Source organism: Pleurodeles waltl, chromosome 4_2 (assembly GCF_031143425.1).
Source record: "Pleurodeles waltl isolate 20211129_DDA chromosome 4_2, aPleWal1.hap1.20221129, whole genome shotgun sequence".
Lineage (NCBI taxonomy): Eukaryota > Metazoa > Chordata > Amphibia > Caudata > Salamandridae > Pleurodeles > Pleurodeles waltl.
The window spans coordinates 62101011-62173099 of NC_090443.1; the positions used below are offsets into that span (position 1 = coordinate 62101011).

Here is a 72089-nt window from a genome sequence, read left to right on the forward strand (position 1 = left end):
TAGCTACGGACAATAACATAGTATTAGTGAGGTTTCTTTGAGCCTACTCCAAAGAATAGGTAGATAGCCTACACATATAGAATATCAAATATTAATAAAGTGCCTCAATTTGAAGTCAATAATGATGCTTTGGATACTTGTATTCATATATATAATTGGAAAAGGACTTACTCTTTTCTCTTTTACCAGCACCAGCCTTATGTACCTTTAATAAGTCACACAAATACCATAATCACAGTCATGCATAATATTTCCTTTTTTTTTGTGATACCCTCTTGCAGATCAACTTGTTGAGGATCATGGGACTATTACTTCCTTTTAAAATATTTGGCTTTTTTCTTTTCTTTAATGGAATATTGGGTCTATTTTATGTAGGTTTTCCCACTCTTGCACGTCAGCCTTACTATTATTTCATGTCGATCTGTTTGTTTTAATTATTCTTTACCATTTTGCAGCCCTGGGTGAATTAAGCACGAGGGGGCGAAACACGTGTCGGCTGTTTTCTAAATGGAACATGATTCCTAAAGACATTTAGGTTTCATCACCCTTAATAAATGCTAATAAACTGAATACAAAGATCAGAAGCCTCATTATTGACTTCAAATTGAGGCACTTTATTAGCATGAGGGGGTCGAAACGTCGATGGTATTGCTTATGCCTGGATCGGTTGGATTTCTTGGAGAGAATTGAAAACGGAGGATATGATTCTATCTTGAAGAAATGATGTGATGATTTAATGTGGTTAAAGGATTAACCAACAGACTGTATTCTAAAGTGTATATATTTGTAGGAATTATCTTTGGAATGGTTTGAGGGATTATTTCTCTTTCTTTAATATAAAACATGAGCACTTTATATCTTTTACACTGGTTTCTCCTTTTTTCTGTGATGTGATGGGGGGAGTTATAAACTGTATTCAAAGGAAGATATTTATATGGTATTTGTAATAAATTGTTTTTGAGATAAATGAAGGGTAATGGTGTGTGTGTATGTTTGAGTTTTAAAAAATGTTTGGGTTTTTACCTAGGGGTGTTGTTTTTAGCAATAAAATACAGGGCAGCTACCAGCCAAAAACACCCACAGTGAAAGGGGAGCACCAAAGAAATACCAAAAATAGACTGTCACAGTGACAGCAAAGAACTAAAGTGGAATAATACAGTAGTTAGTCACTGCTCTGAAACAGAAAAAGAAGGGGAAAAAAAGCTAGAATTGACCAGTAGCGAGCATGACTTTATAAAGAACACTGCCATCAACAAATGAAATCTTTAAGCCATAGAAGTATACTAAAAGTATACATGAGGTTGAACGCTTACATTCGACCTAAAAAGGGTTTTCCAATTTGAATTACTTCTTAATGGCTAATAAATAACAGCCGAAGCTGCAATGTATCAAAGTAATAGTCTCACCAACATTGAAAGATTTATCAAATATCAGCTTTGAATACAACAGAACATTAAGGGGGTCATTCTGACCTCGGCGGTAAAAGGCAGTTACCGCCGGTCAGAAGACCGCCACAACACCGCCGCGGCCGCGGTAAACCGCCAGGGTCATTCTGACCCACAACTGCCAAACCGCCAAAAACCCGACCTCCAGTGAAGGCCGCCACATCAGCGGTCAGCGATAAACTGGAGATGACCAAACCACCACCGTCACGCCAACAGAAATACGCCCATTCCATTACGACCCACGAATCCACGCGGCGGTCATTCAAACGCGGTATTCCATTGGCGGTACACACCGCCGCGGTCAAAATACACACCCAGCACCAAAACACAGCCACATTGGACAAAATGAAATACACACACCTGAAACACATACATCCACCACTCCCACACAATCAATACGATATAAAACACACACCCACATCACCCACAAACCCCCACAAATCGAAATTAAGAGACAAGGCGCAATACACATAGAGAGAGCACAGGGAACGCAAACCACTACACACACAGGAACCCAAATTCATCACCCACACCACATCCACGCACAAAACACCACACACCACCACACTCATCACCACAAACACCACCCCACACCTCATCCACACCACCCCATGGCACCCCAAAGACACCCCAGGTTCTCGGACCAAGAACTCAGGGTCATGGTGGAGGAAATAATCAGGGTAGAGCCCCAGCTCTTCGGCACACAGGTGCAGCACACCACAATAGCCAGGAATGCGGAGTTATGGCAAAGGATCGTCGACAGGGTCAACGCTGTGGGACAGCATCCCAGAAATCGGGAAGACATCCGAAAGCGCTGGCACGACCTACGGGGGAAGGTGCGGTCGATGGTGTCAAGACACAACATCGCTGTGCAGATGACTGGCGGCGGACCCCCACCCACTCCACCTGAATTCACAGCATTGGAGCAAGAGGTCTTGAACATCCTGCATCCTGAGGGCCTCGCTGGAGTAGGCGGAGGAATGGACTCTGGTAAGTCTAATCTCAACTACTACATCCCCCCCACCCCACCAGCATGCCAACCCACACCCCCACCCTCACCCCCAACCCCCCATCACACATCCTCCCTGATAATGTCTCACCAGCACAACCCACCCATCCCAACACCAACCCCTGAATGCCAACACAAACCATGGACACCCATCACCTAAGCATGACCACTGCACATACCCATCCCCCCCCACAAACCACCCTCAAAACTCCTCCCACAAGGGGATGCCAGCACTGGGGGACAAGGGCACCCACAAATCGCACACAATGGCACACACAGAGGCAATAACCATACTCTTATACCCCTGCAGGACCCGAACGCCAACACACCGGCCAGGAGGGTCCAGAAATGTCCATCCCACCCCCAGAACAGGCCCCCAGTGATGACAGCAGCTCTGTCGACCTGGAACCTGATGACCAGCCCGGACCATCGGGGACCTCTGGACAGTCGGTTCCCCTCAGGCAGCCACAGCAGACCTACCCCCCTCTGGAAACAGCAGCACAGCACCCACCCAGCGGGCCCATACCTCTGTCTCCAGGACACGTCAAGCAGCGGTGTGTCTACCACTACAGGGCACCCAGGGTAACCCACCACCCCAACAACAACAGGGACCTGGGGGCAGTGGTAGTGGGCACACCGTCCAGAGGACAGAGGCCCAGGAACAAAGGGGAACTGGGAGGGCTGCTGTGCGACAGAGGGAGGACAGGCCTAGGGAACCCACTGTCCAAGAGGCCCTCACCACCATCATGGGAGCGTACCACCACTCCCAAGAGACGATGGCGACGGTCCTGGCCAGGTTCCAGGAGATCCAGGCCATGCAGGAGGAACAGTACATGGGGTACAGGGAAGAACTGCGCACCATCAGCTCCGCAATGGGTACAATCGTGGTGGCACTCAACCAGATTGTCACCACATTGCGGGACCATGTGGCCCCCCAAAGGGCCCCTGCCACTAGCATGGACGAAGAACAGCCCACCACCTCCGCCGGCGCTAGTGGTCTGGAGGCCCCGACACAACAGCAACGGGCCACCCGGACCCCACCCCCTGCAGAACAAGAACCACCCCGCAAGAAAGGCCTGAGATCTAGGAAGAAGACAGAGTAGGATGTCAAGACCCCCGCCATGCACGGATACCCCCGGATGTCATCCCACTGTCCCATTTGTTCACCCTGCCCAACCTTGAACTGCCCCTGCTCCACCTTCCACAGGCATATGGACAATGCACCTGTGCGAACGAGAGTCTGGACTCTGCCATGGACATGCCTCCACCATCACCCATCACCCTTTTAGAACTAATCACCAATTTTTCCAATTCAATAAACACAATTATTGCACTAAAACCATCTGGAGTCTGCTATTTATTTGTTTTTTAACCAAATGTATTCGAAATAACCAATCAAAAATGTCCAATTACATTGTGATGACAACATACCAGTGTCACATAGTGGTAGTCCATGGGTAAATAAACCAGAGGGCACTCCGTGGGGACCAGATCACTGAAATAGGAAGGGAAATTCTCAACTAAGTAACCATACATTGGGGGGAAAGATCAGACAGTAGAGAGCCAGTAATGTTAAAGATATCATAAAATGCTGGAGTAGATTCTTACCTGTGTGTTACTGGAAATACTGCAGTATCACTCTGTCCCTGTTGTCTGTGTCGTCCTCTTCGTCTTCCTCCTCTTCACTCTCCGCAGGCTCCACAGCTGCCACAACACCACCATCTGGACCATCCTCCTGCAGGAAAGGCACCTGGTGTCGCAAAGCCAGGTTGTGAAGCTTGCAGCAGGCCACGATGATATGACACACCTTCTTTGGTGAGTACATTAGGGATCCCCCTGTCATATGCAGGCACCTAAACCTGGCCTTCAGGAGGCCGAAGGTCCGCTCGATCACCCTCCTAGTACGCCCATGGGCCTCATTGTACCGTTCCTGTGCCCATGTCCTGGGATTCCTCACTGGGGTCAATAGCCAAGGCAGGTTGGGGTAACCAGAGTCACCAATTAGCCACACACGCTGTCTCTGTAGCTGTTCCATCACATAAGGGATGCTGCTATTTCGCATGACGTACGCGTCATGCACTGACCCTGGGAACTTGGCATTTAAATGGGAGATGTACTGGTCAGCCAAACAGACCACCTGGACATTCATCGAATGATAATTTTTTCTGTTCCTGTACACCTGTTTATTGTCTTTTGGGGGGACCAAAGCCACATGGGTCCCATCAATGGCACCAATGATATTGGGAATGTGTCCAAGGGCATAGAAATCACCCTTCACTGTAGGCAAGTCACCCACCTCAGGAAAAATGATGTAGCTCCGCATGTATTTCATCAGGGCAGACAACACTCTGGACAATACCTTGGAAAACATAGGCTGAGACATCCCAGATGATATGGCCACTGTAGTTTGAAATGATCCACTAGCCAAAAAATTGAGAACTGACAGCACCTGCACTAGAGGCGGAATCCCTGTGGGTTGGCGGATGGGTGACATCAGGTCTGGCTCCAGCTGGGCACACAGTTCCTGTATAGTGGCACGGTTGAGTCTGTAGGTGAGTATGACATGTCGTTCTTCCATTGTCGACAGGTCCACCAGCGGTCTGTACACGGGAACATTCCTCCGTCTCCTCGCAAGTCCCAGCGGACGGTGCCTAGGAAGGACAACAGCGAGCACAGAGTCAATCAACCCACAGGTAAGTTCACACAGCTTGCAGAGTACACGAATCTCTCTGGATTGAATGGCGTGTATGAGTGTAGATGCAAGGCCTAGGCATGTGTGACGCAGTAGGAATTAAGCCATGTGGGCCCTTGAAATGGCGGATGCCTGACCTGTGAAGTGTGACAATGTGAAGTGAGGTCATTGCGCTGGCGTGGCACACCGTGGCGGTAGGCGGTCGAAGACCGCGGCGCAAAGCCGCATTGGATAACATTGAGCCCTATGGGTTTCAGGGGCCAATGGCGATGTGCGCCGGCGGTCGCGGTACGCATCGCCGCGGTACGCACTGCCGCGGCCGTAACCGCCATTTTCTCTCTGCTTAATCACTCGAGACCTGATCATCCACAGGAGAGGACCTATACTGCAAGTGCTGCTGTGACCTCGGTCTGGAAGTGACAATGGCTGCTGCGACAGGGGAAAGGGCCCCCGCCTTCAGTTCCGAAGAGTTGGAGAAGCTCGTGGATGGGGTCCTCCCCCAGTATGCGCTACTCTACGGTCCTCCAGACCAACAGGTGAGTACATGGGGGCCAATGCATAGTGGGCAATGCCTGTGATGAGTGGGGTGGATGTACGATGGAGGGGAGGGGAGCGAATGACGAATGCATGGCACGACAGATGAGAGCATGTGCCACATGGCAAGTTTGGGGAGGGGGGGCACTCACACCCACCATGCAGAAAAGTGATGATGTTTCTTTTCCCCCCCTGTACATGTCACATAGGTCAGCGACCATCAGAAGATCGACATTTGGCATGCCATTGCCAAGGACGTCCGGGCCCTGGGGGTCCACAACAGACGGGGCACCCACTGCCGCAAGAGGTGGGAGGACATCTGCCGCGGGAGCAGGAAGACCGCCGAGGCGCTGCTGGGATGGCCTCCCAACCTAGGAGGGGTGCCAGTCGTACCTTGACCCCCCTGATGTCCCGTATCCTGGCGGTGGCCTACCCCGATTTAGATGGGCGCTTGAGGACATCACAGCAGACACAAGGGGGTGAGTACCAGCACATTCAGCTATAGTTACGCGCAGTGGAGGTGCCTGGGTGGGGGAGGAGGGCTGTGGGTATTCCCAGGCCAGGGCGTTTTCTGTAGGCTAGGCCCCTCCGTGAGGTATGGTCCTGTGCCCCCGCCCCCCACCTCTGTAGGGTGCCTAGTAACGCTATTCATGGATCTGTGTATTCTGTGTGGGCAGTTGTCGCCCATAGGCTTGTAGGGCATGTCCCAGTGAATGTGTAGTGTACCCCAAGTGCGCAGTGTAGTGCAGGGGGCTTCTGTGTCTGTCCTCTCCGCCAACGGTGTCCCCAATGCATGCACTCAACTTGTCTTTATTTCTCCACCCCCCCCCCCCATTTTCTCTGTTTTTCTGTGAATGTGTGCCATAGCATCATCAGGCGGAGGAGAAGTGGCATCAGCGCAAGAGGAAGCTGCATCTCACATGGTCCCAGAGGGCCATGCAACGGACTCCGACTTGACCAGTGAGACGGAGGGCGAGGGGGGCTCCACCATGGGGACCCGTGCAGACGTCAGTGACAGCGACACGTCCTCAGATGGGAGCTCCCTTGCGGTGGCGGCAACATCCGTGCCCACCGACACTACAGGTACAGCCGCCACCCAGCGCACCAGCTCCGCCCTCCCAGCAGCCCCTCGGCCTTCGGCCCGTGCCCGCACGGCCAGGAAGGCGGCCATCTCCTTCGCCCCAGGCACCTCAGGCCCTGCCCCAGTCACCCCTGCTGCCCTCAGTGAGGAGGTCATTGACCTCCTGAGGACCATCATTGTTGGCCAGCCTACGCTTTTGAATGCCATCCAGGGTGTGGAGAGGGAGGTGCATCAAAGCAATGCATACCTGGAGGGCCTTCATTCGGGTCAGGCTGCCCAGCAGCGATCGTTCAACGCTTTGGCCTCAGCACTGACGGCAGCGATTGTCCCTGTCTCCAGCCTCCCTCTTCTAACTGCCTTCACCCAGTCCCACTCCCCTGTTCCTCTGCCTATCCCATCCACACCTACAGACCAGCCTACACACACCTCAACACCCAAGGGAAGCTCATCCAGACATAAGCACCACAAAACACACAAGCATTCACCCAAGCAACATCCAGATGCAGACATGCCAACAGCCACTACCTCCTCTGTGTCCCCCACCTCCTCGTCTCCCTCCTCCCTCCCTGTGACGTCTACACTCACACCTGCATGCACACCACCATCAGCCAGTACACCCATCACCAGCACACCCTCCAGACCAGTCCGCACACGTGAAGTCACCACCCCCTCTGCCATGTACACGTCCCCTGTGTCCTCTCCCAGTGTGTCTATCACCCCCGCTTCCAAACCACACAAACGCAGGCAGGCACCCACCCAACAGCCATCCACCTCACGACAACCTCCAGCCCAAGCACCTGCACCCAAGGACACCAGACTTGACTCTCCTACAACCACATCCTCTTCCTCCACTCCCATACCCACTCCAGCTACCCTTCCCATTGCTCCTAAAAAACTTTTCCTCTCTAAACTGAACCTCTTTTCCTCACCTGACCCACCCCCTCCTTCTCGTAAGGGTTCTAAAAACACCTCAGCCACCACCAGCCCAGCGACTCCCAAGAACGTCGTGCCTGGTTTTTGGAGTCCGCCCTTTCCTTGGGCAGGGACATCGACCAGCAGCATAAGCACAGCCAGCCCCCCCCTGGGAAGAGGACAAAAAAACTGAAGGGCAAGCGCGACAGGCCTGATACACCTGCCCCCAAGGAGAGTAGCCTTGCACCGTCACCTGCCAAATCGGGTAAGGGAACCAAGGGCCACGGAGAGTCTGCCAAGGAGGGCAAGGGCAGCAAAGCGGAAAAGGCAGGGAGCTGCCGACCTGGCCATGAGGGCCCCACCAGCCCCATTCCGGGGGTATCGGAGGAGACCCAGGGCCCCAGGACTCCATCACGGGAGGGCCCCGCAAAGGAAAGGTCCGATGCTGACTGAGCGGGAAGTATTGGCCAGGTGTGGTTTACTTGAAACACAAGACAGGCACCACTGAACAGGGCCCGCCGTGGCAAGCACCGCTGAACAGGGCCCTTCAAGACAGGCACCGCTGAACAGGGACCGCCGTGGCAAGCACTGCTGAACAGGGCCCTTCAAGACAGGCACCGCTGAACAGGGACCGCCGTGGCAAGCACCGCTGAACAGGGACCGCCGTGGCAAGCACCGCTGAACAGGGCCCTTCAAGACAGGCACTGCTCCGCTGGGCCCTCCTGTCAAGCACCGCTGGCACATTGGCAGGCCCGGATCTGTGTCAGGCAGGGCTTCACGTGGCACTCTGCCCACCATGCCTCCTCCATGACCTGTGGACTCTGTAATCCACCTGATGGACTGTGGCTTTGCACTCCCCAGGATGGCACAGTGGGCAACCCACCCACTGTAGAGACTTGAGAGACTGTGGCTTTGCACTCCCCAGGATGGCACAGTGGGCAGCCCACCCACTGTAGAGACTTGAGAGACTGTGGCTTTGCACTCCCCAGGATGACACAGTGGGCAGCCCACCCACTGTAGAGACTTGAGAGACTGTGGCTTTGCACTCCCCAGGATGGCACAGTGGGCAGCCCACCCACTGTAGAGACTTGAGAGACTGTGGCTTTGCACTCCCCAGGATGGCACAGTGGGCATGGAGGCCGTTCGTGGATCTGGTGTCGTGGACTCATGTGGCTGAGGTGCCCCCCCTTCCCTTCCCCCTGAGGTGCCTGTATTTTATTTTTGTGATGCCCCAGCAGTGTTCTCTCCAGTGGACTCGATCTCGTGTGTGGGCTTTGCCCATGTGTTGCTGCACATTGGCCCACGGACATTTGAACTTTGCAAAACTGTGCCGGACTTTTGCTACCTGTATATATTTAGTTCAAGATGAATAATAATTTTTTATATATTGCTAAGTTCACTATACTTAATTATTGCTATAATATAGTTCTATTTTTTCAATCATTGCCTTTTGTCTTTGCATTTTTGTTTTGGGGGTGTCACTCTGACTTTTTAATCTGCATTGGTATGTAGGTATTTCGTTGGGGGTGAGGGTGGGGGTGGGTGTGTCGCGTATGTGTGTGCCCGTAACCTTTCCTCCTCCCCCCTCCCCTGTGTCGTAGGTGCAGTACTCACCGTTGTCGTCTGAGGCGACGTTTGTGATCCTGGAAGAAGAGCAGGAAGGCAATGACTGGGAGGATGTGGAGTTCCGGCTCCATGCTGTCCCGATTCCGCGTGGAGTGTCTCGAGGTGAGCGTTTTCCGTTTGGGAAGTCTGTTTCCGCCGTGTTTTTATCGGCGGCCCTCCCGCCCCGGAAGAGGTGGCGGATTGGTGAGTCGTGATAGTGTGGGCGGTACATTGTCTCCCGCCTGTCTGTTGGCGGTGACCGCCGCGCTGTTTGTTTGTCCCGCTGTGGCGGTCGGAGTGTTAAAGCGGCGGCCTGTGTTGGCGGTTCCCGCCAGGGTCAGAATTCCATTTTTTTGACCGCCAGCCTGTTGGCGGGTTGGCCGCCGCTTTAACACTGACCGCCAGGGTCAGAATGACCCCCTAAGTGTGCATTTGTAAAACTCATGTTCACCCTCAAGGGTATATTGGTGGTGACATAACATATGATTGTTTCTTCAAACATCACCTTATGAGTTCTGGAAATGCCCAAATTTTCTCCTTAAATACACATTTTTCAATTTTGATATATATATATATATATATATATATATATATATATATATATAGATTCAATTAAGTGAAAGATTCTAATATTCTAAATAAGTTTACTAGGCTGCATACAGGAGAGCTACCAGTAGTTCACAAACTATGTGTGCGAATGCCTGTACAAAGGTTTTTTTAGGGTTGAGTGTAGGGCATTGATACAGAGTGGTGTGGTTTTTTGGGTACAAGAAAGGTAAGCATTGATGGGTCTTAAGGGTTTGCTAGGGTTCAGAGAAGGGAAGCGTGAAGGGGTATAAAAGGGATTTAGGGCTCAAGGGACAGTAGCATTAAAGGGTACTTAGAAGTGCTTAGCGCTCAGGGACGGGTAGTAAGGAGTAACAAAGGGTTTTTAGGACTCAAGGAAAGGCAGCAAAGGGCCTTTAGTGTTCTGGGAAAGATAATGTTAATGATAGTCCAGTCTCCAGGGGAAACGCCTGATGCCCTGTGCAGCCAGTCCGGCCTTGGCACTGTGGCCTGATAACTAGACCTCAGTTCCCCAATTGGCATAGGCTAACTTACCTGCAAGCCCCTACCTAGTATATGGTACCCAGGGCATGTATACTAGAGGGTCAGCCCATGACCTTCAGCACTGATTGTGGTGGAACATGTAAAGCAAGTCTCCCAGTCCGCCACTGCAGATTAGAAGAGCAGTTTTAAACTGTTAGCCCGACTTTAGGGTTTTGGGGGTTTAAAGCAGGGTATCATTAAGGCCTACAAGGTTTTTTTTGTAGGGCTCAGAGATGGGTAGCCCGACTTTGCCATTTACAGCAATGGAAAAGCCATAACTCGCCCTGCAATATGTGCATGTCCTCCTCATGGCAGACCTTCAGAGTCCTAAGGCAAGGTGTAGCATATTTCAAAAGCAGAACATGTATTTTTCACGCTCTTGCAGCAGAAATGCAAAACTGTTGTTTTTACTGTGACGAGACTTGGTCGCCCCAGTGGTGAGTTCAGGATTACATGATGACCACTCAGCTATGCTAATACCTGAGCAGTGCGACTAAAGATAACACTCAGTGTGCAAATTGGACATAGTTGCCACTTTGTTGCCTTCAATTGTCTGTGCCCTAATCATTTACACAAGGAGTTTGAGCCCAAGACAGCTTTCTGCCCTCCTAGGGAGATATGCCACTGACTCCAAGGAATGGAGAAAATAGGGGCCTACACTTGAGAGGGGTGTTACCTCCTTCCTGCGGCCGGTGTTGGCTCAAAAGTCAAACTTCACAGCTGAAGCTGTCTTTGAAGAGCAAATGAGGAACATTTGGGAGACGGGGAGCATCATTGTTTAGGCAGACTAGGAAGGAGAGGGGAAACCTGTTGTCAAACCAGTTATCGGGGGGCATGTAGCCCACTTGGTAGCCGCACTTCTGGGTTGGCCTAGAGAACTCTGGACACCGAGAGAGGGGTTCTGCCAAATCTGGAGTAAGCAGAGAGTTGCATCTTGGAATAGCCAAATACCAGGCCAGGGGGGAGGGAACCTGGTAGCCCATTGACTACTAACCACATCTAGCCAGAGGGCACTTTCTAAGCATAAATAGGGCGCCCCTGGTACCCAGAACTTTATCATGGACTGGAAGAAGGATCAAAGAAGGACTGCCCTGCTGCATAGGGGAACTGGGAAAGAGAGGACTGCCCTGCTGCATCAGGGAACTGGCAAAGAGAGGCTGCACTGGCGTGGAATGCACCTGCTGAAGCTGGTGGCGGGCAAAGGAGAGAGACTGTGCCTGTTGTGTCCTGTTTATGAATAAGTCGTCTTCGGAGACTACCCCAAGCAAAGTGACTTCAAGAGGACTTTGAGGGACATGAGCCTTGTGAACAGGACTGCTCACCCCCTTTGTGAACTGAGGAGTGGCTGCAGAAAGATCCCAGTGGATTGCATCACATCTACAACATTCTTTCACATCTTCAGCATACTTCACTCCTTGCTTCCGGACCACTTCCACAAGAATCCATTGCAAAGGATAATAAGTGCCTGGAACTGCATGAAGACTGCTTCATCTTTGAAACTGTTTCTGTGGATCTTACTGGTGCGCCTGACTGGTTCCCTACTGGAGGTTCACTAAAGTGACTGTGAGTGACCACAATACAACTAGCCCAACATGTTAGTAATAACGTTTCTAAATGTCAAATTTGTTGAATTTGCCAATGCTTGTTAGTGGTTGAATGAAATGCTTTGATTTACTATACCTTGTAAATTCTATACCTGCAGAACCCTTCTGTGGATCTTTTTGGTTGTGATGTCTAAAAATACAGTCTAGTTTTATACATTGGTGTTGAATTTCTTGAAGGTCTTTTTGATATCTCAGTTTTTTGGTGCAGTTTAAATGTTTTACACTGGATTCTTTGTGTAAGCCTTGTTGTTCAGAACTACAGCTACACAGGGTTGGACTGAAGGTTTGAGGAACAAAGCCTACTACCCAGATTTGATAAATTGTGATCAATCTATCTGGGCCTCAATTTCGACTAGAGGGTTCAAGGCTATCCTAGAGAGAACAAGTTACTTACGTTCTGTAACACTCTTTCGGGTGGATACTCTTTCTAAATGCAACGTTCTCATCTTGTGACTAACCCCGGGTGCCAGACTGGATCCGAGGATATTTTCTTCTAGCAATTACCTCATGTGCCAGTAGGTGGCATTCTATGGCTCCTCATCGAGTCCGTCCTGCTGCGGAAGTGACACCATAGCCCCACATAATACCCACTCCTCTGCAATGACATCAGTTTCTTTCTGGACTCTATCCCCACTTTCATGAAAACCCTAGGGACACAGGTGAGGCCAAAGGGGAGCAAAGAGAACTGAAAATGCTTGTGGCTCACTTGGGCCTGCAGATAACGTCTGTGGGACTGCAGGACAGTGATATGGAAATAGGCATCTTTTTTTAGGATAGACCCTATTGCTGATGCCAGAACCCTCTCAATGCCTCACTTCTCGAAAAGAGCCTGGACCTCTCTTTGGAGAATGTACATGTGGCCCTCCCAAAGTCTCTGTGATGTAGGTGGCATAATAAGAGGGGAGGGGAGGACATGAAAGATAGTGTGTCTCCATCGAGGACAATCTAAAGCACCCATCTGTCCAATGTGATGCTTTGTCACCCATGAAGGCAATCATTATGCTACCTCCAACAGGCTGACAATGAGCTGTCAAGGATAAACATGTTTGGGGTGGCAGCAGGAGTGAGGATTGTAGACTGGGTAGTGCATTGCACATAAGGGCTTAGATGTTGTTGGGTGGAACCCAGGCCTCTACCTCAAAATGTTTAGGAGGTTTGTTGTTTCGAAGCTAGGCCTTGGTGATGCCTCTTTTGGATGCCCCATCTGAAACCTCAAGAAGGCCATATTGTTTGGGATACTGCAACACAGATGCTAAAAGGCCAAGGGAGTGCTCTGTAGCTCGTCTTTCTTTGAAGCACTCCAGGGCCAAATTGGCTTTGTCTCCAAAGAGATGGGTGCCATCAAATGGCATGCACACTGCTGACACCTGGGTGCCACTGGAGAAGCCTGTGCATCTCATCCAGGAGTGGAGGTGAAGCACCACACCAGTACATACTTCCCTAACCAAGCATTTGGTTTTGTCCAGTCTCAGGCTGATGGCATACTTTGCATCATCATGCACATCTTGCATAATCTGCACCAAAGTGGCATGAAACTCATCAGGGACCACTGTTAGATTTCATGTACCACGTCCAGTAACATGTGTGAGTAATGTGTTGAGAAGCAACTGGCACTGACTGATCTGAGGGTTAGACTGGCAGATGAGAAAGTTCTCTTCTCAAGGGACTCCATGCGTTTTCCCTGTCTGAGGTGTGGTTGGGAAAGAGTTAGATCCAACCTGCTTGTGGAGCCTTGCATCACAAGGCTTTAGGGATTAGGGTGCTGGAGGAGGAAAGATTGAATCCTGTAGAAGGCTTGTGCCATCTGACGATTTGCCTATTGACTTCAAGGCAAGATCCAGGTTTGGCCCAAGTACCCATTAAGGTATCAGGGCTTCGTTGAATGGGAGAACTGGTTCTGAAGACACCTGGCCCAAAGACGTTTTAAGGCATGGGCAAAGTGGGCAGCTATCCAGGGTTCAGACCTTACACTTGGCCCCTTGGAAAAGTCAACTTTCTCAGTCTAACCTCTGTCTACTTTTATAATTAAACCTTTCTCCCCCTATCTGTGCACACCTTCCTCTAAATCTGTCTCTCTTTACTTACGATCATCTCAATGATTTCTGCTCCCCACCCCACCCATGTAAGTCATATTTTTTCAGAACGATTTTTATTAGTTTTAAGTATTAGAAGTACAAACAATAAAAATGTTCATCCTTATATGGGTAAATCATATTCTAAACTGTTTTCGACTATTTCAGTAACTATGGTGGTCATTATGAACACGGCGGTCGAAACCGCCGTGTTAATGTTGGCGGTCAAAACACTGAACGCCAGCGTCCCCGGATCCCAGCCGGCCGTATAATGAACCTTCCTGGGGGCCGGCGGGCAAGAAATGCCTGGTAGGGACATTGATGGAGGCTCCACATGGGGCCACCACCAATGCCTCTGTGCGGCGGTGCAGCTGCACCCGTCTCACAGATCACTGCCTGATTTTCGCTATGGGGCACTGCACAGGGGCCCCTGCACTGCCAATGCCAAGTGCATGGGCAGTGCAGGGGCCCCCACGGGTGCCTCGGTGCACCCCTTCCACCAGCCTTTCCCTGCCAGGGAAAGGCTGGAGGCTGAGGAATCATTATCAGAGGGGCAGCTCTGCTGCCCTGTTGGATAATGATTCTGACCGCCGCCAGGCTGCCTGATGGAGGCAGCCTGGCGGTGAGTGAGGGCTACCGATGGCAGCCCTCATGGTGTTGTTTATGTGGCGGTGTGGCCCGCCATGCCTGCTGGCGGGTTTTCCCACCACCGCCGGCATGGCGGGCCACACCACCAAGTTCGTAATGACCACCTATGTTTGGCATAATATGAGCTTGAATAGCCGAAATAGTTATGAAAATTCAACATTGTTCAAGGGCCCGGAAACTACTTCTTGCTCAGGGACCAGAAATACCTTAAGATGACACTAGTCTGCCCAGTCTGTGGGACTTCTGTAAGAACATTTGTTTTTACTACCACTGATGGCAGTAGGAGGTCGAGGACTTCCACAGATCTCCTAATGACTACAACAAAAGAAGATGACTCCTTTTTGGAAGGGACAGGTGGAAAGTTCAGGCCAGTGTCAGGGGACTTATCTAGGCCACTGGCATACTGAAGAGCCAAAATTGGATTATCTTCCCCGTATATTTGGGAATCTTCATCCCTGTCATCACCATCACGGAGTTCTGGATCCGAAAAATGTGTTAGTAGTAGCAATGTTCCATCTGAGTCCAAAAGGGGCTGCATGGGGTGTGTCTGTGGTTGAAGTAGGTGCAACTTTGGTCGAGATCGAGGTGGATTCACTTCTGAGTCAGAAAAGACAACTGATTCTTCTTTCTGCATCCATGGCATCGGTGCGGGGATCAGCAAAAGGGGAACCACAAAGGATTTAAGCGCTGGGTGAGAAGTCAGGACAGCGCTGCTCTCGAGTCAAGGCAGACCTCGCAGCAAGGTCAAGAGGCAAAGTCAGCATCATGGACAAATCTGCCAGCAGCACACTGACTGTAGACCTCCATGGATCATTGGAGCTTTTAGGTACACCAGTAGAAGCTGGTAGGGTACCAAGTATACACATGTCCGCCTTGAGATTGCAGAGGGCTCACAAATTTAGACTGGATTAGTACGAGCTTAAGGATAAGCTTCACAACCAGGGACACAAATTGGGAGACACTCTGATGTTCACATGTCAAGAGTGGCAGCAAGAAGGGGAGCCTTGTTTGCCCTTTTTATCATTTGTATCCGCTTCTTTGATTGTGACCAAGACTGACCCTTACATGGCTTCCACTGGTGTTAAGCGACATAGAGCTTGGCCTCACAGTCTCAAATGGCCTTTGGGTTCATCTTGGCACAGGCGTCACACTACTTTGAACTGTGTCATGAACCAAGGTCACAAGAGACGTACCTGGATGGGGTTTGTCACCAACATCTGCTTCAGTGGCGGACAGTAATTTTACATGGGAGAGGGTGGTGGGGTGGCATACACACAGACCACAAATACAACTCGCTCATAACATTCTTTCATACACACACCCATTCACAATGCTCACTAACAAATACTCATACATGCATGCACGTACCAAACAAAAGAAACATAAAACTTGCCTCAACAGCAGCAGCTCAGACAGAGAATTCTCTGAGGTCCCAGGACGGCTGGAACTGCTGCCTTCCCTTGACATGTTTCCGCCATATTACCCCTGCTGCCAGTAATCAGTATGGCTTTCGTCAGGACCAAGGTAACACGTGCACACTAAGGTATGCAATAATCACACAGTGCTCAGCTCACACCATGCCTCACTTACGACCTGTTCTCCATTTGAGATTGCTTAGATCTGTGTCATACTCTATTTGAGTCTTTGCTCGTAGGTTAACACTTTCCCCATGGATGCTTCGAGGGGGCGAGCCCTGTAGTCAAGCATTCGTCAAGGGATTTCCCCCACTCAATTACCTACATAATGTCACCCGAGATCCACACTGTATCTTGTACCACCTGAACCTGTGGTTAGAACTATCCATCAGAAATGAGGTTATTCTGTGTCACTCCAAACCCATCTCAAAGCCATGCTCATTGATTGTGAAACCAAATGAACTCATGCTCCTCATATTCTCTCGCACTTCCTCCCCTACAACCCCATGTCACTCCATCTCAATCCATCTTTCAGGTTCATATGTGTAGCATGTACATCTCACCACAGCAAGATACATGCCCTATGGATCCTACTTGGATCGTCCTTAACACTGGCATGTGTATTCCATTAAATACCTAGTCAGTGGGACTACATTATACGAAAATAGAGTGTTTGTGGTAGAGTATCACCTTCTGCTGGCATTACAATGAATGAAGAACTCTGGAATATAGATATTTAACTTTTGATAAATGTTATCCTGCATAGTTTGTCAACTTGGAGGTTTTAGTTTGGTAGGGAGAAGTTTACAACAACGAAAAATCCTAGATCTCTTGTTTGCGTTGCTAGATGGGTGACAGAGCTTTATTTTAGGAGTAGAGTGGTTATGGGAAGGGATTTTTATAAAGATTTTTTTGTCTTAGAGCATGACTTTAATTTTAGAAATTTTAGGTACAAATTGTTTGCATTTCATTTTCATATATTTCACATCACCCTGGCCTAGCTCCAGTGAGCAGCAGGGAGCTTTACAAAGAACTTTAGCCCATATTTATACTTTTTGACGCAAACCAGCGCCGGCGCTGGTTTGCGCCAAAAATTTTACCGCCGGCTAACGTCATTCCTACGCACCATGCCGGTGCCTTATTTAAGGAATGACATTACCCAGCGCTGCGGACTGGTCAGAGTAAAAAGAAATTACTCAAACCAGGCAGTGCCGGCGTAGGGGAAAATGGGGGTTGTGCGTCAAAAAATGGTGCAAGTCAGGTTTGAGGTAAAAATCATGCCTCAAACCGGACTTGCGCCATTTTTTGACGCACAACCCCCATTGAAATGACTCCTGTCTTAGCAAAGACAGGAGTCATGCCCCCTTGCCCAATGGCCATGCCCAGGGGACTTCTGTCCCCTGGGCAGGGTCATTGGACACAGTGGCATGTAGGTGGGCCCAAATTAGGCCCCCCTATGCCACTTTAAAAAAATAAAAATAAATACTCCTCCCATCAATGGGTGCTCGCCAGGGGTGGGCGAGGGTGGCAGGGGGTGTCCCTGGGGGCAGGGAAGAGCACCTCTGGACTCCTTCCATGGTCCGAGACCATGGAAGTGAACCCACAGGTCACTTAACACCTGTCCTCACCCAGGTGTTAAAAAACAGCACACATCAGGCTGTGTGACATTTTTTAAGGCCCGCCCTGTCTGTGCTTTACAGTAGTATAAATAAGGCGCACAGGCCTTAAAGTCATTTTTTGGGCGGGAATGGCTCCCTTGCATGTCATTAACGCAAGGCAGTTTCTGGCATCCCAAAAATTACGCACACAGAGGAATTTTGACGTCCGTGGGCTCGGGCATCAAAGTTTAAATATGGTGCATGGTTTGCGCCGAATGTGCGTCAAACTTTTTGACGCACATTCGGCGCAAACAGAGTAGAAATATGCCCCTTTGTGCTGTAGAAACCGCCTCTCAAACACCTAGCGATGTCTGGGTGGAAGAATGATGTGCGGATGCCAGAAAACAGTAGGTGATGGGGAGTGGTAGGGAAACTAGAAGAGCTCACACAACTTAACAGAATTTATGCTGAGGAGAGAAACTGCACAAGATATGTTCTGTGCAATTTAAATTGTTTTTTTTTGTGGGATGTGAGTTGATTCCAGGGCACTGAGGCATTAAAGTTACCGCTCCACCATCCCCACATTTAATTCATGTTCTTCTGGCCAGAAGGCATTCTCGAGCACCTCTAGATATGATAGGGACCTCTTAGTGCACATTTGCTTGATGATAAGTGGCAGGGCTTGCGTGGCCTGAAGTGGGGTCTACAACGTGTACTGATTATTCACTGGACCAAAGAGAGGCTTGCTTAATAATCTGATTGGCAGGGAGCAGTGGGATGTTGTGGCCCTCCATAACGACACTGGGCTTGGCCTAGGAGGAGATGACCAAACTTTATATATTGACAGTGTTCAGATAGGTACGATGTGAACCACTTATTGGAAGAATTTGATAGATCGTCTACCAAGCACAACAAGCAAGGCAAATTTTTAACTTCAGAAAGAAAGAAAAGCAACGTGCCAGCAGAAAAGTGGCCTCTTCTCCTTCCCTACCTTTTAGAGAAGTAGGATACGGGTAACAAACATCGCAGACAACGTCAGTTTGAAGCTGCAACAACTAGAGTAAATATTGGCCAGTATCAGGAGCACAATGCTGTGATTGAGTAGATAATCAACAGACAAGGTCGCCTTCTTGCAAGGATGATTTGCTAAGCACACAGCAGTGTGCGCTGGGGCCCTCTCCAAGCACGCTCGGGTGAAATAGCTCCCTGGGTGGGTAAGCCCTCTGTTTGTCTTTGGTACAATGATCTACCTTTCCCTGTGCCATGACAGAAGGTCACAAGTAACATAATCAAGCACTAGCTAAAGCTCAGACATGAGCAACTCTACAAGAACCCACACATGGCTTCCTTGAGTAGGAGTGGGCCTGAGGCAGCTCACCCTGAGCCTGTATCGAGGGTTCTTTGAGACTGTTGCTTTTCTCAGCCTTCACTTGAAATGTAAACAGAGTTAATACAATGAGGGCCTTTGTTGGGCAGGCCGCAGCTAATGCAACAAGGTAGGGGTAGGAAAACAAGAGCTGTGTGTGCCTAAGGCCATTCCCCAACCTCTCCCTCTCCCACTGCAAGGCTTCACCGATCCCCACTTCCAGCTGGCACCGTAGAGACAGTTGTGCTTGTTTCATTGTTCAAGTTCAAGTCTGGAGGTTGGTGGGCGACACTGATCACAAAACAGAGACTAGAAAACACAAAACCTCGGGTCTTCACTGCTCCTTCTGACTTTTCAACTCGCAACCCCAAACATCCCGGTAAATGTGCAACCACGTGTGTGTGTGTGTGTGTGTGTGTGTGTGTGTGTGAGAGAGAACTGGACAGATATAAACAGTGTAACGCTATGATATGTTACAATATTTTGCCTTAAGTAATATTATGTTGTGTTATGTTACACTGTGTTGCGTTATATTACGATAGGTTATGTCATGCTATGAGCCTCTTTCTGGCACCATCTACCATTAACAAAGCATCAAAGCAATTTTTTAATTTGAATACTCTCTTTCAGGGATTTCTACTGATCGCTCATGTATGGCTGTTTGGCTGCTGGTGGTCAGTAAAGTTTGTTAACTCCTTAGTTGAGTAATCGTTTGTTTGGTTAATGTGAAAGTAAAAAGAGTTTGATCCAGCTACAGATTGTTCTAGTGTGCGGTGTATAGGTTTATGGATGGTCGTGTTGCAGGACTTCACTGTTTTTTGTTGACTGCCTCACGCAAAGACAAAGGTGAACACTGCCCATGCTCTGTGTACCACCAACCTAGTGACACGGATCTAGTCCCCTGAAGAATGCACTTACATCATCGCCTCAGGGACACTATGAACAACGACCTTTGCAAGTCAACCCATTTTGTCTTTTGCTTTTGTGTATTACCTACCTATATCCTGATTACACGGTCCCCAGTTTTGCCTATGTAAATGTCCACTCCCTTTTTGAATCCACCTGTTGCATTTGATCCCTTCTGGGAGGCTCTCTTGTGAATTAACCACCCCTGTATATGAAAAATGCTTGCTGTCTCCAAGCTTCGATCTGATATTGTAACATCAAGTATAAGAGGTAGGCTCCTAGAGCTGAAATTAACACAGTAGAATGTGTATGATGGGTGTGGGAGGGCTCCTGGCACAAGTGCACATACTCAACACTCCATCCCCATGTAAATTAATACTCTCCTTTACAACAGTATGGGAGGAGGACATCATTCCATCTCACACAGACGGGAGGTGGTCCTTCTGTTGCGGTCAGCTTGGACAGCTTTGTCCCAACTACAGACTATGGGGATCATTCTGACCCTGGCGGTAATTACCGCCATGGCGGAGGTTGGCGGTAGCACCGCCAACAGGCTGGCGGTGCTCCGCCGGGCATTCTGACCGCGGCAGTACAGCCGCGGCCAGAAGCGGAAAGCCGGCGGTGTACCGCCGACTTTCCGCTGCCCATGGGAATCCGCCATGGCGGCGCAGCTTGCTGCGCCGCCATGGGGATTCTGACAGCCCATACCGCCATCCTGTTCCTGGCGGTTCACCCGCCATGAACAGGATGGCGGTATGGGGTGTCGTGGGGCCCCTGGGGGCCCCTGCAGTGCCCATGCCAATGGCATGGGCACTGCAGGGGCCCCCGTAACAGGGCCCCACAAAGAATTTCAGTGTCTGCTTTGCAGACACTGAAATTCGCGACGGGTGCAACTGCACCCGTCGCACCTTCCCACTCCGCCGGCTCCATTCTGAGCCGGCTTCCTCGTGGGAAGGGTGTATCCCGCTGGGCTGGCGGGCGGACTTTCGGCGGTCGCCCGCCAGCCCAGTGGGAAAGCCAGAATGACCGCCGCGGTCTTTTGAACGCGGAGCGGTCTTTCGGCGGGAACCGCTTGGCGGGCGGCGACCGCCGTCCGCCGCGGTCAGAATCACCCCCTATGTCTCTGCGCCTAACTCAGAGGTCCCCTGGCAACGCTCATTTACTCTGCACACTATGACTATGAAACCATTCCAATGTGTTTTCACCTATCATGAACTGACATTCTGGGTGCATGCTACCCTTGTTCTATGACAACTATCCTGTACGATGAGCTGTATTGGTAATATCAGTAAGGACTACACCTCGTGGCATTTTTTGCTTTTGTTGTCGTTTGTTGGCACTGGTTGCTTTGACAAATGCAAATAAAGAACTTTTTTTTAAAGTAAGGGATACACTTCTAATAAAAAATAACAGACTCGTCTGCTGTGTTTATTTACTTGTAAAACTTGACATATTTAGTACATGCCTCTTTTGTTACTCTCCATTTGTGTATAGCTTATAAATAGTTAAGACTCAACTCATATCACTATAATGCTTGAAGGAAATGTTGGGGCATATTTATAAGCCCCTAGAGCCACCTGCACCACATTAGTGTCATTTTTTTACGCTAATGTTGCCCAACGAGGCCAAAATACTCGCACCATATTTACAAAGTGGCGCAATGCGTGCATTGCGCCACTTTGTAACCCTTTGCCCTACATTATGTCTGTCCCCAGCATAATGTATGCAAAGGGACATTCCCTTGTTACTGGGGCCGAAAAAGTGGTGTAAGAAAACCTAACAGATTTCTTTGTGCCATTTTTTATGGCACATTTAACGCCTGCTCAGAGCACACGTTAAAAGGGGGCTTCCATTATTTATAATGGGCCCCTATGTGCTCTGCAGGAGTAACGTCAATATTTTGGAGCTGCTCCGGCAGAGTACATCAATAGCGCCAATAAAAATGACACTGTTGCCCTGTACCCTGGGTCATGGTGCGCTGTATCATAGATACGGTGCACACATGGTGGCATTATGGGGATGGTCGGGGCGCAAGGAAAGTGACGTGGCACTAGATGCAGCGCCACGTTACTTAAATATGCCCCTTAGGGTGCCAAAAAATGCTGTGCAAGCAATGAATATGGCATAACATAACATGATGCTTGTGGTTTAAACTATTCGTCGCTAGGAACAATACAATGGGGTTATGGTTCTAGAAAACTGAGCAAAGGGCAGTGCTGCATTAAAACAAATATGGATTTGTGGCATCGTCGTCATACATTGCTATTATTCCATAGTACGCCAAGAGACTAATGCTTGAGGGGCTGTTTACTATCACTATAAAGTCAAGAAGGAACTTTGCGCTTGTAATTCACAGGACTCTGATGTTAATGTTTATATCACAGACCTCAATTTAGTTTAAAAAGGCATAAAAACCTTTTGTTTTCTTTCTTCAAACAGGAAACAGATTTTTGGAAATATTACACAGAATATTTTAGCATTGTATTCTGTTTGGTAGCCTGTTGTGAAGAGTATAGATATTTTATGTTCAAGTTAGTGTGCTGATGAGGTTTTTCCTTTAAGTGAAGTGATTATTTTCTTTGCAGCTAATTTGTTGTATTATATTTTATCCAAAATTCTAATTTATTTATTTGGACAAATGAAAATGTCTTTTCTCAACACAAGCAGCTTTATGATAAGACCAGTCACTCCGCCAGTATATATGAGTCGCCAGGATGATCTGTGGTAGTGGCTCAACCTCAGTTTGCATTGAAAGTGCTTTTTTGATTTGGATAGCTCAAATGGTATAAGTCTGTATTTCACCACACCCCTGAAATATTGAATATATTTCACATGCACAGTGAAATTTGGGTTTCATCATCATAATGTTAGCCTCTAAACCGTCTGCACAGCCTTACCGTTGTCAGTTTTTTAATGAGCATTCTATTCCCGAATGGTAAACTGAACCTGAACAGTGTAATTCCGATTTGTGCTGTTAGCTGTTCTTACAGAAATCAGTTTCCACACCATCTCCCATCTAAAGACACAATGGTGATGGATATCCCATCAGCCGAAATCTAAATTCAGTAGGATATAATGGATTTAGATTTCAGTGGATGGGATAACCATCACCGTTGTGACAGAGTAACTTGTCCATCAATATCTAAATCAGGCCCTATGTTTTAACAAAATAAAGGGTGTTTTTCACAATTCTACATTCTTGTTTAAGCACTTTTCTTATCTTCTGTCTAAAGAAAAATAAACGATTTTAAATAGACATTGCCCTGTTTGGAAAAACAAAAACATTTTCAAGGAAACTGACCTAAAATAGACATTAAATTTTAATATATATATATATATGGTCATGTATAGCCATCTCGGGGTTCTGGCTCCACTCAGTCTTATATAGTCACATGTATTTAAGTAGCTCTTATTCTGTAATAAGAGCTACTTATGTTCATTGAAAATCATCCCGAACTTCATATATTTTAAGTGTTGTAATAGTGTCAATATTGAATTACTATCCTCTATGTGCAAAATTAGAAGCAGTGCATCATTAATGCATCAGGCATGGTTGTCAGGAGTAATGTAATAACAAGGCAATAATATTACTACGATGTCAACGCTGATGAATTATCACATAGATTAAAATATAGTTTGACATTTCAGCCATTTGTCTGTAAACAACTGCTGATGATTTCTGAAAATACATTTTCATCTTGAATTCACACTTTTCAAAGTTGGTATATATATATATATATATGTGTGTGTATATATATATATATATATATATATATATATATATATATATATTAATTCAACCAATCAAAAGCACATAATTTAGTAAGTTCAGGTGCACACACAAGAGCTACTCACAGGTAGCTGGAGAGCCACTCGTTGGAGAAACCTTATTTAGAGGTATTTGTATACATATATATTGAACTAATTTGCAGACGAAGTGGTTATCTTGAACATCTGGCACAACTCTGACCTTCTTGGATCTCTGTAGACACTCCCGAACAGGCTATGGACCTTTCTACCTTATGACCATGAAATGTGTAAGTGTGTTGCCCAAACAGCCACAATCTCTATGAGCGCTCAGAGACTTAGAAATAATACTATCTAGGGAAAAAATGTTAGAAGTGGGTTAAGAAACTGGGTGGCCATTATTGCTGTCTCTATATGGACAAAGCGGCCTAAATAGCAGAAACTAAAGCTCAACAACTTAGGCTGTGCACCAGCTTTTCAACAGATACGTGACTTAATGTCTGTTTATTGTTCCAACCACCATCCTGAATCTAGGAGCCTGGATCTTCCAACACTACCTTTTTTCTTGGCACGCATCAAAGCACAGGAACAATCCAGCAGGGTTTGCGGAATGATGATGACAACAGTAGACAGTTTGTACAGAAAGAGTCAAATTTATTTCAGATCCTCTATGCAAACAAAGCCCCACATAAAATTGAGAGGGGCAATTAGGCATGCAGCACCATTAACACTTGCTAAAACAAGAAATATTCATGGAGAGGGAGAGGTCTGTAAGCGACCCTTTCACTTTTGGGACAAAGGGCATATGGCATCTTATGCGTAGCCATTTTCTTTCCGGATCTTTAAAGTGTTGACTAGCAAGGTGTTGGCTGCAACTGGGGGCTAAATTGTAGCTGATGTTAATAAATGTATTAAGAAAGTGTTCCCAATCAGCAGGTTCATATATAAAAGACAATTTGATTTAGCACCTTTCCGCTTGCCCCACTGCATACCAATGTGTTCACATCCAGATTGTTGCCTTTTCCTAAAGAAATGGTGTGAATGGCAAGGCAGGGGTTTCTCTTAAGCCAGGAGGTGCCTGAGCCAGAGAAGCTAAACTAGGGCACTGGAGACACCCTGAGCATACCCGCTATTCATCTCAGAATCTTATATGACGTGAGTTATGGAAACAGACTCAAGGGTACAGAGGTAGGGGATGCAAGCATCATTATGCTTCCAACCCACAAGAGCTTCCAAAGACACTGCAGATTCCTGGGCGGGGTAGGAGGACAAAAAAAAGAGACAACAGATAACAAATAAAAACAGCAGGGAGTTGAACAGTTGGGGGGGGGAGTCAGGAAGGAGAAATGCCTTTTGACAGCTTCAACAACCAATCACGTTGTACTGTGTGGCCACGGTCCTATGCACGTTCAGTGGGGGCCAGTCCCACTAGGGTCTGGCACATAATGCAGGCCTGTGCCTTGGGAAAAGCTATTCCTTAAGACACCTAGGTGTCCACGCTAACATTGTGGTACGGGTTTGCACTGGCACTTGAGGTGCCAGGTAGCTTTTCTCATCAAATTGTAAGCAAAGCTACAACTATGAGGACAAGACAACAGCAAATGCCTGCTGTAAAGTGGATATGAAAAAGCAGTCTCTTCCTAGTGGATTCATCCACACATGGATGCTCTTCAGCCTAACCCCTGTAGCCGGTGTTGCAATGCAGGCAACAGTAGCTCTTCCATCACTCACAAAGAAACTCTGTTTCTTTGTGAAAGCCCTTGCTTGCCTGACGTTGCTTCTCAATATTAAAGGTGTCAGAGCCACTGGAAGAAAATGTTTACAAACATGGGCTGAAGTTGACCTGGTGCGTCAAAGAACAATGTGCTCGACAATTTAGGTGACAAAGGAAGTGATGTGGTTTATAGCCGTGCTGTCAAAAGGCAGGGGAGGACGTCTTCAGGTCTGGACATCAGGTGATTGCTCGAGTGAAACTTATTTCCTGATGCTTCTGGTTGATGAGGTTGTTACAGCGTAGGTTTGAACATGGCCTCCACTTCCAAAGCCACCTGGGTTCCCAATGTTGAGTGCACTGCTGCCCATGGAGGAGCTCAAGCCAAAGCCACTGCCGAAGCCACTTCCACCGGCACTTCCACCGCCACTTCCGTACCCACTTCCGTACCCACTTCCGTACCCACTTCCGTACCCACTGCCGAAGCTGCTACCACCACCAGCGCTTGTGTTTACAACAGCTGTTGAGGAACAAACAGGGTTAAAAACAAGGTTGCTCCAAGCCTTGAGCGAGAAAACACAGAAAATATGAACCATAAAACACAATATACTTACACATGCTAACTTTGCTCATGGAATCGTTATTCAGTCTGAAAATTAAAGCATAAGAGAATTACCATTTATGTGTGTGTACCTTTATAGCATTGCAAAAGTCATGCATTGCATACCAGTGAATGAGTACAGGAGGGGACTTGAGACAAGGAGGTGGGGGAGGGAGGAGTGGGGTAAATTGCAAATCAGACAAGACTGCTAGGAGGTGGAGACCAGAGAGGAATTAGGGGGGATCTCGAGAGCTGAAAGGATGGAGCTGGTAGAGGCAAGGTGATCTTGAGTTACAAGTAACAAGGCTTTGCAGAACCTGTGAGAAACCACCCCCCCACCCAGGTTATAGGCAAGACCTTCAGCCTGCACCGTGCAACTCGGGTGCACTCTTGAGCAATAGGGATCCATGTAAACGTTTCAAGAGCCACCATTTCTTAAAGTAGAGAAGCTATTTTTGTACAAATTAATACGAAGGAAGAAAGAGGAGAGAAAAGATCATCCCTTGTAAAAAAACTCTAGGAAAATAAGGTTAGTTGTTGGTTGTTTGTGACCATAATTTTCTTCAATGGACAATACAACATAACTATTGTCCACGTCAATATGATGGGTGCTAATCTGGACAAGTTAGGTCTATGACTAACCATGGCAGGAAGGCAAGTCTAATAGTGGCCACAACTCAATGACTGGACCACTTAGGTTCCCAATAATCTACCTCCTTTCAGTATGAGTATGCATACTCAAAGCTTTTGCTCGGGCTTGACTCAAGATATCCTGTGCAGCATGATGATTCCGTTTCTCAAACCTCATTACCTCACTAAGAATGCATGTGAGTGGGAAAAACACTCCAAATACAATGGGGGTAATTACAACTTTGGAGGAGCTGTTAATCCGTCCTAAAAGTGATGGTAAAGTGACGGATATACCACCAGCCGTATTACGAGTCCATTATATCCTATGGAACTCGTAATACGGCTGGTGGTATATCCGTCACTTTACCGTCACTTTTCGGACGGATTAACACCTCCTCCAAAGTTGTATAACCCCCAATGTTCCCACTTATAATGAAATAGAACAAGCCAGCAAGTGCACACACAAATTATCATTACGATATAAATACAGCTGTTCTTTTGTACTGCGATTTGTAGGCAAAATGACTTACAGTTGTGTAAATGCTACAAGCATCAGAATAATGTGAAAAACGTCTAAAACTAACATTCACTAAACGTATAGTAGAAAAGAGAGATTACACAAGATAGCCTTGCTCCCCATGCAGCTTCCTCTCCTAACCACGATGAAGATGTCCCATTCAGAAGCCTCAGGTTAGCAGATTGTCGGTTAGAAGTGCCTTCTTTGGTTAATCCTTGTTAAAGTTAGCATAACTCTCAACTCGCTTTGTGTTTCTTGGGTCAAATCTCTGGTAACACGGCTAGGAGCGAGCTATATACATATTTCTGGCAACGTTTATTGCTGAGTGCAGCAATGCTAAAAAACAAAACACTCGCACACTCCACCCACCTGCTCTCCTCTCCCTCCAAGAGTTTCCTGTAGGTGGCAATCTCAATATCCAGGGCCAGCTTGACGTTCATCAGCTCCTGGTACTCGCGCGCCTGCTGGGCCATGTCCTGTTTGGCCTTAAGAAGTGCAGCCTCCAGTTCGGCCAGCTTTTCCCTTGCGTCCTTCAGCGCGAGCTCGCCCCGCTCCTCAGCTTCTGCAATGGATGCTTCCAACTTGGAGCGCTGAAGCGAAACAACAACATGAAGGGTGACTGCTCATGGTCTTCCACAGATTCATGGCCACTTCAGACAAAACAATAAATGAAAGCTCCCCCATCCCTCCAGCATGTTTTTGAAATCACGTGCCCATATATTTTTCTGCTGAGGCCTCATAGAAGCACATAAAAAGTGCCCCTAAATGGAAATCATTCTGCAATCTGACAACGTAGGGAATGGCTTTCGCTTACAACAGAGAGGCAAAGGTCACCATTTATGGCCCAGCTCCAACCCCTCTACTTTCCTCACTACTTCCTCCCTCGCTCCACTGATCCTGGCTCTCCTCCTGCCTTTTTTTGCACTTCCATAAATGGCACTGGGGTCTCCCCATCTCCAGGAGTCCTGCACAAACCATGTATTTACTGGCCCACGTGGGGAGCTTGGATCACCGAGTTAGTCCACAGGGTTCTCGGGTGCAGAGTGGCCTAACCGTAGCAACCACAGGCAGCTCTAGCGAAAAACATAAAAGAGCTATTTTTTCCAAGTTGCTACAACTACCAGCCTGCTTATAGTTACTGGATCGGCACAAAGGAGAATAAAAACTGATTCTTTCCATCCCCCGCATATGATGATAGTGTATCGTGTTCATTTTATATACATTTATTTGGAACGCTACAATCTGGTCTCATGGTGCTGTTAAAAGCTACGATTTGATCTGCATTCATCTTTTTGTCTACCACTTCAGCTCCTTATCGGCATCAAGGGCAATATAACTGAACAATGGCTCTGTGTGAGTTTTTATTTATTACAAATAAATGACAAAAGGCGTTTATGGTTTTATGGTAGCAAGAACAAGTTCCAACAAGTTCTTGATTTTCATCCATGAATAGTCCTCTAACAGTGTTTTCTGTATTGTTCTGATCCGTGTGGTGGCCAGGCAGTCCCAACTTCATGGTATCTCTTGGCAGTAATGCATCTGCGTGGCACCATTGCCCAATCTGTACCTCTGCATCTTACAATTGGTTTGTGTCTGAACTGAGTGGATGTATTTGTGAACTCTCATCAAAGTCACTGGTAAACTGCCTAAAATCTACACAACACACTCAAGTCAGCAAACTGAAGCAATGGAAACCAAAAATAAGATAACAGGTGGAATTCTGTCTGACTCAAAGGCCCAAAACCAGCAAAAGGAACAACGTGTAATTATTTAATATAAAATATCTGCCACACCCTTCCTCGCCTACCCTGAAACACCCACAATCAGAAATGAAGAGAAAGTACTGTTGTTTTTAGGTCGAGCGCACAAGCGCTCTGACCTGTTCATGGGCTTGCCTTTCAAAAATCATTTGTTATCATTAGTAAATGCTTTATGTTTGGCCCTCCTTGGGGCAGTTTTGTTACTGCCTTGGTCATCGACTTTTCTACATGGATAATCTCACAATTGCAGATATGTTTGACTGCGAGCAAACTTTTTATTCCTATTGTATCTCTCCTTCGCGCTCACGCTCATGGCGACAGTGGTGCTTTGAATTGACTTGCTTATATCAACTGTTTTACTTTTCATTTTCAATTTATGTGGCAAGAAAAGTCCACTTAGGAATTTACAACGCTAATAGCTCGAACTCGAGCAAACGCAAGACCCATTGCATTGCAAATGCTTGTTTGCTCTAGCGATAACTGCCACAAACATATATCGCACAGAGACCATTCTTCAAGATCCTAACCAATTTAATGAGTATCATCTACTATTTTTGGAAAGCTCTCCCAAATCAGGGCACCAATAAATAATCAACTTCAGGCTTTACCTGGCCCGTCACAGGTACCCTTCCTTTGATTAAGACCTTCTAGTCAACTGGCCTCTAACTGATGAAAACAAGTCTGGCTGATATGATTCCATCCACCACTGACAAGGCCAGTGGAAATAAAAAAGCTAGGCATTTGCCAATATTCCAGAAGCCATGACTTCTTGGATCTTTTTCCTTTTACTCCTTTGACCTAAATGGAGAATGCCATGGAGGTTATCCTGACTAACTGAGTCACTGGCCCCGGCAGAATTGTACGCAGAGTCACACTAGTCTACAGGGAATCTGGCTAAAATTTCTGACAGACTTACACTTCTCAAGGACAAAATGACTCAAGTAGAGTCTGTCACACATCAAACTGATTGACTGTCCCAGCTTTACAGGCCTTTCCTAATTCCCAACATGTTAGCTGGTCACTACATATAAGAAGTCATTGGCTTTGTGAAACACTGGATCATCCTGCACGAAATTTAGAAGGCAGCAACGTTTGCAGTAGAGTTTTCCTTTCTGGCAGCAGCTAGTTTGACCATATCAGGTCACTTTTGTGGCCCTGCTTGTCAATTAATGTAAAAGAGCTTTGTGGAACCCCCGGGTCCCCTATTCAAATGAACGTTTCCATGGACATCCTCTGATTTGTCATATTTGTTAATCAATCTTCCTACCCTAGCAAGTCTCAGTCTCACTGTGCTTTATTAACTGTTTCGGGTGATACGCTTTACATAAGGAATGATGGTTTTGGCCCTCAGTACCGAAATAGGGTGCTCTGAAAATATCCTTTAATTTGAAGGGACAAAAAACTTCTCTTTATTCCTATCCTGCCATGAAGTGAGGAACTTCTCTCAAGGTAGTCCTCAGCAAAAAGATATGTGGGACCCTTAACTCAAGCCGACGTTTGGGCTGCAATAAAACATCAGCATGCCAATCCTGCAAAAAAATAATGTGGCTGCTCTGTTATCAGGTGATGAACAGCACTTCTTTGCTGAATAGATAGCTGCTCAGAATCAACTTCAAAACCCTGCAGAAGCTGGACTCCAGTGCAGCTCTGTGTGCTTTCCAGTGACTACTTCTACAAGCTTCTCGGGAAACAAGAGTCAAAAGGAGTCTCTCCTCACCCTTGAAGACGCTGCCCAGATGCTGACAGCTTCTGCAGGGTAACAATGGAGGGTAGAGCCCTCGATGAATTCCTGCTAGCTTTTCACAATCTGTGTCAGAAAGAATTCAATTTACTATTGAAATCGCCATTTATGTTCTTTTTCACCTCTTTCCAGTTCTAAAGTAGGCATTGTTTCTTCTGCCAGAACTTGCAGCTAGAGATCGACAAGATAGAAGGATCCCACATATGCGTCAAGAAAAGGAATACCATGTGCCCTTTACAAGGTTCCCAAGTAACACTTGAGGCACACAGTTCACTATCTGACATGCACTAACAGACCCAGCAATACTGACATTTTTATGACCCAAGGCGAAATAGTAGTCTGTACGTCAGTCCAGACCAAGTAGTGTTTTAAGTCACCTGCTTTAACCCTCTTTCAATAAATTATTTCACCCTCAAGAAAGCCGAACATCTGTAACTTCAGAGCTTCCCTGTTTTTGTCACATATTGTGACCCCGTGCTCTAGAATCCATGCAGCAAGTCTCTGTATTTCCCACATTTGCACCAAGGGGCGTATCTTTATAACACTGCCTCTCTCCCCCAAGTGCTACATGTGATTAGGCTCTACCCGAGGCTTCTTGTGGAGGGAAATATGCATGAAATAGTGCATGCACCAGAGCCACAAACCTTGCCTGCGCTGTCTTTACTTTTTCTCTTTTCATCTGGACCCCTGGACATGAGAAATCCAGGATTCTGTGCAACGCTGCAAAATAATCCATCCACCGAAGAGTGAAGTAAAAGGGGCAGAAGAAGGTGCCGTTCTGCCCCGTTCTTTCCCTCCCTTCCTGTAGGATGTGCCCGGCGTATGGCAACCATCTTGTTTTTATGTATCTAACGGTTCTTCTTTGCTTTGCCTTCGGGCTTATATCTCACTGTCTGACAGCGTGGTATGATATTGTAATATTTTAATGGAGGAAAATTGACACACTATAGAGTAGGCCTTGCGGTGTGTCAGAGCAAGCCTTCTGTTCATGCATTATTCACAGGTGCCCTTTCAGGAGAAGCTTATGTTGTGAACAGGTGCTCCACCCTGCCTGAAGCACACCGTTCAGGGAGCGTGAATTAAGGCGGAGCCCTTCAGCAGCCTGCGTGCTGCGTGTCTCATGTGCCTTCCAGGCACCATTATCACTAATCAGACAAGCCCTTTTACATCCACTTGACAAATTGCTGAAAGCTGGAGGACGAGGAAGAGAAGACAGGAGCTCCTGGGGTTGGCAATCGCTTACAAGGCAAACGTTTGTTCCCAAGCACGATAAAACTGGAGGAGAACAGCTCCATCTCGCCATACGTCAGATTCAGGAGGCCTTAATAGACTCATAATAAGTAAATGGTGGTAAAAATCATCATGTCCCTTACCCTGGTCATTACCCCTCCCTATTGCTTCACCCCGAGACTCTATCCTTTCCCTGACTTTATTTTTTCTGACCTCCAATCTTTACTGCTTTTGTGATTGTTTCAAATTAACATTCCTTTGTACCCCCCTCTCCCCACGCTACTTCAACACTTCTTTAACTTACTAATGAGAGGGCACATCTGGACAGGAGTTTCTAACCTAGTACCGCATCTCATCCTTTGGACACTCCCAAACAAAGGCACGTTTCTTTCAAGTGAGCTACTTTATAGAGTCATGCCCACTGATGATTTCAAGAATGAAACCATTCAAAAAATGGGGACATCCCCTCTAGGCACAAAGGATGTCTCCCCAGTTAATGTCTGTGTTACCTAGTAGATATTTCAGCTCCCCGTCCTCCACTCTCTCTTTGCTGTAAAAAAACATTACTCAGAAACAGGTTCCCCGTCCTCCACCATCCCTTCTCCTTGCGTCTGCTTCATCTGTACCCCCATTTGTTGATGTCTCGAATCCTTATTGCAAACTCCTACTTGTGTATACCTACTTGCTTTGAAGCCAGGTCTACTCTAAAAAAATCTCATATATACACACATAACGCCAAGCCAAGAAACCCTCTTGTGTTATATTACATCTAATCGGTTGATTGTGCGCTCATACATACAACACTATAATTGAGACTGATGCTCAAGCCATAAGCAGTGTCTACTGAGAGTGAGCATGTATGGTTTATTTAGGTTCTCTTCAATCAAGACTCTCTCCTGCCTATAGGAAGACGCCTAAGAGTGAGAGAGCAATGAGTCTGAGCACTATGATGTCTCTACTTATTGTCCCCATCTTTGCACTCATCTATGCCATGTGATGGTAACGCATGCTGACATTCCTTTGTGTCAACAGATGTGCAATTGCAGAACTCTGGACTTCTACAGATGGTAGAAGAGCTCAGTGGGACACACCTACAAAAGGGAGATCAGTGCAAATTACAGATACTAAGGTTTAACCATGTGGGCCGTCAGAAATTGAGTACCTCTGCGTTTGGTGTTAGTTTCATCAATTATAAGGGTTCTTACTACCCCTATGTGTATTAGAGTTCAGGTTAAAAATCCATATTCTGCCCAACATTTTGATACATATTTGTGTTTGTGTGGTAATCAGCCACAAGTCAACACCGATAATGAAAATCCTTTTGTGATCACAGTACTCTTGAAGATACTTTGCTACTGTTGTCACCAGTGCCCTGCTGGATCATCTGTTTTCAGGAGTGGGACCTATGAACGTTTTTTGGGGACCTATGGACTGTTTACAAGGCTAGAGGGTCACTGCACTTCCTTACCTGGTTCTTAACATTTTCGATTTCTGCCTGCAGCCTTTGGATCATGCGGTTGAGCTCAGAGATCTCATTCTTGGTGGTGCGAAGGTCATCTCCATGTTTGCCGGCAGTCTCCTGCAGCTCTTGGTACTGGAGTGGGAAAAACAAACAGCAACATCACCAGACGTCTTGCATTATACCAAGCAAAGCATGTCACTACAAGAAGGCTGGAGCTTTTGGGCCAATAATAGTGTGCCGGGGGAAGGCATGTTGAAGAAATGTTTTTGGCCACTTTCAAAACACTGTCTAGATTCCAAGCTCCTGGAGAGGCAGACAACTGGCCTCTTTATGAAACTGCCAATCTACAAGTTCTTAATCATTATCTATGTTTCCTCAGGAGGGGTTACTCACTCGCATCACCAGGTTATGTTAGAAGACGCAGATGGGAGTAACAGAAAATGAAGAGAAAGGACTGAGCTGAGTTGACACTGGAATATTCTAGTTTTCATTTCTCTTTTCACACAACTGATTTTTATTGTGCCCATTGGAGACTGAAAAGATGAGACAATGGAGGCCTAAACTACAATCATAGCCTGGTTTGGGGTATGTGGTCTATACTTTAACAGATATACTTATTGGGAAGAGCAATTTAATGCAGATGCAAAGGTGGATGTGAAGTAAACTTCAAAGAAAGCCCTCAATGTGATGTACAGGTCTGCTACCTTTATAGCTAGCTGTGTTCTCCTGTCCATTTCACTTACCTTGTGTTGGTAAATACCCTCAGCTTCTGCCCGGCTCCTGTTGGCAATTTCCTCATACTGTGCCTTGACCTCTGTAATGATACTGTTCAGATCCAGGGATCGGTTGTTGTCCATGCTGAGGACCACAGAAGTGTCTGAAACCTGTGTCTGCATTTCAGAGAGCTCCTGTTGAAGAACAACGGTACATTCAGAAGGGCGGTACTCCACATATTAGATGGCATAGACTGGCTGACCTATGAGGGAATCAGCAGACTAGATCTTCTAGAAGGCTAGTAGGACTTGGGCAAAACCAGTCACAAGTGAGCTTACCAACAAACACTTGAAGGGGTATTCAGACCAAATGACTGGGAGAAGCTACAAAATATTCTGTCGTAATTTGTTCCTAAAACAACCAGAAACCTCACTGAGCATTCCACTCAGCATGTAAATCTGCAGTATATTGGCTGCAGCGGAATGATCACATTATTGACATTATGAGTGTGACACACAGAATCCCTGCCTCCTCCCACTCTTTACATATCATTAGACGTACAGCTTGTACTCCAAGATGTCTTTGGTGGCACTGTCACAGTATGGGAGGCCCACTGGCAGAATGAACCACACCTGAAATGGCATTGTAAGTTCAATGAAGAGACAAATCATACACTGTTTAATACTTTGTTGGCCTTACCGCCTCGAAGATGGCGCGCAAGAAGTTGATTTCATCAGTTAGAGCATCCACCTTGCCCTCCAGTTCCACTTTGTTCATGTAAGCAGCATCTACGTCCTAAAACAATGAAAGGAGATCAGCTTGCACCCTGTTGAATCCATTATGGACCACTGCTGTACAGCATAACTTCTGCCACATATGACATTGCTGCATAGCCAGTGCATAGGAAGTGGGTTGATCTGGAAAGGCCAGTGGTAACAAACATATTATTCTTCCTTTGTTCCTACACATTGTAGCCTGCAACACCGCTTCCCTCCCTACCCATCTCCAAGTCAAGATCACCTTTCAAGCCGTGACTGGTGTGTGGGAATATAAAATGTACTTATTAGATCACATTAATTAAATAATGTTATTCAATACAATAAATACAATGTGTGCATTAATGCAAGTGATTATATATGCAATAACAATACAGTAATTAAATATAATTCTGCCAGTATAATAAATCAATTCATCAAATTAATTACAATGAATGATGACAGTAGGTTAACGAAATGTTGTTTCTAATTTAAGTAAATTAATAAAGAAACAAATTAATTTATCTAGATTAAGTGAATATTCGTCTTGATGATATTAAATTAAAATAAAGTGTGTTAGTTTATTAAATAGGTTTGAAGTAAATTAAAGCATTACCATTAACATATTAAAATAATTATACTGAAAGACATAAAATGACATTGAGAAATAGACCACATAAATTAGATGACATCATGTGATGTAGATATGGGCGTGAAGGATGGACCTCCTGAGTTTCTAAGTGAATTCCTAGATGTTCCTCAAACACATTGCCCCTGCTATTGCCCCTCAGTCTGTGTAAGACCACTGGCCTCCAGGCCCTTGGACGGTGTCTATCTGTTGACGTTTTAGATGTTTAGAATGATAGCACACATTGCTTTGAATTTGGATACTTGTAGTTTTTCTACAAGTCTCTTCTCTCCACTGATAACCTTGAACATTTCACTGAATGATTATTCCCACAAGCACATTCAATTTGCCCCGAGCACCCTGAAGCTGCCTCCATTTTGCCTGGTACTGTTCACTATGGATTGACAGTCTATTCGAATGGCCTTTGTGACAGGGTCATTCACATAATTAATGATAACAATAACATGTTTCATCCAAGTGGAACACTCACCTTCTTCAGCACCACAAACTCATTCTCCGCTGCTGTGCGCTTGTTGATTTCATCTTCATACCTACAGGAAGGCAAGATATTTAATAATCTGCACTGCATTAAATATGGAACTTACAACAAAATGAAATGAAAGGTGGACAGTGAAAGCCCTCCCCCCCCCTCATCTTGAGGTGGAGTATGTCACAGGAAAGATGCAGCAGTCAAGTCTGGCATTCGATGGAACATGTGGGAACCATGGCAGGCCTAAGTTGATTTGTTTGTTTTCAGGTGCTGTAAACAACCTGATCACTTTGCCACTTGAAAAGCAAGGCTTCTCAACATGGCACTCAACTCTCCCATGAGAGTCTTAGCAAACGCCTGTTGAGAAAAGCAGCAACACTTCTCCTACCTGCTGGTCTGTGTTGGTATCCTGGTGATTCCCTAAACAAGGTATACCTTTGTATGCAGCACTCTAGCAAAACTGCTCCCCTCCTCTCTGTCTCTCTACTCTCCTTGAGAGCCCATCTTTCACTTTGCTCACTTTCTCTTACAACCCTAACGTCTATCAGAACCATTGTTCCTGTACTCCCAGCGTGTTGCTTCCTTTCCTACTCAGACATAGATTTAAATGGGTTATATGAAGAAAGAGGGGAGCGCATCATCCTCCATGGTGTGCCCTGGTCCTACCTGACATTTAGGAGCACCAGCTAATTAGAAATGTCATTGGTGTCCTGTGGCCTGTCACCCTCAGTCTCGGAGAGCGAGCAGCTGAAGGTCCTAAAGTCCTGGCCCACATCATGTGAAACATACTGATCCGCATAAGAGTTTTAGTCAACACCACTTTACATTCTTGGCCTTTTTAGTTACCTATGAAAATTGTGAACTGAAACTGGGAGTCCCAGAATGAAAAGTGTTCTAGGTCATAAGCAGGGGTTGGCTGATTGTGGCAAATACCCTGGTACTTCCTGGCTGCAAAGAAGTTTGTCTCAGAGTTAATGGCCTTCTCTCGGTCTGCACACATCTTGAATCCTATCTGACCGATGCCCAAGGCCACAGGGCCCTGCCCCTCTTTCAGCCATGAAAGGAAGGGGCCTTCCTCTCTCGGCCCTCTGAAGCCGAGCCTTTCCTCCCAAGAAGCGCGAGACTCCAAACTGCGCCAGGGTGTACATTACAAAACCTCCTGTTGACTCTCCCGAAGGCCGCACCCTGGAGTTAATCCACTCTGTTTAGTGTTCATTCATGTCAGTTCCTGCCGTGCCAGCTCACATATTGTTTTTTTTTTCTTTCTCACTCTTTTGTATCCCCCTCCCCCGCTGAAAACCACCCTCCCTCCTTTAAAGGGCGTGGATGTGGGACACTGGCTTTGTCTGGAGCCTTTGGCAGGCTGCGGTTGAAAGTGGTATTTTGTTACCTGGGGCCTGGGAAACGAGGCAGAGTCGTGCGTCCTGCCAGCTCTTCTAGGCCTTAGAGAGACTTTCTCCGTTTCCTTTCCTCTCCTGTCAGGTTGGGGCTGGAAGGGATGGAGCCATACCTCCGGGTTCTCGGTCCTTAATAAACGGGTACAACTCATCTTTCTGAGGTGTACCTCACATCTCTGATGCCACAAGCAACCACAGCTCGTGTTCATCAGAGTACCACTGAGTATCTCATACCGGAATGAGCAATTTACATTCATTCACACAACCCTTCACCTATTAAATTGCTGTCGTTTAATTATGTGACTAATGACCAGGTGTCCGAGCGTGAATAAACTGTCTTTGTCAAGAGTTCTTTAGAATTCAGTAGACCATTTTAAACTTTAGCACTGAAGAAATCTAAAGCGAATCTCCAAAGACATTTGCGCTGTATTTTAACCTTTACTGAAATGCCAGATAGGGAAACGTTGAAACGTTAACTTTCTTCTGTCCCTAAGTGGTTTAAGCCCGCAGCGGCTACAGATAGCGGTCTCCCGCAAGGACCCCGATTCTCCCAACCACAGACACTCCACACACGCCCACCTCCGTGTGCACAGCACTGTACCAGCTCTGGGAACGCTGCGTCCCATGTGCCACTCGGGAACTGGTTCGCCCGGTTCACCAGGAAGCTGCCGAGAAGCGGAGCTTCGGCTGGCTGGATTGTAACTGTTTGTAAAGCACCTGCAGCCCTTCCATCTGGGGCACACCCTGCCTGACTGAAGAAGAGCTTGTGCCACCTGAGGGAATGTAAAAACGGCTTTGCTGCCCTTCGGGAATCAGGGACAAGCTGAAGGCAAACGCCGGGGACTGCACTTTGGGAAATTGTTTTTTATAAAAGATCCATGACTAAAAGGCCTACCCAACTTCCCCTGGATTCTAAGCAAGTCTCCTAACTTCCCAGTAGCGATGTCCTCGTTGGGCGAACAAAGGGGCATATTTACAAGCCGCTATGGCCTTCCTGCCACACATTAGCATCATTTTTTTAAACACTAATGTGGCTTTAGGAAGGCTTTTTTGCTGCGTCATATTTACAAAGTGGCCAAATCACTGCGCCACTTTGCGCCCCCTTGTGCCGCATTATGCCTGTGCCAGGCATAATGTATGCAAGGAGGGTGTTCCGGTGCTAGAGGGCCCGAAAAAATGGTGCAGTGAAATCTACAAGATTTCCCTGTGCCAATTTTAACGTCATTTTTAACATCTGCTTTGAGCAGGCGTTAAAATGAAGCACCTATGGAAACCTATGGGCCTCCTTGCACTTTGCTGCAAAGTGTCACAATAGTGTCAAAAATTCTGATGCTTTTGTCCTAACGACCGCCATGGTCCACTGTACTGTAAATACAATGCACCCATGGTGTTGTTAGGTGGGGCAGGGGTGAGGCAAGAAAACTAGTGCATCAGCACTGATTTGCCAGTTTCTTGTAAACATGGCCCTAAGTTTAATGGGTACTTAGACAGCAGATACATTGATAGAACTAGAGTGCCTAGAAGGCTTATTCAAAGGCTTATTCAAAGTCTGCATATATGTATTAATTTTGTGCCTCGTCAGATAAGACTCCAATAGCTCTCTATATAAACACTGGGCCAACCAACGTTATGGTTTCTATATCATCACAGACACATACTGTTGTTGGACTTTGTGCATTTTGTGCACACAGGACATGTCCCAGGAAAGGCATAGATACACGTCCGATTAATGACCATGGTGATAAGATGGTGGTTTCACTGTAGTGAACAGGCAGAGGTCAGCTAGATTCCATGGCACTCGATTAATGACGAAGAGTTGTGCCAGGCTATGGTGTGCCAGACAGTTTCTTAAGGACACACCCTGTGTAAATGACATAGGTTCTAGAAACCTCATATTCCATGAATCACCATGCCGACACACTCTGCATATTGGCAGCCAACTACTTGCAAATATCGCCAATGTGGTCTCCTGCCTTGCACTGTCTTACCCAGTACTGTATTTCCCCATATTTACAGATGCTGTAGGAATGCATCAGTGAAGTGAGTCCTAGAGGCTCGTCTTGATATAAACTGAACATAACTACCACCATAAGATGCATAAACAATGCACAATTTGCAAGTGCATACACATGGTGTGTACCTCTCTCAAGCAACTTACTTGTTCTTGAAATCCTCCACCATATCTTGCATGTTACGGAGCTCCCCATCCAATCGGCCCTTGTCGTTGTTCAGCGTATCTAGTTGTCGCCGAAGATTGTTGATGTAGGTCTCAAAGATCGGGCCAACGTTGCTGGCTTTGGCTGATTTCTGGTTCTGCAGCAGCTCCCACTTGGTCTCAAGCACCTTGTTTTGCTGCTCCAGGAACCTTACCTGTTAACAGGATGGTAAAAATAAAATAATATTTTCCTGCATTAGAAACCTGACATAAGGCTTTTAAGAGGAAAAGCAAAGGTTGTGGCCACATGTGGCATTCAGACCAGTAGTTAAATAGCAAAGGAAGAGCAGAAAGATGCAAGGTGGCTAATAGGGCACAATGTTGGACTACTCAAGGAGCTCCCAGGTTGCCTCCTTACACTTAATATGGAAAGAACAATAAACAGCCCTCAAAATGTGCATATCATAAAATACTATTTGGGTCGTGAGTTTCATACTGGGAAACATATGGTTCTCTTTGAGTTTGAGACACATTAAGACAAGTGACCCCACAATCATACTTTTCTTTCATGCTTTAACAATATTTTGTGCTCCTCTATAATTTGGACAGAGACCCTTCATAGGTCAAACTTACACTAAATAAATAATTTTTAAAAATGAGTAGGGCAAAAAAAAGAGTTACACCTACTAGTAGTGACCTTAAAAGTCAATGTGTTGTCCTGGAAAACATGTTTGCTATAGCTTATGCTGTATTTATATTGGAACAATACAGGAGGTATAAACATAGTAACCAAGAGAAAAATGATCTTATGACATTCAATTGCAGAATTTTTCTTTGTAGAGTATTAAAAGCTTTAGATTAAGAAAGTTTTCATAACAAATATAAGAATCACATTATAGAAGATACGTCTACCAGTGTTTCACCCAGGGTGAGTGTCCTTGAGCTTTTTCAAGGTGATGAACAGTTTATTTTTTGAATTTATTGGGATAGGTAGTCTGGGGCTTCAGTGATGCTGCACCGAGGGATGCAGATTCTATGCAGTGTTGCATGCAGTAACAGTCACCAACTGCATCCAAATTAAGAATCCTGTGAGACGCTATTGAGAACAGATGATAAACACCTAGTTCATTGCCAGTGGAGAATCAGGACAGCAATCTCAACAATTTAGTGTCTACAATCGTTTTTCACATTGAGAAAGCCCTGGGTATTCAGAGCCCAAGTGAAACATGGGAGTGGATCTCCTACAAGATAGTTCTTACTGCTGTTTGTCAGATGAAGGGGCCTATATAGTGTCCAACGCTCATGCACTCTATTGTCTTTGCCCTTACTTAAAGCTTACAGAACAGGTGATGCTCTACTCAGGGCTATAACCTGGGCTACACTTCTTGTAAGCTATCTCTGGCCACCATTACGGATGGTCCACAACCTGTTACACGACATGATGGCCCTCTCATGGCCATCAAACAGCTTCTTACTGGCCATATACGCTTATGGGTGACAGCTTGTGCTGAACACAGCTTTATGGGCTGCTTAAGGCTGTAAGGAAACAAATCTCAAAATCCTAGTAGTTCAACCAATACTTGCACCAACAATGACAACCCAACTCAGACATATCCACACTGTTGAAACTTTCTACAGAGATGGTCCTTTCTCAGAGTGGAGCCCATGGAGAGAGGGGAGGCACAGATAAGAGAAGGAGCAGAGTGTAGGGGTGGAGTAGGAGCAGAGTGTAGGGAGCAGTGTGGTCTGAGAGCAGGAGGGTGTGGAGCAGAGTGGAAGAAAGCAGGGTGGATTGCAGAGCAGGGGTGAGGCCTGCTGGGTGTTCAATACCCCTCACCTTGTCAATGAAGGATGCAAACTTGTTGTTGAGGGTTTTGATCTGCTCCCGTTCGTCTTTCCTCAAAGTCGAGATGGCGGGGTCAATTTCCAGATTCAGCGGGATCAGGAGGCTCTGGTTGATGTTCACTTCCTGGATCCCCATCGGTACAGCTCCGCCACCGTAACCAGCACCAAAGCCGCCTCCGACTCCAGCACCAAAACCACCCCCAAAGCCGGCCCCACCGCCGAAGCCAGCAGAGCCGGCCCGGCCACTGCTGACCAGAGTGGCGGACCTCCTGGTGACCATGGGCATGCTGCTGAGGCTGGAGGCGCTGCTATAGCCGGAGCGCAGGGTCGGGCCGCTGCCCACCCGGATCTGCCTGCTGCTGCCCATACTGCTGGTGCTGAAGCGTCCTCGCTGCATGCTGCCGGAGAAGGTAGAGACGAGCTGACGATGCTGCAGGTGGGGAGGTGAAGGAAGCCCTCTGCACCGGGAGCGGACTGCTGCCCCTTTTATCTGCTCCTCGCGCAGGGCAGTGGCAGGGAGATCGGTTTACGGCATTTCTGGGCTGGGTGTGGCTGGCAGTGGTCCACCCTGCAACCTTTTGAAGGAGGGCACCAGCGGAGTGCACCGCAGGGGCACACACCATTCAGAACTCACAGGTGTGCACAAAGAGACGTAGGCAACACAGACACAGGCACTTAAACAGGAACACATACACACATACATCCATACAAAAACACAAACAAACAAAAAACTGCACATATTCGCAGACACATACCTGGCCACTGTTTCTTAGAGAGACACATAAGCTCTAAAGTAATGGTACAATAACACTATCTGCCTTGTGAAAAAAACAATGTGTAAATAAATACACACGGGAACAAATACATACGTGCGAAAAAACAAAACGGCACAGTCGCATATACATCTTGACACACACACACGTCTGCACCCACCAACACATATACACAAACACATACTCACACACGCATAAACACGTGCACACTGAACATAAATAGAAGCGTACAGGTGTACTCAGCAAACCTCTCTCTCGCGCGCACAGAAAGTAACACATGCTAACAGATATACGCAGTTACATGAATACATGCATGCAGGTATACAGCTAGAGGAACCTGCACATACATGCACGCACGCACAGACACTAACCATCCTACACACACGAAAGCACTAACACACACACACATAGAGTAATAATACCGGCACACACACAGTAAAAATGCGCAAACTTACAAATGTACACAAAGATGAAGCCATGCACCACACACAAGAACACACAGGTGCACATAGGCACAAGCATGCATACAGATGCATTCTTAAAGGTGCTCAGACACACGCATGCACACAAACCAGGCCCAAACGTGCACACACATACACATGCACTCACAGGCACATGCCGAGACACGAGTTGTCTCAGTGACACAGCACTATTAAAGGGAGTCTCCACTGCCATCTGAAAGTCTCCCCGAATGCCACATAGACTTGATGTTCGATCTGTGCACCTTGGGACGGGTTAGCTTAGCATATCCAACAACCTGCACCCGGATAAAATCATATTTCAGGAACATTGAGGAATTAGCCTTTTCTCTGACTTCCAGTGGGCCACTCTTCGTTCAGACCACTGACATGGAGACAACTCCCAAGACTGGAATGTGGGCAAGGATTCCCCGCTATCCTGGGAGCGTCCAAACTCGTGGATGAGCTAAAGAGCTGCCACCTTGGTGCCAAGTGGGCCGGGCAGACCTATGAGGAATTCTAGACATTTCAAGACTGTCTCTCTTGGGCATCAGAGCACCGTATGTAGGTTTGCCCTAGAGAGGAGGAAAGAAACAAGGGTGCATCGTGGATAGCCAACTTATGTAAGGCTGAGTAAACAAGGTGGTATTATACAGAATATACAATATGTTGAATATAGGGTGTCACACCCACTTTTGCCACAAATAACCCTAAATGCCACGGTGAATCAGTATTAGCTTAATCAAGGTGATCATTCTGGCAGTGTATTGTGGTACTCTGTATCTGGGCATATCCCTCAAACCCAAAGCAGAGAACAATGAGGCAAAGAAAGTGGAGAGTACCAACATTAAGCATTCAGAACTGTAAAAAGCAGAGTTCAATAGTCTGGATGCCACAATAATTATCTTAAATAACAACAGTTTGTAAGGCTGTGAAAATGATATATTGGGAGTCCAATGTAACTCATATAGAAACGTACAGTTTTGTTTTTGGCTTCAGTGCAACATATCCATCCCCGATTTTCACATAATGGCGGGCTAATCAGTGTCCAGCCAAAATGTTTCTCCTCCCTGAATGGTTCGGAGGTTGGGGGCTTTCTCAAGGTTTGGATGTTGGATTCCAAAACAGAGATATTCTTGGATGTAATCTTCAATATACAATTAATTGACCCCAAACGATTCCTTTACCCAAGCTGATTTTTTTTACCACAAACTATATTCATCCACAAGACATACCCAATTATTAAGAGGATCAGTTTTGTAATCCAACATCCAAGCATTGTAAAAGCCCCAGGCCTATATGTTACGTATATGTCACATTGCATACCACAGTTTTTTCCATAAAACATCAATCTGTGTTTTGCAGTTCTGAATGCTTAAAGTTGGTACGCCCCACTTTCTTTACCTGATTGAGGAGGATGTTAACAGCGTGGGTTGCCCAGGTGCATATTTTCTAGAGCTGAAACGAGGTTTGCATCCGATGTGAGGTATACTAGCCATGGAAGGCATTATCAGTGCCTTATGGCTATTAGGCAGGAGGACCTTTTCTTACTAGAATACGGCAAGCCTATATTCTGAAGGATGTTTATGCCAATGTGTGGGTAATGGCTTATAGAAATGCATGACAGATGCAAGGGAGGTGGACATTTTGAACAGTACTGGAGACGTGGATGTCAGCTGGTGGTTGCCAGAGGTATTCTGCCTTGCTCTTTGATACCCTGGCACTTCTCTTTCTATCCCTTATCTCAGGGCTCAAGGGTGTCCAAACCATATGCGGAAGGATTTTCCTCTTCATAAGCCTTCTTTCTTAAGAATGATTTATAGCTTTATCAGCAGGTGTCAGAAGACCAGGCCCTCAATGGCATAGAAAGCTAGACTGTAGCAGTTGCTACCACAAGACAATATCACAAGCTTAAGTTGTTAATCATAATAGGACAAGGCTTACCTAAATGTTCAGGGGCACATACCCCCTGGACAATCATCCTATGAGCTGCTTTTAACTAGTACACTAGTTAGGAAAAGAGTAGAAATATCCACCACGGAGCTATTGAACCCAGTTCCTACTGGTATGTAAGAGACTGAAAGGCATAATCCTTCAGAGAGGCCATGTATTGTATGGTACTGTACTGAGCATTCGTACAGCCTATTGCCAACACTTGTGCAGCGTAGCACTAGGTGGTGCTTGTCTGATAATTGCTACTGAGTACAGACCCCACTAACCATGGTGGTTGTTCTGAGCTCAATGGGCTGTAGAACTACTGAGGATCAGCAAGTCATACGCAGAAGGCAGAGTTTCTTAGGACAGTTTTGAAGCTGTATAGGAGGCCCTGTGAACTCTAGCCCAAGAGAAAGGTGATCCAATTAATGGTTATTAGGATTGAAAAACACTTTTTGGGATTTTGGAGGGCCTAATGATCTGTTAGGTTTCTAAGTTGAGGTGGAACCTTGGTTCACGGGAAATTATTTGATAAAATGTCTGTTTGAAGGACTTGTATCTCTTTTAGTCCTATGAGTAGGGATTGGTAAAGGGCTTTAGTGAGATGAGTGTGCCAAGCTTTCTATCTGAAGCCTGATGGAAAAGGGATCTTGGGGGCCTAAACAGCGAATAGGTACAAAGCTGAGCTCTTTCTTCAAGAGAGCAAAAATGAGTAGGAGGACACCGAGGAGCCAAGTATAGAAATGCTGAACTTAGTCTTTGCAGAGTGGACTGAGGGGTAAAACCAATGAGGACGACATGAAGGAGGAAGGATGGAGCTGAGGAGATTACCAATTGCGGTGATGGAAGCGGACTGTCTAAGTTGCCAGTCCCGGTGAAACCCCAGGCCCAGAAAAGAGACAGGGGGACATTTTAAGAACACACGGTATCCTTCTCTAATGACCTTTCTCCAGAAACAGGATTAGCAATCTAAAATTAAATCTTCAAAGATGAAATTCATAGCCAAGGGCACTAAACAGTCAGTACCACATGCAATGACTTACAGCTAAAGGCACGCGTTCCTATATCACGAGGATACTGGTGCTCTGCTGAGCTTGATAACAGAAAAGAGAATCCTATAGGCATATACTGAAAGTCACTAAAATGTTGATAGGGTATACAAGTGCTTCATGGCTGTCAATCAATGATGTTTACCTGCTTCTGTGGATACAAACCTCAGACCGACAGGCACCTTTATGTGGATAAGTGACAGCAAGTACAAAGCTGTTGATTATGCAAAATGTGGTCATGCGCATCACACAGAATATCACCAGGCTCCAGGGAAGGTGGACAGCCCCCACCAAGGGCCAGGGCGGGGGCTGAAAGGAATTGATACCTGGAATAGCAGGTCTGGCAAGCTGAGCTGTTCAATACATACATGGTAATTCTATCGTGGATGCTCTTTTCAGCTTCTCCGCCCGTTTCATAGGGACTTGTGAAACTACAGGAGAGTACTATAAAATATTCTGCGAACCCTCAAAAATAATTAAACCCTGAAACATAAATGACTTTGATAAAAACGTTTCTAGTGATCAAGTGTTACCTTAGAAAAGCTGTTTCAGATACACAAGACGTAACCCCTTCTTTGGGCCCAAAGAGTAAATAAAAACATTCCCAGCGGGCAGGTGAGTCCCAGGTCACGCAGTGGTTTGACCTGTGACCGGTTCCCCCCCGTTAAACTCTCCTTTGGTCGACTTGGATGCTGACTTTATGCCCGCGCCCCTGTAGTTTATCTGTTGCTGCTGGAGGCTGTACAGGCTTGTTGCTATCCGGACATTTCACACGTTTATATGCCTGATGCATTAAAAGGTCGTGATTGAGCAGTGAAAATTATTGTCTGAGCACATTCTTTCGTCAGCTTTCTTTCGTTTTGAACGTTTTTAATTCTAGCTTTGTGTTTGAAACCAAGAAATAAGAGCAATCATCAGTCATACATTAAAGCTTGCTTTAAGTCCAATCTTCCATGTTCTAAAAGACAATAAGGTTTATTTGCGGCACCACATACAGCCTCCAGGTACAGACCTCTAATGACTGGTGGAAATAGGGCCTTCTAATTCCCACTGAGATCACACCCAGCTCAAGGCATAGAGTACGCCTTCTGGTGATCACTCTCAGTAGGAAGAGGATGGAAATCAAAAGGGAGGGAAATGAAAAATGTGGAGGGTAGTTCAAAGAGAGCTGTATATCAGAATATCGTATATAGAATGTTGTGCCCTAAATCAAGATGTGAACCTCAAGATGAAAGATGATTCCTGTCTTCCTGTCTCCAGCAGAGTCCTCTAAAGATACATCCTCTCCCTAAATATCTTCAATCCTTACATGGAATCAATTGGTTCTAAACTCACCAACATCCCCATCAAGACACATCAGTATCTTCACAGCATGCAACTCTACTGCAAAGTCCAGCTGGTAACTCTATTCATTGACTCAAAACCTACCTCCACCTAATCCAGATCTGTATGCAAATTTGCATGTAAAGCTCAACTCAAAAGACAAACTCACTTGCTCATCCACAACAAACAACCACAGATTCAAGCTTCACATCCTGAGATGAACTTAGATGACTTTACATCCAAGTTGACAGACAATATAAAAACTCTGACATTTACTCTCAACATAGACAGTTATACACTTTAGCAAGTAAATCAAGACAGCTTGGTATCCGCTCTCTCTCCTGAAAAATGTGAAATCCTGCCTGATGAAAAGTGACTTTGGGGTAACAGTGGTAGTTTTGGTAGCCTTAGCCCTCTCTCACTTCGAGGGAGGCAATGATGTGCATGACAGTCTTTCCGACACCACTATGACACCCCTATAGACTGCAGCACATCTCATCAAAAGCTTGAGGAAGTTCAACGTAGTCATCCAGGCACTGATGGAACAGCATTGGTTCCTACTCCAAGTTTCTATCATTTTCAAGAACAGCTCTTCCCCCAACAAGGCCATCAAAAAACTGCACTCTTATGTACCTTAAACTGCCTACCTCTGGTGGTCGTTCTCACACCAGGAGCCAGGACATTGCATAGACATGAAGAAATGCAAGAAGGAAGAGACCACAAGAAAGAAGTAGTTCATGTACCCATCAGGGATCAGGAACAAATTTCCTATCAACATCACATTGGATCCTACCCTCTTGAACTTTTGAAAGAAAATAGAGATCCATCTCTTAAAACAGCACGGCCTCCTGATTGTCTGGTAACCTAGTTATAATCCAGTGTCTTGTAAATTATCTTGAATCCCGTCATACGGTTCATGTCTGCTGTTCAGCAATCCATTGTTCTCTAGCTAGATTTGCACTGCACAAGCGTCACTGCATACATCGAGAGATGAGAGAAACACACAAGTCCGACTTGCAACACATTGCCTTGATGAGCTAAAGTCAGGTTTGCATAATATAATGTAATACAATCAAATCTTTCTACATTACTTTGGGGTATGGTTCTGAGTGATGGTTAAGGGAGTCGGGGAAGCTGCTGAGCAACAGGTGAGGCGGGGAAGGGGGAAGACAGTGTCTTGGTTACTTTGTGGAACAAGCCTTAGCATATTGTTTTCTTTCGATAATGTGGGTTACTCTTGCTGGGATGATTGTATAGTTAGATATTAGGATCACAAACAAGGTTTTTGTTAAATATGCAGGGATTTATTTTCAAGGCTTCAATGGAAAATCTTTTATAAAGCTCGACTCGCTTTTTCTTCAGAATGGTTTACCAAACCAACTGAGGCCTGTAGATAAATGCACACAAAGAATTGACTGTACCTCTTAACTCTCCCTCTTTTAAAGGACAAAATTTGTGAATTTGTTTCCATATTTTCTCCATTGGTGAAGTTAGTAATCTGTTCTGTTATATGGGAAAAAGGCTTACAAAGGTTTACGTTACAATACGGGGGGGAGGTGCACAGGAGTCTAAAAGAGAGCAGACCCTCAACAGATGAGTTTCACTCTCAGATGGTGTATGGCTTTTTCAATCAGAAATTGGTACTAGGGGTCTGCAGATGGTAACTTCTACTGCTTCCATAGAGACGTCCCAAAAGGCTCTGGATTCACAGTAGACATAAGTAGACTCCTGATCTATACCTATTGCAATGAACAGTACAGAATCACTTGGTATGGCCCTGGGCATTTTTCGTGTACCCTGTACTCAATATATCACACACTGGTGACAGGCCAGAATGGCAAGGGCTGGCATACATCCCATGCCCACGTTTCATAGGCAAAGATTCTCCATGAAACAGAGCACAAAAGACATATGCACTCAAAAGACAGACTCTGCGAGATCAAATGTATCCAGCCCTTCTCAGCCATGTCCCAGCTGGGCAGAGGACTTCATCTCCACTAACTTACCTAACAATGACATGCTGATGAAATAGCGATAGATGACAAGATCATCAGCACCTGAATCTGATGTCTGCATAAGTGGACGCACCAAAGCCTTTATCAAAGATGCCCAGACCGCTCCAACTGTAAGGCTTGGCTCAATAAATCCACCACACATGGGGGCAGTAGGTGGGGTGTCTCAATAAGAAGTTGGGAGGGCTAGGATCTGAGTCACCAGTGGTGACTCAGTGGATGGGCGATAGTCTTTCAGATTTAATATTCTCTCTTTGTCTCTAGATCGACCATTATATAAGTCAATCAGTGGACAGCAACGTGGAGCAAACACTCATCCATAAAACATAAAAGGAGAAGGTTTTTTGTCCTGATGAAGCGTCGCTGGATCCGGCTGGACCATCTAGACGCGAAACATGTAGACGTTTGTTAGTGAGGTGCCATAATTGGTGTTTTCCTCTTTTCTTTAAGTGAGAGTAGGTGAGCATAACCAATCACGCTACTCCTTATTTTTGTTTTTAACCTTGGTTGCCATCACATTTATTACTGATTAAAACCATGAATTATTTCTGTTGACGGTAAACCAATTTTAACGTTCTATTCTCTCCAACATTTGCTCGGGTTCCTAATACTGGGTATCCCACTGATAATTATTCGATTTTTCACAGCTACTATTTGAGCAAAGTGGTTAAGAGCACCCCTTTAGGGGAGCCCGCCAGGCATTGCAGTACCAGCCTGACGAGGAGCTTTCCCAATGATGATGCTAGTCATCCATTGTGATGCATAAGGGTTCTTGCTTCTGATTAATTTGGTTTGCCTGTGTGAATCTTTTGTGTGCTTGGAACAGGGTACCAATTTTTTTATATTATATTTCTCAACATGCCACAGTGACTCTGAAAGGCAGGTATGGCTGGGCAACAAACAGTCACCGATGATCTCAGCAAGATACTGTTTGAGCCTTTCTAAGGCATCGGATAGTCTGGCAATTTCCATCTGGCAATTTCCACTTAATTCAGGCCACTTCTATCACATTTGTTCCTCATAAGATGAAGGTGCTTGGGCTGAAACTTAGACGCTCTGGACAAAAGGCAAATCTCTCAGTCTTGTACATTTGAAAACATAGAGTCTAATCTAGAGGTTGGTGGAGGGGACTTCTCCGTCACAAACATAACGGATATCACGTCTGCCGTTTTACAATTACATTATAGCCTATGGAACTTGTCATACGGTGGACGGGATATCCATCACAGGCATGACTGCTTTGTGTACTTGGTAGACACAGCCTTAAGCATTGTGAGGGCAGATATTTGTGGGACAGGATGAGGCCTACAATGACCTTTTCAGACAAAACTCGCTCACCAGGTGCAGTATGAGGAGAGAGCGCAAATTCACTGATGATAGTAACAGTCATCTACACTTTTCATTAAAAAAAAAACACAGGCAGCAGAAGAGCAGGATTCCTTCCCAAGCATAATAGCACAATCTTACATACACACAGCTGCGCAAACACCCTTCACACACACAAGATGTTATGTTATGCTATAAAGACCTTTAAAGCACATAGCTGCCCTGGAAACGGGGCTTCCCATCGCTAACCTACTCCCAAGGTAATACAGCATAGAGCTGACACAGAAAAGACCTGTGCTGCAAACAGCGATGTCTTCAGCTGTTTACTAAAACAAAGATGGTTCTGAATATTCCATAAATGTAAAAGCAGGTTATTCCATTAAATGCAAAGCACAGGAAGCAGCTTGGCTCTACCGAATACATAGGCAGCATTTGTTCAAGTATCTAACAACACAAACATGGTACAGCAGCGGTGTTAGCTTTTTTCACTAAAAGAGCATGTGTATCAGTGCCTCACAGGCAGAGCACAGAAAGGTTCTTTTACACAGACAACATTTACAACGCGGGAAGCAGCAGTAGAAATATAGGTGGTCCACTGGGCAGAGAAACACACAGAAAAGGTAAAGCATTGGCCCTAGTTATGAAGATTTTAATCTCTCTCACTTGCACACTGAAGAGGTGCAGCACGGGCACCATTAGCGAGGGTTTCACTCACACACCAGTGAAAGCTTTGCAGTGGTTTCTTTACACAGACACAAAACGTGCACAGCACTTGCATCATCAGGAGTGCAAGCTACACTCATAGACTGAAGGTGCACAGAATCGACAGCTGTAGAGCAAGCTTCACTCAACAGAATATAGTGCCAGATGTACAAAGGTCTTTACCGGTCGCAAACGGCCCATCGATCCGTTAGCGACCTGTAAAAATGCTTTTTGGGATGTACCATCCCCATTTTGCTAGTCGGTAACCTATTATCGACTTGCAAAATGTGTTTGTGACTCGCTATTAGGAAGGGGCATGCCAAGGGCATCCCTTCCTAATTGCAACTCGCAAGGGAATGTAAGAATGTTTTGTAACCGGGAATCCGGTCGCAAAACATTCGCAGTTACCACCAACTTCAAGTTTGTGGTAACCTATTCTCAAACAGAAAGGGGTCCTACTCTGAAAAAATGAAGATAAAACTTTTCATTTTTATTTTTGAAATGCATCCCGTTTTCCTTTAAGGAAAACGGGCTGCATTTAAAAAAAAAAAAATGCATTATTTAAAAAGCAGTCACAGACATGGTGATCTGCTGACCCGAGCAGGCCACATTCCTCCAAATGGGTCACAAATTGCAGCCTGCCTGATCAATATTAATGGAGCAGGTCCCTTGCAACCTATTTGGGAATCACAAACTGGGTGGTTAACACAGTTGTACATTTTGCTTTGCGATTCACACTGTGCGATTTGCAAACGAATCTCAAATTGTGAGTCGCTAAATAAAATGTCGTACATCTGGGCCATAGAGAGCAAGGGCAGCTGTGTAAGCTTCCTGTGCACATAGAAGAGATATAACACGGGTGCTGCTCCCTGCGAGCTCTCTACAAAGTAGTCAACTATCATGTATCGCCCAGCTATTGAGGCTGAGTGGGTAGTTCAAAGCACATGCTCATGCAATAATTGGCCTCGCCGCTGCGACTGCCAACCAAGCTGCAAAAGTGATGCCAAGTTTTCTTTTTTTTTTTTTTTTTTTTTACGGTTGAGGCATTGAATGAGTACAAAGCAGGAACCTTGCCAGTTCGTTCAGCAAGAGACCATTGAATGTGGCTACGAATCGTGTTTGGGGGTGGGCAGGGCCGTGCCCTTCATTGTGTGTGAGGCAGGGTGTGACCCAGGAGGAATGCCTTCCCACAAGAAGCTACTGGGCCCGCTCTGGTGTTTGCCCAGAGATCGCTGACAGATTCCCCCTGTTCTTGTTTGGATAAGGTTAAACTAATACCGAAACCAGAGTGGCAGCTTTCGTGGCGGGATGCTTGGGTAACCGTAGAACAGGGGACAGGCCACCTCGGTTTCTAGAGCAGGCTCGGGCCTCACGGGTTAACGTCCTCCGGCACTAAGGGCACGAGCTGCGGCTCTGAGGGGACGACCCTGTGGTGTGCTGATTGGGGGTCTGGTGCCTCGACCTTCGCGAGTAATCCCCGTGTCTCCGATTCAGGTCCAGGGGGCTGAGAGGAGCCTTCCCCAGGTCTGGTAAACAACGCCTCAGACATTCTCAAACCAGGACCCTGTTCCACAGACAAGACAATGTACCCGCAGTAATTTGCCAGATGACACAATCAGGGATGTTCTATTTACTGGGAGGGGCTAACTGTCCTTCCAATTGTTTGACAAGTACTTTACCGTGGGAGAACCAGTTTCAGTCGCCCTCAATTGAGGTGACGAGATTGCCAGGAACAATACAAGGGCAGGGCAGTCCTTGGCACTGATGTGTTTCTTCTGAGCACGTTTTAAAGGGAATGGCCCAGATTTATACTCTGTTTCACTGAATTAGCGTAATTTTTTTTAACGCTAATTCAGCGCAAACCTAACTCCAAATTTATACTTAAAAAGTTTTAGAGTTAAAGTAATTTTTTGCTAGTGGGAAACTCCCTTGCATCAATGAGATGCAAGGTAGGCGTTCTCGGGCAACAAATGACTCTAAGGCCCAGGCGTCTTCTTCTTCCTCACATGCAAAAATGGTGCACAAGAGGGAGCTGGGCCTAAATAATGGCGCTAAGCTTCCTTTGCGTCATTATTTAACGCCTGGGTCAGGGGAAGCGTTAGGGGACCTGTGGGCCTATTTCCATGGTGGAACACCATGGAATAAGTCCACAGGTGCCCTCCCCATGCCCCAGGGACACCCCCACCTACACCAGAGAGACAGCGGAGGATGGGGGACCCTATCCCAGGTAAGTACAGGTAAGTAGAGGTGAGTTTTTCATTATTTTTCTAAAAGTGCCCTGGGGGGGGGCTACATAGCACTGGGTGCAAAGGCCATGCCCAGGGAACCCTTGTCCCCTGTGCTGGCCATTGGGGTGGTGGGCATGACTCCTTTCTTTTATAAGACAGGAGTCATGTGGTATGGATGGTTTTGCATCAAGAAATGACGCTAGGCTGGTTAGCGTAATCTTTTTTCACTCTAACTAGCCTAACATTAATTTTGGTGCAAAACCCCCTTCTCCCATATAGCCACCCCCCCGGTTAACATAATTTTCCATGACATTAGCCCACCCTTTGTTCCAGATTGCGCCATTCCATAAATAAGACTCCCGGGGGGCTTCTTGGAATGGCAGTAGCCGACGGCAAACTTTTTCACGCAAAAATGTGTTAGCACATTTTTGTGTGAAAAAGTATAAATATGGGCCTCTGTTTACTAAGGTTTGTGCTAAAAATAGACACAAAATCTTTTTTAACCAATTTAGGGACATATTTTGAAGGTTTTGTGTCGGCTTTCTGCCACACAAGGGGGTGCAAGGTCAGCACAAAACCTAAGTCAGATTTATCAAACCACACAAGGCCACCTTGCGTGGCCCTGCATGGCTTGATAAATCCAGATTAACACAGTGCAGGGCAAATCATTGCTTTGCACTACACTGTCCCAGAGAGGCATTCCAATGGTGAAGTGTGGGTGTTCCCATGCATCCAACCATGGATTTTGGCACATTCCCAGATTTACCAACACTGGAAAACCTGGAAATGAGTGAAAATGCTACACCTCCCCTGGGGAGTCATAACAAGGAGAAATATCTTTATTTCTCCTCTTTTTGTCCTCTCTCTATGTGTGCTTCATTCAGCAGTACACACAGAAATGGAAATGCCTCACAGGGCTGCTTTTGTGCAGCAAGGTGTCCCTTCCTGCACAAAAACAATTCTGTCTGCAAAGCAGGCACCCTTGCACCATGGCGTAAGGGTGCCTCCATTGGCACAAGGCTGCCATAAGGGCCCCAGCACAAGGAAAGGACAGGAATGTCCCATATTTTGTAAAATACGGGGCATTCCTGCCCTTTCCTTTTCATATAGCGCAGCAAGGTGGCTTGCTTCGCTGTGCTGCGTAAAATAGGGTGACAGGAATTGTAAAGCCAAAAACCAGGACATTTAACAAAAATAGAAGGACTACAATTTTACTTCAACCGAGCGCCTGGCCCAGTTCCAGGATTCTAAATCCAGGAGAGAAGAAGAATGCAAGAATTGCCAAAACGTGAACTAGTTTGGTGATAAGCTTAGCCATGGCAACTCAATCTGCCTGCCATTTGGGTGGTCCTATCACCAAGCAGTGCCGAACCTTCCTATTCTTTGTGGTCGCTGTATTGAGTGTATGCTTCAGCACTAATTCAGTCATGCGCTAGCCCTCAATGTGTCGGGTCAGCATTGACTTTTTAGGCGTGGCTGGGGTGCCACAGTCTGTTTAGACATTTAGCTGTTGCGAAATCATATTGGCAAAGGACTGAGCAAATTTGTTGTAAATTGCGATTCCATCGCCTGCTTGTCATCCCAAAAGTGATGAGTGGTTAGTTCTAATTTTTACCATTAGTTCTTGCAATCTACTTTTGTGAAAAGCTCAGTCATTGCAATTTTTTTTTATATTGTTTTTCTGAGCCACACAGAATCATACCGTTCTTTCTCACCTACCGCTCAAGATACTGCCCAACTGACCAAGTTTTACCAGGGTAAGGAAACCTGATGGTGATGTAGTTCACCCTCTTATCCATAGCACCAATAAATTGTACATGTTGTTTTCTCCTTGTTTTATGCTTTATTATGCCACCAAAAGGTCTAAACATTCTGAGAATTCATGCCACACAGTTCCTCAGTAAAAGAAAACATCTTACTCACCACCTAATTCTTCCACGCCATCTTCTTTATCATTCTTCGCCTACAATCTGAAGGTATTGTTGAGTAATGCAAGATCAGTGGCAAACATATCCTTCAAATTGCTGATCTTTGTGAATCTGAAAACCTTCACCTCTGTTACTTAACTGGCACCTGGGTACAGAGAAATTCAGATCAAACTTTGCATGAACTAACTTTGCAGCTAACTATTGGATCTTGAAAACTGATCAAGCTAATAAACCCCGAGGAATGGTAGCCTTTATTTATTGCATGCAAATGCAAAATTGGGTACTTAGCAATCAATTTGCTTTCATTTAATCACCTGCCGCTCAATTTTCTGCCTTTGTTTCCACTTCCAAAAAAGAAGATATAGGATGTGTAACCATTGATAATAATCATTCCATTGTTCGGGACAATTTCAACAGAGCATTGTATTTTAAAATAGGTCAAGACCGTTACAGAGTCCCTTTCACTCTCAAAACATATCAAAGAATGAAAACCAGTGGAAGGAAGGTGCTAAAAACAAACAAATGTTGGAGATGCTATTCTATTCATTGAGCAAGTGAACACATATCTTTGCATCCAACTCCACTGCCATCAATTCAGATGACCTAAACTGTGCTTTAGCTGCTTTTAATACGAATCCCACAAATTACTTTGACATGACATTACTCATTAGGCCCTAAGGATACATCAGAAATCTTTCTCACAAGAACAACCCTTGGTTTACACTTGAACTAAAATAGCCTGTTAACTCAAACACAGGAAAGCAGAAGGGAAATGGTGGTAAAATTACACCAATGAGGTTAAACAACTTTATACCACGGCAATAATCTCATGCAAACAACAAATTATTTTGGCCATATAAAACTACTATTCCTCCCACATTATGGCAACAATTAACACATCAAAAGAGCGCTCCAGTGTTACTGTAAAATGGTGTCCTCTCTAAAACATGATTACCAATTTGAGCCTTTACCAAGCTGCCATAATTCCTATTCACCAAGATCGAGACAAATATTACTTTGCAACACCTTCGAACAGGCTTCTGATCTGGTCATAGCACAGAGTTGGTACTTAATTCATCCCTGGATAATCTCCAGAGGCTTGTGTACTATGGTGTAGAACGTACTGTGGTCCTTCTGAACATTTTGGTAGCCTAAGATACCACTGACCAATCACTGTTGCTTTCCAGATGTTATTAGCCTTAATAGGCGTGACTAAAAATGACTCACTCCACGCATTTTGTGGCATAATGTGTTCAGACAATTTTCTGCTTTCAAGCCAGTGCCAAGTTGGGGTAATAATGCCATTGACAAATGGGGGCCAACTCGATAGCCTGCCTGTGGGGATACCCCCTGCCCAGCCTGGCTCCTCCAGCTGGAGTTGTCTGCAATCTGGGTATTCACTTAGATTTTGACCTTTTCCAAGGAAGTATAACGATGTAAGGTAGCCAACTCCAGTGCAAAGCCCTCCTCTAAATTTCACTACAGTACTGCACCCCGGTAGTTACAGCCCTAGTCCAGGCACGACTGCAGTATGGAATTGCTATCTACCTAGGATGACCAGAAAAAACTCTTTAGAAGGGTTGAGCCTGTACAAAATGTCGATGAACAGATATTGATTAGTGCGAGCCCAAACGATCATATTAGCTGTATCTTAAGGATGCTTTATTGAGCCAAGGGAATAACGTTGATTAAGGCCCCTGATACAATTCTTCTCTTGTATCCCTGTCTTTAACATTAGTATGTTTTTTAGTTAGATTGACATCAAGATGCATTTTTTTGTTCACTTTTCATTTATTGTTCATATACATGCTGTCACAAGTTAAGAATAAAAATGATACCAAGATTTATGTTCAGGGCCACTGGAATTATGCGGCAGGGGGAAGGCCAAATTATGCAGCAGTGCTGAATAAATTATGCGTCAAGAAAGGGCAAATTCTGCAGCGCAATGCGGCACATTTTGAGATAGTGTTACTTCATTATATGGACACTTTAAAACTTGTTCACACTATCTGGGCATTGGTTGCACATTATTAGTACCAGTTTAACACCCAATTATAGCAATAAACAACAGAAAGGTGATCTGTCAATCTTTGCAATGGGCCTTCCATTGTGCTGGAACACATGTTGGTGCATTTAAAAAAAATCTGGAACTGTTTGAGCTAGAAGCACTTTTTTTAATCGGCGGATTACGCAGCAGAAGGTGGATGAAGTGGTAAATACAGCAAATATATAATTGTGTGAAAAACGCCATAGCCACACAATTGCATAATTTGTTAATGTTTTTATTTTTAATAGCGTTTTTATTTTCTTTACTTTCAGCCATGTTGCACAGTGGCTGCGCTGCTGTGCATCATGGCTAAAAGCATCCTCAAAGCCAAAATGGGGGTTATTCTAACTTTGGAGGAGGTGTTAATCCGTCCCAAAAGTGACGGAAAAGTGACGGATTTACCACCAGCCGTATTACGAGTCCATTATATCCTATGGAACTTGTAATACGGCTGGTGGTATATCCGTCACTTTACCGTCACTTTTGGGACGGATTAACACTCCTCCAAAGTTAGAATAACCCCCTAAGTCTTTTATAGGCGAGACCTATTGGATTTTCCAATGCTTATTTATAAAGGAGTGTCTTGGAATACCTTGTAACTTTCTATACATATGTAATAACACTGTCATCCTCACATGCGCACTGTGTCACAACTGTCCCTAGGCTCTTACTTCACCCATACACAAAAGAAACTTTGCTATATTGCAAGTTGAGAGTGCAGCTGCGGTCCCATTTAAAGTATTTACAAAAAACAAGAAAATGTTAGCCTTTTCAATTGAGAAATGTTTGGGTGGGTCAGAAGTTACTTTTGGGAGCGCTTACCCCACCCTCGAGAATCAGGCCCGCAGAGCGCGTGGAATGACAGCGCTCACCATCCTAGAAATACAGATGAGGCAGTAAGAACATAAATAACATGCAATTTTTTTAAGCCAGTATTATGCCTGTTAATGAATTAGCTTTTTCATAACAGCTGCTAACTCCCCCTACTAAACATAAAATTACACCTCTCACCTTTTTCATTTGTCCCCATTCAAAAAACAGGGACATGAGCTAACTTTCCCAAAATCTGCAGCAACAGCTGGGTAAAAACCGGGACTATCCCGGCAATTCCGGGACGCCTGGTCACCCTAGCGTAAAAGCTACATATATATGACCCTTACTTTCCAGCGTAAAACTTGTTTTGTGCTGGAAAATCACTTAAAAGTATCGCAAAGCAGCGCATAATGCTTAGGACCAAGGGGGCGTTCCATGGGTGGTGCATGGGTGTTCCCATGCAACCACGCAAGGTTTTTGATGCAAAACCACATTTACTAAAATAAAGTAGGCAGGGTTTGGGGTGAAAAAATAGTGTCCATTTCAAATAGACGCTATCATGGAGAAATGCTTTTAATTTTACTTTCTTTTCCATCGTTGCTTGTGTGCTGTGCTGTATAGCACACATACAAAGCGGTAAACCTTTTAAAGTTAGTCTAGGCATAGTATCTTGTGCTGAAAGGGCATCCTTTCAGTACAAAACGTATGCTACACTCATGCAGACACCCTTGCACTATGGTGCAAAGGTGTATGCACGGTGCACAGCTGCAAATGTTTGTGCCGCGCTAGGGAGAGTGGAGGAGAGTGCCATATCTCTGTAAACATGGCACTCTCCTGCTCTCCTCACACAGCACAGTGCAGCATTGTCAGCTTCTGTGCTGCATGAACATATAGAAAATCTGGACCTAAATCTTTTTGAACAATGACTTCCATTCCAGTAATGTACATTTGATTTAACAGGACTAGGCCCACCCCCAACCCCCTTCCCCAAACTCTGGTTCTAATGATGCAATTCAATAGTTACCTCCACAGATAAGCCCAATGTGTGTGCATCTATAGACAGCTGGACCCAATCAGCGTCACCTCCAGACAAACAGGCCCACAATAGCTCCAGAGAGAGATAAACTTCAATGTCTGTCAACTCTGCAGATACAGTGCTGGAACAGAACCCCACTTCAGCCCAGACAGACTCACTGCAGGCTTAACTCCAGAAGAATCGATCAAGGTTGACCCCTTTCATCTCCACACAAACAGTAACTTCATGCCACTTCAGCACTAGAGACATACTAAAATCTTCAGATAGAGTCACTTCTCTTCATCTCCATGGGTTAACCCTTTCTATCTCCAGACTCTAAATATTAACTCTCCAGGGAGATAGACTAAAAAAGGTCATGTCAGTTGCACAGATTGACTAACAACAACTCACGTAGGCCCTCATTATGAACACGGCGGTGTATACCGCCGTGTTCAGGCCGGCGGTCATTTAACTGACCGCCAGCCCCCCGGGACCCTGCCGGCCGCATTATGAACATTTTGCTGGGCCGGCGGGCGGAAACATTGTTTCTACCCACCAGCCCAGCAGAATGCCTGGCCGGGACATTGCCGGCGGCTCCACATGGAGCCTCCGTCAATGCCTCTGTGCGGTGGGTGCGGCTGCACCCGTCATGCAGATCAGTGACCTGCGCAATGGGGCACTGCTCAGGGGCCCCTGCACTGCCCATGGCAAGTGCATGGGCAGTGCAGGGGCCCCCAGGAGGCCCCAGAGCACCCCTTCTGCCAGCCTTTTTTCTGGCAGGGGAACCCGCCAGGGAAAGGCTGGGGGCAGTAGGGATAATTATCCGAAGGGCAGCAGCGCTGCCCTGTCGGATAATGATTCCTTCCACCGTCAGGCTGCCTGTCGGAGGCAGCCTGGTGGTGGAGGCGGCCCTCCATGTGTTCCTTAAATGAAGGTTCAGCCTGCCATGCCGGTGGTGGGCTTTTCACCAGCAGCCGTCATGGCGGGCTGAACCGCCGGGGTTCATAATGACCCCATTAATCTCTAGACAGACTGTTTCAGCCTCCTCTCAAGAGAGATTGCTGCCAACCCATGCATTCCCAGACAGAAATGAACTTACACCAAGCCATACTCTTGTCACATATAGACTCAAATCAAACAAAGTCATCTTCTGAGGCCTGAACTAATACCCACTCAAATACTCTCGGTGAGGTCGGCAGAAAATGCCTTTGTGAAACTGACCCATTATCTCTAGACAGATGAATTTACACTAACCGTCAACCTTCGCAAATGTGTACACAAAGCCTCCAGAGAAACAGACAAACACCAAGCTGAATGTAATCTCTAGAAAAACAGACTTGCATCAATCTATGTCATCTTCAGATATAGGCTCATGCCAATCAAAGTGTCTCTTTAGATATTGATTCAAGCAAACATATGTCATTCCAAAATCAAACAATTCACAGCAACCCATGTCACTTCTTGCAAGACAGACCCATGACAGCACTCTTAAGGCCCGATTTAGAGTTTGGCGGACAGGGTCTGCCATCATATACATGGTGGTGTACCCTGTCCACCTAACCCGCGGTCTGCCTGCTCTGTTTAGAGTTGGGAGGATGTCATTTTCCGATTGCGGTGCCTCCACTGGCTCAGCTCCTGGAAAGCTTACTCCAATGGCCCACAGAGTAAGACTTGTTATGGTAAAGACATCAGGTCGTCGGCCCTATTACAGTGGAAGTCTGATTGGGTAGTTTTGGCTTCTCACCACCTGGGAAAATCTGGGGATACCGGACATAAAAAAAGTAAAAATTATTCCCACACCTTGAAAGAAAACTCCGAGGGTGTGGGGGTCAAAGTTTCTCAATAACAAACTTCTGCTTTGGGAGTTTATTACTGAAAAATAAAAAGGTTTGGTGTGCAGTCACCTAAAAGACAGCGGCTACACACCAAACTTGCAGTGCCCTCAGAGGTACCATAGTGATGGCAGTTTCTCTGAAGGCAGAGTTCACCACTGGGCTGGAGGTGATCTCTTCATATGGTGGGCAGTAGTGCATCAGAGTGGCAGATGTAATGTCCTTCGCCGCTCTGATGGACAGCGGGCCACCTGCCAAGCTTGAAATCAGGCCCTATATCACTAGTGATAAAACTCATGCCAATTCATGGTGTTTTGAGAGAAACACACAAATACCAAACTATCTTATCCCCAGTGACATAGATTAAAGCACATCTATGTTATTGCAAGCAAAAGATCGACTCATGCCAACTGAAATCATCTCGAAAGCCATACTCATGCTAATCAACATTATCTCATGTAAGAAAGGACCACACCAGTTCTGGTACACCTTCTAAACAAAATATTCACCCAAACACAGGTACTCCACAGAGGTAGACTCACAAAACCATGTCACTGCTAGAGATAAACTCACAGCAAACTAGGGCATATTTTGTGAGAGACTTATGTCAGCCTAGAACATTTCTAAAGCATAACAAAAGCCAGCCCCTTACAATAACACATGTATATTCCCAATACATAGACTAAAATAAGCTCATGTCATTTCCACAGTTAGATTCAAATAGACCCATGTCATCTTCAGAGACATTGACTTACTTCCACCTGTCTTGAGAGCGACACACTCATATCTATCCATGTTATCTAATCTCTTACTTTTTTCATCATATGTCATCTTGACATAGAATGACTCACTTCACTGCTTCCTCCATCCAGACAGGCTCACTCTAGCTTAATCTCAAAATGATGAAATCACCTTAGACTCCTCATCAAAAGAGAGTCTCTTCCACCCCATACTGAGACCGATATATTCACATCAGTCCTGGTCATCATGTGACATAGGGCCTCTTGTGGAGTTTGGTGAAAGGGCTGCCCCGTCACAAAGTGATGGATGTCCTGTCCACCTTATTACAAGTACCATAAGATATAATGTACGTGCAAGAAGGGGTACAGGATATCCATCTAGATTTACGTGTTGTCAAACTCAAAATAACGCCTATATGTCATTCAGCTCTTAGCAGCTTGGAATAGAAAGACTTGGCCTGTAACGGATCCATATGGGCAAAGGGAGCTTTGATACATCCTCCGGATAGACAATATTTAGTACATGAAATTTAAGTGAAGTAATCAATTATCTCCAGTAAGAATGTACTAAAAACACCAGACCCTAGTAGGACAAATACTTGTCTTGCATGGACAGACTGTGTAGAACTCAGAAACCTGATAAATTGTCTCCTGCATGGATGGCTGTGACACAGCAAAAGGCTTAGGAGTACTCTCTGCACCAGATAAACACTAATTTATTTATTTACAGACTTTGTATTGCACTATATATCTGTCTTTTGACTACTTCACAGCACATTTGGTTCATTGAGTCAAATGGGTGCATCACTGACTATACCAAAGCAGCTAAAGTGAGCTGAAGGGGCAGGGAGTGGAAGTAGATAGATTAAAGAGGCCCAAGATGGCTTCAGGATTACACTGCCTCAGTATTCTGTGCTAGCACATTTAATTGCAGCACCCACGTGTTTCAGAGGAAAGCTTCCAGCACTGCCATGTTTTTATTTACAAATTAAGCACTGCTCTGACCTGAGATTCGAGCTGCCTGGAAAGTCAATTGTCGCAAGATAAATTTCCCAATGTAGATTAAAATTGCTCGAGGATAACAAGCCACCCCATCCTTCCTGAGTTGCCAGAATGGGAAGCAATGTGCCCTCTGAATCACGGAGTCCATATACAAGTCACTTAATGCTGGGCAGGCTTCTCTAAAGAGATGAATAATATATCCTCCTGAGTCATCTCCCTTGCTTCCCTTGGGTATTCCCAGGACCTGGAGTTTGTCCTTCGGGATCTATTTTCTAAATCTTCAAGTTTGAAAGAGAAGCAACATGGCTCGCTCTATCTAGATCTCTCAGATGAGTGTGAAAAATGTCCATATTTCTAGATAGGATTTTTATGAACATCACAATAGGTGGAGCAAGATGGCGGTGCTGGGCTAAGCTCGGGAAGCACTCTCGGACAGTACCTTTGAATTCCCTGTGGACTCCAAGTGTATGAGCTTGTTTGCATCCAACAAGGGGTGGTGAAGAACTTACAAAGGCCTCCATGGTACTAAGGTGCGGAGATTGTCAGGGCCTCACACAACCAAGGGGCAGCGGTGCAGATGCTTTTCTTCCTGGTGGCTTTGTGGGAGGTGATTCTTTCCACACAGGGGAGAGAGGTTCACGGCCGGCAGTATCAGCATCAGTCAGCTCGCCTATGCCGAGCGTTCAGGCACTCTGTTCTGGGAGGCAGAACAAATTAAGCATGCTCTTTCATCTCCAGGGCCATGAACAGGGATTTTTGGTCAACCCTGCTTGCTTGCAACTCTTGCTTGCTTAAGAACTTTACTGAAATGGAAGCCATGTCTGAAGAAGGAGAATTGCTTTGCCTGTACACCGGCTGCTCAGAATGGGGTTGTCTCTTTACAACCATTGTCTCCCGTGGAATGGTTAACTCCCTCCAGGGTGGCTGTGCAGGGACGTGTTAGCTGGAATGCCACTGTATGTTCTTTGCAAACATGCATTGTGGCGGGCAAGAGATTGACTGCTGAGAAAACAACCACCAGAAATGCAGAGAAGGTGAAGAGGAGTGGTACCTCCAGTTAATCAGTTGGGCTAATCTTGTCTACTTCCCATTTGAAGAGCACTAAGGCAGAGGAAGGGTGTACGGTGCAGTGTCAAAAGATAGACCCCTACAAAGTACTGGAGCATTCTAGTCATCCCAGGCACCTGCCGTGGGCAATCTATCAGCCCTCTCTCAGAAAACTCTTGATCAGTATATATGCCCCAAGAACTAGACACTAGCAGTAGATTTGGGTAGGGCCGACCAACCAAACTAACAGCTTGGGTGCTGGTGGAACTGGGGCTAATAAATCTGTCATCACTCCTTCTCCTGTAGCTACACTAGGAGCTACAATCGCTCTTGCGCCTTTGCCAAAGGAGGCCTTATCTAGTAAAACAAATCAAAATGTCTCCACAGTTTCCTATGAAGATAGCAGAGATTTTTCTGATGGGGTAGTAGAGCAGGAATGAGAGTAAGAGAGGATGTAGGGGTGGTGGGCCCTACTCAGTAATTGGGCAGATAACTTGTTGCACCTTGGAGGGCTTGGAGAGGTGGAAGGGGTGAACCGTGCAGCAGGGTGAAAATATCTATATTGATGATGGTCAGCAGGATTTGGCAACTGGTGTAATCCACCTCTCTGGCCTTAACTCACAGGAAACTTTTGAGGTCTTTGACTCACTTTCTGAAGCCGGTAGCTTGTCGGATGCTGATGATTTAGAGCCTGGCCCATGTGGTGTTGCTGGAATGGAATATGGAAGGTTGTGAGGTAATATGGAATGTTGGGTGGATTGAGAACGATGGTTGGAGAGGGCGGCTGGGAACTGTTTGGCTCTCATATCTTGTAATCACAGAGTTGGAATAAAGTGTGTTTAAATCACATATGAAGCAGTGATTTACTACAGAATGACGATGAGCGCAACTCTGTGAGGACCCTTGTGTGCAAAGGAAATAAAGTTTACTAAAACCTTGTGTAATGCAAAAAGGAGATGTACGGAGTTTACTAGACATTGGTGTTGTGTGGACAGGAGACGTTATAAGGAGGAACATAGCATGAACTGGGTCAAGTGCAACATTGAAGAAGATGTATAGAACCGAAGGGAAGTTCTTTCACTATTTCTACAATGACCTCCCAAACAACCCTACTAAATTCTCCCTCATTTATCTCACTCTGCTACTATGATATCCCCAACCCTTCCTAGACTCTTCCCTCCTCCATCCCCCTTTACTCATCCCAAGCCTTTGGGATGAGTAAATGAGGGATATACTCCCAATTAACACTTCTGGATTTCTTTCCTCCTCCACCCCTCCATTACTCCCGTCAATCTAACAAACAAACTCTCATATCCGACGCTCAAATGAACTCATAATAATACTAAAACTGTACTCATATTTCCCGATACTAATCCATCACTAATTCTTGATGGGTTCCGGAGTAGCGTGCTACTCGCCGAAAAGCACTTCGACGCCTCATCAGGGGTAGTAAGCTCTATATAAATACTATTACAATACAATACAATTAATTTTTAAAGGAAGAATTAACTGATAACGCGTGTGCAGCTTACCTAAGTGTAGCGCATGTACTGGTGACGGTTAGTGCTTTGTGTCTGCAGTGTGTGCAGCAGAGATGAAACATTGCGAGTAGACCATGACAATTGAAGTGTAGGTGTCTTAGCATATGTTACGTACGTGCAGACGTCACAGCGTGAGTTTTTAATCACACACTCACTCCTTGAACAGAACATTAATAACACAGTAAGTATCTTTAATAAAATTAAGACTTTCCGTCAAAGGACTAGGAAAATCTACATTTTATGACAAGACCGGAGGCTCCTATTATGCAAGTTCAAAGCATATTAATTACATTGAATGAAACATTATCAACAGGTGTACAATACAAAACTTTAAATACATTATAATTTGACCAATCTGCAAATTTAAGAATATCCTCTAAACAAGAACCTGCCCAAAAGGCTTTGGAACCCATAGCTCCCCTGGAAGAATGAGCCCCAAACATGGAAGTGTCAATGCCCACCAAAGACATAATCCATTTGACCCAACGAGCTTAAGTAGCAGCTGAAACAGGATTAAAGGATTTTCTAAACGAAATTAGAAGTTGTGAATCAGGGGGTGTTCTTAAATCTGTAGTCTTCTGTTCATATACTCTTAAACATTGGGCAACACAAAGGTTGGGATGATCTGGAAAATAAGGGTGAAAATCTGAAGATAAATTTGTTTTGGTTCGACGAACCATCGTAAACAAAACTCCAGTATGAGTAAATTGACAATTAGAAATGTCTAAAGCTTTGACATCAGAAAGTTTTTTGATAGAAAGAAGACATAATAGCATTGTTAACTTAGCAGATAACATTTTTGAAGTAAGCATGATATTATCAGGCCATGACAGAAGACATTTTAGAACAATGTTAACATCCCATAATTGTCTACATTTGGGCATAGGAGGATTAGAAAATGTTACTCCCTTTAAAAGACGGCAAATAAGAGGGTGTTCTCCAACTGGTTTTCGATTCACGTAGGTATGATTGGAGGAAATAGCTGATCTATCTAAGTTGATGGTACGAAAAACTTTACCTTTGCTAGCTTCGGCAGCTAATAAATTAGCAATAAAAATCACATCTGCTGAAAAGGAATCAATGTGTTTGCCCCAACATCAGCTGTGCCATAAAGACCAGGCTGATTTGTAAGCTTTATTGGTGCCTGGAGCCCAGGATTGTGATATGTGTTGGGAAGCTTCAGACGAAATCAAAGGGAGAGATAGGGGATTCCCGACATTTTCCATGCTGAAAGGGTAAGAAGATTGTCCAAAATGAGAGGATGAGGACGATGCAGTGGGTCTAACAAAAGATTCGGGAACGAAGGAAGAAGGAAAGGAAAGTCTGTTGAGAGTTCCAAGAGAGTTGGGAACCAAATTTGGGATTGCCAAAATGGAGCTATGAGCACTAAGAAGGCTTGTTGTCGTCTGAGCTGAGCGAGCACCCTGCTGATCATGAGAAAAGGAGGAAAGGCATAATTCAGGGAGATTGACCAATCCTGTAAGAAGACATCAGATGTTAAGGCTAACGGATCCGGATGCCAACTGAAGAACTGAGGAAGCTGAGTGTTGAGACAGGAAGCAAACAGATAAGTAAAGGACCCCATTTGTTCTGAATTGTTTGAAAAATTGAAGCATGGAGTTTCCAATCGCTCGAGTCCCGATGGTGATGCGAATACCAGTCCGCTACCGAATTGGGAGTTCCTGGAAGGTACTCTGTATGAACTGAAATATGGTTTGAAAGGCAAAATTCCCAAAAGCCCTTGGCTAGTTCAGCCAAAGGTTTGGATTTTGTGCCCCCGAGGTGATTTATATTTCGAACTGCTGAAATGTTGTCCATTCTGAGAAGAATAGCACAACAAACTTTGTTTTTTGCAAGGCTTCTGATTGCAAAGGAGCCGGCAAGCATCTCTAAACAGTTGATATGCAATTTTGACTCCTCTAAAGACCATGTACCTCCAGTCGAGATTGGCCCTCATCGGGCCCCCCAGCCTGAACGACTTGCATCTGATTCTAACACTAGATCTGGGGCTGATGCAAAGATAGTTCTTCCGTTCCAAGCGTCTAAATGGTCTATCCACCATTGAAGTTCTGTGCGTGAATCTAGATCTAGAGGAATAATGTCTGAAAATGAAAGGCCTCTTCTTAAGTGACGAATTATCAGTCCTGGAAAAATGGCTTGAATAGAGGAGGAAAGAAGACTTACTATTCGAGCTAGTGATCTTAGGGAAGTTAGAGAATCGCGTAAAATCTGTAGAATCTCTGATTTTATGGATTAGATTTTTGCGGAAGGGAGGAGGAGCATGGTTGAAACTGAATTTATTTGAAAGCCTAAGAATTCTATAACTTGGGTTGGAGAGAGAAACAACTTTTCTCAGTTGATGATAAACCCTAGATCTGACTGAACGGAGCATGTGAGAGATAAGTGGGACAAAAGAGACTGAGGAGATTGGCTCATTATGAGAATGTCGTCCAAGTAAATGATGAGTTTCACGCCTTGAGCTCTGAGAAAAGCTACCACCGGTCTCATGAGCTTGGTGAAGCAATAAGGGGCGGAAGATAGACCGAAGGGCACAGAGGTAAAATGAAAGTGTTGGTCTAACCACTGAAATTGAAGAAACTTTCTGAAATCTGGATGAATTGGAACTACTAAATATGCATCTCGAAGATCTAATCAAACCATCCAATCGTTTTGGAGGAGAGTATCTCTGAGGTGAAGGGTGGTTTCCATTTTGAAGTGTTGGTAAACCACAAAATGATTGAAGAACTTGAGATTTATTACAGGCCGCATCTTCTTGTTATTCTTTTGAACTAAGAAGATTGAGCTGGTGAAACCTGACGGACCGGGAAGGGTAAGAGAGATGGCCTGTTTTTGAATAAGGGATTGTACTTCTGCAGAAATATGGTCTGACATTTCTGTGGAAAACCGTGGAAGAGGAGGCAACTGTGTTTGAACAGGGGTTGAATAAAGTTTGATAGTATAACCTTGGACAGTATTTAAAACCCAAGGGTCCGTCGTGATTTCCGACCATTTCGGAAGAAAATAACAAAGGCGTCCTCCTATAGGAATAGAACCAAAGGAAAGGCTTACCTGATTGATTAGAGGCTCTGGAATTTCTGTACCCTCTGGAACGGAAACCTCTCGCCCGCTGTGGGTAGAATTGCAGCCTGTATTCTTGGTAGGATGCATTGTGGTAACCTCTGGAACCTTGGTTGGCATATGCCCAGCTGGCAAAGCGGTTCCTTCCTCTGCCAGCCCTGCCAAAAACACGTTGTGAAAACATCTTCTTCAAGGATTGTTGTGCCTTGTCCAAAGAAGTGAACGTTGCCACATCTTTGCTTAGTTCCTTTATGAATGATTCTCCTAAGAGTAAACCTTCAGTTTTTATATGCGGTTGAGCAGTCGCAAAATTTACCAATTTAGGATCCATCTTTAATAAAAGACCTTTTCTCCTTTCATGTGTAAGCGCAGAGTTGGCATTGCATAGGAGACAAAAAGTGCGCTGAACCCATAAGGTAAGCTCCTCTGGATCAATGAAAGTACCGTCAATTCTGGCCGCTTCGGCAATATCAAAAATGCGCGTAAGAGGGCCGAGGATATCCAACAACTTTTCTTGGAAAGATGACCATGCCTTGTCTACTCCTTTACGCAGATCCTTACCAAGTTTGGTAAAAAATTTCAAAAGAGGTTGGTCAATAGCCGGAGTGATGGAGGATTTGTGGGGAAGGGAAAGACAAGGGTATTCGGACTTGAGTTTGGCCCTGGTTTGTTTGTCTAGAGGGCAATTAAGTTTGGCAGAGACATATTCAGCCATGTGGTCTGCAGGGACCCACTCTGTAGAATTGGGATGGAGAATATGGCAAGGGTCAAACATTGGAAAGCCCTCAGAGTCCATGAGAGCAATGGGTTTGGAATTATCAAGGGAGGATAGCCTAGGTTTTTTTGGAGGAGATAAATAATAAGTGGAGGGAGCCTTGTGAGGAACTGTGTCCTCTGCCATGTGTTTAGAATGGAGCAAGATACAGCTTGCTGTACCGAGGACTTCATGAAAGCATTAATTTCCTGCCTGATAGAATTAATGTCATCCGGGGCATCCTGCCCTGAAGGAGAACTATCCATTTCAAAAAAATGAAAGGGTCTAAAACACTGTAGACAGGGAAGTAGAAAAAAAACAGCATAAAAAGGGTTAAATATGTTAGAGGAGGAGAAAAGAGCAAAAACTCCTCCTGTGGGCGTTACCAAATGAAAACCAGGAAGCTGAGGCAGATAGAAGGAGGTCGACATGTGACCAGGTAGGATTGAGCAGAAAAAGCGCTTGCTGGGTCGCATGTAATTTATCATACCGCTAACCAAAGCAAGCGGTAGATTATGGATGCCGCAATAGACGCTAAAAATAGGGTTTGAGATTTGAGAGTGACGTGGGAGAAAAAACGTTTCCTCAGACGTGGCAAAAATTGCGGCCGTCGTCTTAGGAAACGTTAAAAATGGTTGAAAGTTAATGAGCGCGAGGCATATCGCTCTAAAAAGGGACGTGCGGCAACATGCCGACTACACGACAAGGATAGGGAACAAAAGCACTATAATGCGAATAAATTAACAACGTTAAACAAATATGGAGCAAATAGAAAAATACAATATCACCGTAATGAACAGAGAAAATATTGAATGTACTTAACTTGACTGCGAGCAGCAAGAAAAGAGGGCTCTTGCAGTCAAGTGATGTCATAATGCCCTAAACGCATCCTTATTGGTTCACATGTTGTGTCCACATTTTGGTTCCCATTGGCACTTTTACTTTAGCCTTATGTGAACTGTTGTTTGTTTCTTGACTGCTGCTGTTGATTAAAGTAAGAAAAGAAATGCATAACAGGAGCCTCCGGTCTTGTCATAAAATTGATGATTATGTATCTGCATTAAAGAAATTAGCAATTTCATGCAATTTTGGACAAATACAGGAGGAGTTACTTAGGGACCAAGTTATAATGCATGTTGAAAATATAAGAGAGCAAGAAAGATTGTGGGAAAGTGGAGATGCTACTTTGAAGAATGTATTAGCAGTTGTAAGGAAAGCACACATTTCTAACAGGTGTGCTAAAGTAGATGACAATAAAGATAATAAAGAAGTTTGTGCTGTGGCAGGTAAAAAAAACTCATGTAACAAAGAAAAAGTATTTTGCAAGTAGGAGTGATGAGGAAAAGAAGGAATCAAAAAGGATATTCATGAGGGAGTAGTATAAATGGGGAAGGATCTCAAAGTATCTTGACATGTTACATATATGGCAATCGAGAGCATTTGGCGAATAGTAAAAAGTGCAGAGCAAGCAATCAAAAGTGCTCTGTGTGTGGCTTAAGTGGTCATTTTGCAAGGACATGTAGACTTAGAGATAAGAGAGGAAAAGTACAGTGTATTTCTAATTCTCAAAAGGAGTCAACATCTGAAGCAGAGCAATCGGAGAATGATCATATCTTAATTGTTGTAGTTTTGGATGTGAATTCAGATCCCAGAAATAAACAAAATTTGAGGTGAAGGTGGCAGGTATCCTGTTGATCTTGATAGCAGATTCAGGTTCACCTTTCATTATTATTAACTTGGAAATGTTGAAAGGTAAACCTGAAAAATGCTGTTGAAAAAAAATTAAAGGAATCTTCTATTTGTCCAGAAAGTTTCACTGGTGAGTCTATACCCATTGTAGGATCTAGAGACGTGTCATTTAATTTTAAAGGTCATCATGCCATGGGTAAATGTTATGTGGCTAAACATGGTCCTAGTGTGTTGGGATGAGGGAACAAAGGAGTTTGGATATAATTCTTAACACTAATCGAAAAGAACAAGTCTTAATATTGAATGACAGTGACAGTGATTATGTAGGACGAGAGATGCAAAAATAATTTCCAGAGGTTTTTTATTTGAAAAGTGGGCAAATTGAAAGGCTTTAAACACTGTATTATACTTAAAAACAACAACAAAAATGAACATGTGAATTGCAAAGTTAGAAGTGTGCCATTAATAGTAAGAAGTGAAATGGTAAATGAACTGTTGAGACTGGAAAAGGAAGGCATCATTGAACGCATTGAATCTTCGGAATGGATATCTCCATTAGACATTGCTTGAAAATCTAATGGCAAAACACATTTGTGCGTTGATTTAAGAAGTGTAAATAAACAAATCTTGGTGGATAAGTATCTGTTGCCAAAGATTAATGAAATATCAGCAAAAACAATAGGAATGAAAAGCTTCTTAACCATGGATCTTGCGTCAGCATATTACCAAGTGCCTTTACATGAAAAGAGCAAAAGGATTACAGCATTTATTACACCTTATGGATGCTTTCAGTTAATTCAGATGCCTTTTGGGCTGGCATCTGCTGCATCAGTTTTTCAGAGGTTGATGAGCGAAATTTTGAAAGGAATTGACCTAGTCTTGTAATTTCAAGACGATGTTTGATTATGAGAAAGAAACGACAGGAGCATGATGAAAAAATGAGGAATGTGTTGAGAAAGTTGAGAAACAATGGACTAACAGCAAAATATACAAAGTGCAAATTCGCAAAAAAAACAAGTAAAATATTTGGGATATGTCATTGGAGGAAATTATATTAGTCCAAAAATGAATTCATTACTGCAATAAAAGGAAGCTCCTGCATCAAGTACTAAGGATGAACTACGTATATTGTAGGGCTTGCAGAGTATTATTTCAAGTTTGCAAAAAAAACTTTGCACAAAAAACATATTCCTTGAGGCAACTACTAAAGGATAAAAACAAGTTTTTGTGGAATGATGAGTGTGAAATTCAATTTTAGAATATAAAAAATGAGTTGAGTTCTGCGACACCAATTCATGGATTTGATCTAGCTTTGCATAGTATAAAACAATAGGTGCATGTAGGAAAGAATTGGATGCAGTACTTGTGCAAATGAATGAGTTTGGGGAAGAATGACTGATTGGGTTTGCATCAAGTAGTTTAACACCTGCAGAAGAGG

At 45.2% G+C, this 72089-nt stretch overlaps 1 protein-coding gene across 1 annotated transcript; it reads right to left on the bottom strand.

The window, feature by feature from the left end:
- Window positions 1–24356: 24356 nt before the first annotated feature.
- On the bottom strand, window positions 24357–41884 carry LOC138292220 (keratin, type II cytoskeletal 7-like). The gene is made up of 9 exons (XM_069230664.1): window positions 41352–41884; window positions 39518–39729; window positions 35963–36023; window positions 34789–34884; window positions 34119–34283; window positions 33382–33507; window positions 27552–27772; window positions 26049–26083; window positions 24357–25954 (listed from the first exon to the last, which is right to left on the bottom strand). Exons 1-9 carry the CDS (start codon window positions 41754–41756, stop codon window positions 25698–25700), a joined length of 1578 nt encoding a protein of 525 aa, XP_069086765.1. The 5' UTR covers window positions 41757–41884; the 3' UTR covers window positions 24357–25697.
- Between the last annotated feature and the right edge of the window lie 30205 nt (window positions 41885–72089).

Coding starts and splice junctions, on each gene's coding strand:
- LOC138292220 (XM_069230664.1), bottom strand. CDS start 41,756: ATGCAGCGAGGACGCTTCAGCACCAGCAGTATGGGCAGCAGCAGGCAG. Junction 33,508..34,118: donor AGGGTATTTACCAACACAAG/GTAAGTGAAATG, acceptor TTCCCACTCCAG/TACCAAGAGCTGCAGGAGAC. Junction 27,773..33,381: donor TCGAAAATGTTAAGAACCAG/GTAAGGAAGTGC, acceptor GTTTCGCTTCAG/CGCTCCAAGTTGGAAGCATC.